This window comes from Nicotiana tabacum, chromosome 2, assembly GCF_000715075.1.
Source record: "Nicotiana tabacum cultivar K326 chromosome 2, ASM71507v2, whole genome shotgun sequence".
Taxonomy (NCBI): domain Eukaryota; kingdom Viridiplantae; phylum Streptophyta; class Magnoliopsida; order Solanales; family Solanaceae; genus Nicotiana; species Nicotiana tabacum.
This window is the reverse complement of record NC_134081.1, coordinates 102637510-102709598: the sequence shown is the minus strand read 5'-3', so window position 1 is coordinate 102709598 and position 72089 is coordinate 102637510. Positions and strand designations below refer to the sequence as shown.

General features: G+C 37.4%; 3 protein-coding genes across 5 annotated transcripts; 2 read left to right on the top strand and 1 right to left on the bottom strand.

The window, feature by feature from the left end:
* Positions 1-14087: 14087 nt before the first annotated feature.
* Positions 14088-23781, top strand: LOC107820776 (26S proteasome non-ATPase regulatory subunit 2 homolog A). Of its 2 annotated transcripts, none has more exons than XM_016647122.2 (26): positions 14088-14202; positions 14314-14466; positions 14561-14661; positions 15444-15564; positions 15636-15695; positions 15817-15884; positions 16630-16672; positions 17094-17159; positions 17323-17361; positions 17447-17529; positions 18746-18860; positions 19056-19130; positions 19396-19554; positions 20035-20142; positions 20236-20340; positions 20426-20566; positions 20650-20754; positions 20902-21123; positions 21302-21415; positions 21488-21703; positions 21872-21931; positions 22026-22139; positions 22230-22315; positions 22676-22784; positions 22883-23061; positions 23207-23781. In XM_016647122.2, exons 2-26 carry the CDS (start codon positions 14329-14331, stop codon positions 23280-23282), a joined length of 2703 nt encoding a protein of 900 aa, XP_016502608.2. In that variant the 5' UTR covers positions 14088-14202; positions 14314-14328; the 3' UTR covers positions 23283-23781. The 2 variants fall into 2 exon arrangements, with proteins under 2 accessions (XP_016502608.2, XP_016502607.2); XM_016647121.2 differs by having other exon boundaries at positions 14097-14223.
* A 15004-nt stretch (positions 23782-38785) lies between these two features.
* LOC107820777 (21 kDa protein-like) lies at positions 38786-39786 on the bottom strand. The gene has a single exon (XM_016647123.2). The coding sequence runs from the start codon at positions 39636-39638 to the stop codon at positions 38979-38981; it is 660 nt and encodes a 219-aa protein (XP_016502609.1). The 5' UTR covers positions 39639-39786; the 3' UTR covers positions 38786-38978.
* Positions 39787-61723: 21937 nt separating this feature from the next.
* LOC107820775 (uncharacterized) lies at positions 61724-70071 on the top strand. Of its 2 annotated transcripts, none has more exons than XM_016647119.2 (18): positions 61724-61863; positions 62212-62304; positions 62416-62505; positions 62578-62689; positions 62923-62950; positions 63682-63780; positions 63885-63954; positions 64041-64075; positions 64191-64265; positions 64346-64441; positions 65249-65312; positions 65583-65636; positions 67295-67380; positions 67465-67525; positions 67594-67658; positions 68046-68151; positions 69184-69272; positions 69621-70071. In XM_016647119.2, the coding sequence occupies exons 2-18, from the start codon at positions 62239-62241 to the stop codon at positions 69781-69783; spliced, it is 1359 nt and encodes a 452-aa protein (XP_016502605.1). In that variant the 5' UTR covers positions 61724-61863; positions 62212-62238; the 3' UTR covers positions 69784-70071. The 2 variants fall into 2 exon arrangements, with proteins under 2 accessions (XP_016502605.1, XP_016502606.1); XM_016647120.2 differs by having other exon boundaries at positions 61745-61882.
* Positions 70072-72089: the final 2018 nt, after the last annotated feature.

Here is a 72089-nt window from a genome sequence, read left to right as displayed (position 1 = left end):
CTTAGGCGCCCTCTACCCGCCTGCCCTCCACCCCTAACTGGCTATGCACGTGGAGTATTAACTGGAAATAAAGCTTGTAGCCTGAGTGTTCTGATGAAATCTACCTCTCCCAAGTCTGGGACAATTTCTCTTGATGTGCCTAGTATCACCACACTCAAAACAACTCCTATGCGGGTTTGGCTGCTCACACTGAGTCTGTGCCGGATAACTGAAATAATCATTATAGGAACCCCATGCCGGTGGTGCATTAAAAGAACTTACTGGAATACCCCGAGTATTCTGAAATGTAGAATTATTAAGGACGCGGGAATACCGCAAGTCCCAGCATCATCCCATACAAATCTCAGCTCTTAATCATATACAAGTTTTGGAGAACCTTTCAATACCACATAAATACATCTCAGGCCAAAACTCATATAACACATGACCCCGCAATCTGATCGTTGATAGTGGACTCCCTCACTTGGCGTGAAGCCATAGGACACATTCTGATGATCCACAATACTAACCTTCATCGCTCGTAGGACACCAGTCATAAGACACCTCAGGCCATTTATTTGGCGCATGTCATCCTCGTGACAGTTAAACTCGCTTCCTCCAGTGCCTTGGCTGCGTATGTACCCTTCGCTAAATAGAAATCCCATACGAACTACATAGTCTCTAATACCACCAACTATTTCAGATCTACATCCACCTCGTGACCCTACCATAATTGTGATGATTAGGCAATTAATTAAACCTTCTTAAGATCATACTTATTAACCGGATGTCAGAACCTGCTGCACCCTCATGTGCACAACTGAATGATCTCTAAATACTTTCACATCCTCGATCTAGATGATACGTTGTAACAATGGTTGAACAACCCTGGCACCCTTATAACTCCTCTATAGTATCATAAACCGTTGGCGCATAGTTGATACCGAGTGCGCAATTTCATACACGAGTGGATGTAAAAGAACATAAGATATATGCTTCAAGCTGAATAAATGTCGCACGATAAGGAATGAAAGAAGTAAATTCTTCCTACTAGCTTTGTAGTCTCTCGAAGATAAGTACAGACGTCTCCGTACCGATCCGCAAGACTCTAACAAACTCGTTCGTGACTCGTAGAACCTATGAACCTAGAGCTCTGATACCAACTTGTCACGACCCAAAATCCCACCACAGGCGTCGTGATGGCACCTAGTCTCTAAGACTAGGTAAGCCGATTTATATCACATTTTGAAGCCTTTTTTTAATTAAATAAGTAACCAAAACTAATAGCGGAATAAATATGAATATACAACCTCCCAAGACTGGTAGTACTGAGTCACAAACTTTAACTGAATACATGGAATGATATACAATACTGTTTGATTACAAATTAATAGTACAATGAAATGAAAAGACTCTAAGGGACTGCGACGACCAAGCAGCTCTACCTTGAATCCTTACGATCCCGCTTTAACTCTGCTCAAGTCTGATATCTCCAATACCTAGTTCTGCACAAAAATGTGCAGAGAGTGTAGTATGAGTACACCACGATCGGTACCCAGTAAGTATCAAGACTAACCTCAATGGAGTAGAGACGAGGTACAGTCAAGACACTCACTAGTCTAATAACTTGTGCAATATAATATGCAAAAATAATAGAAAACAAATAGCAGTAATAGCAACATCAATCAACTAGTGATTTAAATAGCAAGGTAACATGAACACCATAAATATTGCTCAAACGAGTAGTAAACACAGGTACATCCAATTAATCAGGTCCTTCAGAATATACATCTTTTATCTAAGCTATTCAATAAAAATCTCTCGAATATAATCCTTTTCAATAAATATATTTCCGAATATAATTATTTCAAGTAAATATCTATCGAATATAATTCTTTCAAGCAAATATCTTTCGAATATAATTCTTTCAAGTAAATATCTTTCAATTATACTTCTTTCAAATAAATATCTTTATAATATAATTATTTCAAATAAATATCTTTCTAATATAATTCTTTCGAATAAAGATCTTTCAAATATACTTCTCTCAAGTAAATATCTTTATAATATAATTATTTCAAATAAATATCTTTCTAATATAATTCTTTCGAATAAATATCTTTCAAATATACTTCTCTCAAGTAAATATCTTTATAATATAATTCTTTCAAATAAATATCTTTCTAATATAATTCTTTCGAATAAAAGTCACCATGTGACGCCTCATTTAACTTTCCTGGCATGAGGAATACATTCAACATATCACATCAAATGGCACGGCAATACCTTCGTGCACTTAGCTCATTCTCACCCAATATATATATTTGATTCAAATCAATTGGCACGGAAACACCCTTCGTGCATTTATATCTTCTTCACTGTGCATACATATAATAGTACCAACTAGGTGGGAGAAATGCTATCTTCCTCACTGTGCATACATATAATAGTACCAACTAGGTGGGAGAAATGCCAATAACAATAAAAGAAATAAAGTGGAGGCACACATGAAGCAACAACGACTACAAGTCACACAGAAAACATAGGTGCACAATAACATCTCAAGATAAAGGCATGAATGTATACACAACAAAACGATATCACAATATAATGTATGTCTCTCGTTCTCGCCTGCATGGAAACACCCTACGTGCCATGAATATATGATAACATAAAAATAATTGCGCGGCATCACCCTTCGTACCAGAACACAATACAATAATTCATAATATAAATGAAATAGCACGGCATCACCCTTCGTGCTTTACACTCTCAATGGCACGACATCACCCTTCGTGCTTTACACTCTCAAATGGCACGACATCACACTTCGTGCTTTACACTCTCAAATGGCACGACATCACCCTTCGTGCTTTACACTCTCAAATGGCACGACATCACCCTTCGTGCTTTACACTCTTCCTTACCAAGCACATGTATATAATTAACAAGCAAGGTAGGAAGCAGAAATAACATCAAGGAGAGTGTTTAAACCTCAACACAATACAACAATTCATATCGCAATTTCCACTAACCACAACCAAATTTCAAATATGTAGCAGAATCAATAAATTTGTCAACAAATAGTCCAAGGCTCCACACAACATATAATAAACCTCAAAACAATCAACAGGGGTAAAAAATACTCAGTATAGGGCAACACCTTCATTATTCCAAATTCTTGATAATTATATTAACTCCTCAATTTAAACTTATTAGTAAATATTTGCAGATAAGGGTTCCATCATGGATTTAATTCCAAGAAAATATCAAATCAATAAACACACGGAATTCACGTAAAATTCAAGTGACAATAACACTAAATTTATTATATAAAATACAAATTTGACAAATAAGGAACGAGGCGTGATAATTCAAGGATTTACTAATGCCAACAATTATCTAATTTAATACAGAAGAATGCCTAAAACTTTAAACCAAGAAAATTTGCACATATAAGCCCGAGAACGTACTCGTCACCTCGCGTACTCGGCTTCACATTTCACAAATAGCACATAAGACTTGATGCCTAAGGGGTAATTCCCCCACTCGAGGTTAAGCAAGACGCTTACCTTTTTGAAGTTATGCCGATATTCCAAAATAGCATCCTTTCTTGAATTGACATCCAAATCATCCAAATCTATCCAAATTAATTGTATAACTCTATTAAAATTCATCGAAAATAATTCTGGATAATAATACGGTGACTTAAAAATTTATTCCAAAAAGTCAACAAAAGTCAACGCGGGACTCGTCCCTCGGAACCCGATATAATTTTCATGAAATTCGAACACCCATTCCGATACGAGTTTAACCATACCAATTTTATCAAATTCCGATAACAACTCGACCTCCAAATTTCTTCCATTTAAATTCGAAATAAATGATGAATATAACCATATAATCATGAAGTATAATCACTTTAGGATATAAAATACTTACCCCAATTCATATGGTGAAAATCACCTCAAAAATCGCTTCAATGCGAGCTCCATAGCTCCAAATATGTTAAAAATGGCTGAAATCTCGAAATATAGCTACTGCCTAGGTATTTAATCTTCGCGATTGCGGAAAATGTTTCGCGATCGCGAAGCACAAAATATTTCAGCCCCAAAATTGCTCTTCGCGATCGCAGAAAACCAATCGCGATCGCGAAGAACAAACTCCCCAACTCTTCCAGACAGCCTCTAGTATAATGGTCATAACCTTTTGTATAAAACTCCAAATGATGAATGGTTTAACTTTCTGAAAACTAGATTCCAAGGACTATAACTTGTATTTGTTTCTTATCTCCCAATTCCTTATATATTTCGAGATATAAGCTTCCAAAGTCAACCCTATGCAACAACGATTTCCAAACTCTTCGCGGACAGCCTGTAGTATATCTACCATAACTTTATGTACACATTTCCAAATGACAAAAAGTTTACCTTTCTGAAAATTAGATACAAAGGGATATAACTTTTATTTTTGTATTATCTCCAAATTTCTTATAGATTGCGAGATATAAGCTTTCAAAGTCGGGTTAATGCAACAGAAAATTTTCTCTACGCGATCGCGATTCACTGGCCATTTTCCCCCATTTTGTGCTTCGTGATCGCAGCCAATTCCACGCGATCACATAGCACACTGCTGTAGCCAAAAACCAGTAGCTATAAATGGCCTAGAAATGGTCTGAAACCACCCCGAAACTCACCCGAGCCTCTCGGGACCCTGTCCAATCACACCATCCAGTCCCATAACATAACACGGACCTGCTCGAGGCCTCAAATCACATCGAACAACGTCAAAACGACAAATCACACCTCAAATCAAAATCTATGAACTTTGAACTTTCAAATTCTATATCTTGTGCCGAAACACATCAAATCAATTCAGAACGACTTCAAATTTTGCACACAAGTCATAATTGACATAACGAAGCTATTCAAATTTCCAGAATCGAATTCCGACCCCGATATCAAAAAGTTAACCCCCCCAGTCAAGCTTTTCAAAAATTTGACTTTCGCCATTTCAAGCTTAATTCCACTACGGACCTCCAAATAATTTTTCGGACACACTCCTAAGTCCAAAATCACCCAACGAAACTAACGGAACCAACGGAACTCCATTCCGGATTCATCTTCATACATTTCCGACTATGGTCAAAATCCTAAGATTTAAGCTTCCGTTTTAGGGACCAAGTGTCCCAAATCACCCCGAATCATTCGGTAACTGAATTCAACCGCGCACGCAAGTCAATACACATAATATGAAGTTGCTCAAGACCTTAAGTCGATGAAAATGGCGTTAATTCTTAAAACGACAAGTCGGGTCGTTACAGTATGCTATGACATGTGGCCGTCCAAAAGGGGACACGTGAAACCCAAGGCTGGGGGATGGACAAAGACCGAAGGCAACTGTTTCGTTTGTCACCAAAAAGAATAACGCTCATAAAGATGTAATAAATTCTCTTCGCTCGTTAGCATTTAATAGATAATATTCCATGTTATTAAGAGCAATTAGCCGTTACAGGGAATTTGACATTTATGTTCACCGTTACATCTTCATCAACGTCCCTAATAATTGACATTAAAGAATGGCACGATCCTAGGACTTCTTTCATAGCTATAAATAGTGAGCTCAATTGTCATTGTAAAGGACACGATTTTTCTGGCAAACTTATGCTACATTCTATACAAAACTCAATACAATCTTATCTTCTTACCTTTTGATTTCATTGTTATTGTGCTTGGAAACCCTATTCCCGGAACTGTTGCTTCTGCTGTTTCGTTTATATCCTAAGGCTAAGTATTGCATAATTCTTCGATTATTTTATTATTTCAGGATCAAATTAATTTATTTGTCTAGAAATCACGTATAAATTCAATTGTACCGTTTTACAGGTAAACATACGATATTAAATGTTTAGATAAAATATACGAGTAAAATATATTATCTATAGAAGATTCATAGCCTGGAGATAACAAATGTAATTATTGTATACTTAAAGTAAACATGGGTGTGGTTTACTCAAGTAACTTGGCTTGAAAGTTTTACTTGGGTTGCCCAGTAATACTGATTTAACTGCACTCAACAAGTAAGGGTGTGATTCAAACATATACTAAGGGGTCGTTTGGTAGAATGTATTAGATGAATTAATGCATGCATTAGCTTTGTGTATTAATAATATCTTGTTTGGTATATTTTTTGAATCTATGCATTAATTATGCAAGCATTAGTTATACACCCAATTTCGTATTATTGTATGCATAACTAATGCATATGAAATCATGGTATTAACAATGTAATGGATTTTAGTGCATGCATTGGCTTAGTTAAAGACAAAATTGGCCTTCAAAAATTTTGCTTGATTAAAATATGCTATTATATCAATGCAAATTTGATGTAAAGTTTGATACTTAAATTTCTCCCGCTATTTATATCTATGCTCTGCAAATTTCTTCATCATAAATTTATAAATTTGTACTCTACTACTACGTACTGGAATGCGCTCGTAATCAATTCATTTTTCTTTTAATTTATTTTTTTAATTCAAACTTTCTTTTCTTAATAATCCACGAAAGTGAAAAATAAAATTATATCCCTAATATATAAATAAATACTTAGAATATTTTATTTTTTATAAATAAATATTCATTTCTATATACTACAATATAGGTAGACAAATCAAATAATTTTTTAAGCTTTTTTCATATAAAATCATTCATCAACGTATGTTTCTTTTAAAAAGATAAAGTGATGGACTAGTTATGAGGGTATTTTTATAAACAAATAATTCTTTTAAAAATTGTGCAATGCTTTAATACATCAAATCAAATAATGGATAAAAAAATATGTCACCATAACTAATACCAGCATTACTAATATACCCTATTCAACATTATTCTTATGCACCCTACCAAACGACCCCTAAGAGTAAGATTTAGCCCACAAGCAAGTAACTCACTAATTCAAAGTTGGTGTGCCACCTAAATTGTTAATTAATGAACAAATTAATATACTCCAAGTAATATGAGATATATAGTACTATCCTCGTTTGATCTATATGTTCACGGATTTCATGTATGCTTATACATGTTAACCTTTATGGACAAAAAGAAGTTACTTGTGATTATTGATCCTGCAATAAATATTTAACTGCAACTCAATTTTACTATAATCAGTTTGTCGTTCGTTTTGGAGAGTCAGATAGCATACCCACTACTAGAAAATCGTAAATTTTCGATAGAAAACAATTATCAAAAATTTCCGACGGAATCGGTTAGAATTTGAAAAAAAAATCAATTATATTTTTTTAAAAAAAATTTGACCATATTTCTGACCAAATCGGTCGTAATTTTTGGCGCAAAAGCCCGAGAAGTTATTTCTGACCGAATCATTGGTATTTAATTTTTAAAATTTGAATGTTTGACTCGTTTGACTTTAATAGCGACCAAATCGGTAAGTATTTTTTTTTTTAAGAAATATTTAATTATATTACCGACCGAATCGGTCGGATTTTTTTTTTAAACCCTACCCAACCCTCGTTCCCCAAAAACAGAATACAATTTTTCTTTCTTCCTCCTTCTCTCATCCCCCTCCTCTCTCCCTCTCGTCCTTCTTCACCATCATTCTCCTTCTAGGTAATGTATTTTCGCTCTCTCTCTCTCTCTCTCTCTCTCTCTCTCTCTCTCTCTCTCTCTCTCTCTCTCCCTCCCTCCCTCTCTCTCTCGTTTCCTCCTCCCTTCTCCCTCTCCCTCCTTCTGCCTTTTCCCCATAATTTTTTAACTTTTTTTTCGTTTTTCAACAGTGGTTCCGCGGCAGCAGCTGAGGCATCTTTCTTCTCCAATATTTTTTCCAGTGAGGTAAGTACTTCGTTGACATATATCTTATTTTTCTTGTTAAATTTATAGTAATTTTAGTTGTTGTGGGCTTATTGAATTTTCTATATATGAACATCCTAGCTAGTTGAATTAGGTATGGTTGAAATTTTAGGGATTTTAATTTTTGTAGGTTTATTTGATTTAGGTATGATTGATATGTAAAATTTAATTGTATAATTCTCTTTGTATGCTATAAGTTTTTAGGGTTCCCTATAAGAAAAATATAATACCATTGCCTTGAATTTATCTATGGAATGATATATTAAGTTTATAGTTTATTGATTTTAATTGTATTAACTCGTTATAGTTTAAAACTTTGGTGCCAAGCTTGTTGTACTAGGTTTATTATTGCTTGTTAGTTTTACTATTAGAATGATATTAAATTTAATTTTTTTAATTTCAACATTAAGATTAATTTATAAATTTGAGAAATCATTAGTTTGGATTATATATTTAAGAAGCTATTCAAATTTAATTATTGTAGTTAAAGACTTATATAATTTAGAATAGGGATTAATGTGAGATTTCGAGTGATTTTGAGTGTTAAAAAGATAATTTAAAAAATAAAATATATCAATTAAAGTGCTTTGACACAATGATACACACACATACATATATATATATATATATATATATATATATATATATATATATATATATATAGAACCTTTGAAAGAGTATAACTTTGTAATCAGTTTAAATAAATCAAATTATTTTAAATATATCATTTCTAGATTTCTATTTGTATAGATGGTACTTGTGCATCGTAGATGGATGTATAATAGGAATCATCCTAATCGTGCGGGGTTGAGGGATGAATTTATTAAAGGGGTTGCTGAATTTATTGTTAAGGCTCAAACACTTGATGGTTTTCTTATTGGAGGAAGGATTAAGTGCCTTTGTGTGAAATCTAAGTGTGTTAAGTTATTGAAAACAGACGAAGTTAAAATTCATCTCTACAAGAAAAGGTTTGTAGAAAATTATTATATATAGATTGTTCACGGGGAGAATCATGCTAGTTTAGATGATATTAACTTTCATAATTCTTTTGGTGGCGAGGGTAGCCCCATAGCGGAGTATAATGTTAAAAATTCTCGATACAATGAAATGATGAGGGATGCTTTTGGGATGTTTCCTAGGGTTCAATCCAAACCAAATGATGAGGTTAAGTGTTTCTATGAATAATTAGAGGAAACTAGTCATCCATTGTATGAAGGATCGGTGCATTCCAAGTTGCCTGTTGCGGTTAGATTGCTAAGTATTAAATCAGGCAGTTCTATTTCCCAAGCGGGCATGGATTCTATTATTGAGCTTATGAATGAACTTAATCCGAGTAACATTGATTTACCAAAATATTTCTACACTGCTAAGAAATTGGTTTCTAAGTTGGGCCTTTCATCAGAGAGAATTGATTGTTGTGAGAACGGTTGCATGTTATTCTATAAGGATGACGCATCTCTACAGAACTGTAAATTTTGTAATCAGCTTCGTTTTAAGGAAGTCACAAATGCCAATACAAAAAATAATGTTCCAGTTAAAGCGATGCATTATTTACCTCTTGTACCTAGGTTAAAGAGGTTGTATGCATCAATGAACTCTGCTCCTCATATGAGATGGCACTATGAACATAGAAGGCCACCCGATATTCTATGCCATCCGTCAAATGGAGAAGCGTGGAAGTATTTTGATAGGGTGTTCCCCGAGTTTGCTAGTGAACCAAAAAATATTAGGTTGGGATTATGTGCAGATGGATTCACTCCATATGTTGTCTCTGTTGCATCATATTCATGTTGGCCAGTGTTTATTACCTCGTATAATCTTCCGTCCGAGTTGTGTATGACAAGTCCATATCTGTTCCTAACTTGTATTGTTCCAGGTCTACGCAATCCGAAAAGTTTGATTGATGTATACTTGCAGCCTTTGATTGATGTGTTACAATTATTGTGGCATCAAGGTGTGAAAACACATGATATATTAACCAAACAAAACTTCAAATTGCATGTTGCTTTGATGTGGACTATAAATGATTTTCATGCTTATGAAATATTGTCCGGGTGGTCGATTGCTGGAAAGTTAGCTTGCGCTTGTTGTATGGAAGACACAAAAGCATTTACTTTGAAACATGGAGGTAAAAATACATGGTTCGACTGCCAACATAGATTATTGCCAATGAATCATGGATTTAGGTGAAATACAAGTGCATTTATGAATAACCGAACTGATCTTGAGGAGCTACTGACCTGCTTGTGTTCAGAAGAAATTTGGAACAGATTTTGAGGAGCCATGGTAGTCAGCATGGTGGCTCACTAGTTGTTGCATCCCCAAGCTTATATGGTAGTCAGCATGATGGTTCGTCTTTTGTTGCTCCATCATCTTCCACTCAATCATCATCATCCACTCCTGTCATATCTAGGTTGGATATTGGAGGCTCTAGCCTAGTTACATCTAGTGGTACTTGTACACCTTCTAGTAGACGCATGTAGAATCTTGGAGGGGATGTACAATATGATAGTTATAAAGGGTTGATAATCGTCCCTACGAGGATGGGTAAGTAATTCTTATTTATTAAAGTTTTAAACGTACTTTTAGATATGTTAAAATTAAGGAATATTTATTTATAATTAAAAAATTTAAAACTTTAAGATGTTTATTAATTATATATGTTAACTTTAATGCAGGTTTTTGCCATTCTTTCAGTCTACATATTTGGTTGTGGATTTTATGAAGCCATTTTATCATGAGCCGTGAAATTCTTGGAGACAGATACTATGCATCATCAGAGAGTAAATGTGGAATCAATTTAGGGTAAAAATTGATTACATTTATTTAATAACTATCGTCTTCATCTAATGTTACTTTTTTATATTGCAGATAAAGTGTACATGGCATCCTTAGCATCAAAATGAAATAAATGCTATTTTCGAGAAGAAGGATGCTAAGCGGATTAAAGATACTCTGTTCGCTACTCGGAATACTAGTAAAATGTAGGAGTGGTTAAGAGAAGATGTTTGGAAGAAACTTCTTGCGAAATGGAATACCGATGAATAGAAGAAGAAGAAGAAGAAGAAGAAGAAGAAGAAGAAGAAGAAGAAGAAGAAGAAGAAGAAGAAGAAGAAGAAGAAGAAGAGTGAACAAACAAAGGCAAATCGTGCCTCCAGTAAAGGTGGCTCGTTGCACAGAGGAGGTTCGATTAGTTTTGCGACCCATAAACTAAGATTGGTAATTACTTATAAAAAATTTCTTAGTTTTACATATAGAATATTACGATTGTAATGTCTAACTCATACTTTTTGTTATGAAGGAAAAGGAAAGAGGGCGAGATATGAGTCATGCTTAAGTTTTCGAGGAGGCGCATAAGAAAAAGAAGAAAGACTGTACAAGAGAACACTGGGTGGAGGCGCGTGCGTCGGACACATATGTAAAATACGAACTTCATAATTATTTACAATTTATTAATATTAGTTTTTTCACATAATAGTTATATTTTCATTTCAGGAAGATTATCATAAAAGGGTGGAAGAATGGCAACAAACTGAGCCTCCTTCAACTCAACCAACACGTGATGATATGGCTTCATTGTGGATAGAGACAACAAGTGGAGTAAACAAAGGCAGAGTCTACGGACTTGGAGTACGCCGACCTACAGGTCATCCTAACCCACTCTTAGCCGATTCTTATTCTTCGCAAAATAAAGAACAGATGGAAGATACGAGAAAAACAAATTCGTGATTTGAAGCAACAATTGGACTCACAATTCAGAACATTTGTTAAGATGTAGAAATTCATGAGAAAACATGGGCATGATCTATCTGATGATGAGGATGAGCAAACGCAATCTGATTTGTAGTAGTTTAGGTGTATGGTATTGGTTGATTGGTAAACTTGATTGTGAGAGACAAGTTTATGTTTTGTTTTTAAACTTGAATGTGGGCTACTATTTGGATGTTTTTATGCCCAAAGTTGTTAGGTATGATGGATTTGTTGGTTTAGATTGTGTTAATGGTTGGATTTGTTGGTTTATAGGTTATATTTGTTGATTGGTTGTTGGCGTTAATGTATTGTAACTGTTTGACAGGTGGTGTAGCTCAAAATTGAGTAGAATTCTGTTCAGATTTACAGAAAATTTCGACTGATTTTCGACTGAAACAGTCGGACAATTGCCCAATTATTTTCAAAAAACACCGAGATTTCCGACGGGTTCGGTCGGAAATGATAAAAAAGTTAATTATTTTTAACAATTTTCGACGGATTCCGTCGAAAATTAAAGAAATATTATTTTTTTAATTATTAATTTCCGACTGAAATGGTCGATAAATATTTTTTTTTATTATTTAATTTTAAATACATATTTAATTTTATTTAAATTATTACGACTGATTCGGTTGGTAAAATTCCGACCACTTTAGTCGGAAATTTGAAAATAATTTGGTCGTCCGACCTTTTAAACGCTTCGACTACTTTGGTCGGTAATCACTGACGGATTTGGTCGGAAATTATTTTCCGACCGACCAATATTTGTCGAAAAGTAGTCGGAAATTCGAGTTTTCCGATCGATTTCCGACCGTTTTGGCAGTCGGAATTCAGCCATTTTCTAGTAGTGAATTTTTTTCGAAGTTGAACTTAAAATTTTGAGTAACGATTTCACCTTTGTATTAACGGAAAAAAGTATATAAATAGGACATGAACATCTTTCATCACTTTGTTTTCCTTCCCTTATCCTTTCCTCCCACTACCTTGCCAAGAAAAATAACAACTTTGCATAGGCATTATTCAGTCTCTAAGCAGCAGGACTAATCCAACAGATTACATCATCTATCCAAATCATGAAAAATTAATCCAAATAGTCGCCTCCTAATCTCTTAAACTAAGAATAGTCGATAAATGTATAATATATGTATAATATTATACAGGGGCGGCTCAAGCATATTCGGGGCGGGGCCTAAAGCCAAAATTTAATATGAGGCCTAATTTTTTTTAAAAAAACTTATAAGATATGTTTTTATTTGAAGTCTATTCTTCTAGCTTTTTAAGATATAAAATTGTTAATAATCTTTTTTATAATCGATTTTCTCTAATTATTTCTATTCAATTGATAATATAGCCAACTCATTTAATCTTTCTTGAGATATTGTTGATCTTAGATAAGATTTTATAGAGCAATAGAAGTATATAACTATTGAAAGCTTAAAAGTATTGTTGAATACTTGAACTAATGAATAGTCTGTTTGGCCAAGCTTCTCCATGCCAAAAGCATTTTTTTCAAAAAAGATTTTTTTTTCCAAAGTTGACGTGTTTGGCCTAACTTTTAGAAGGAAAAAAAATACTTTTGAGTAGAAGAAGCAGTTTTGGAGAAACAGAAAAAAATAGTTTCTCTCCAAAAATATTTTTTAAAAAGCACTTTTGAAAAAAATACACTTAGAAGCAGTTTTTTAAAAGTTTGGCCAAACACTAATTGCTGCTCAGAAGTATTTTTCAAATAAATTAGCCAAACACAAACTGCTTCTCACCAAATGTACTTTTGAAAAAAATACTTTTGAGAAAAACATTTCTCAAAATAAGCTGATTTTTGCAGCTTGGCCAAACAGGCTAGAAATCTTGGAGAAAGAATGTGAGTTATTAAATCTTGGAGAAAGACGGTGAGTAGGAATATTAAAGAGAAAGACAAAAAATATGTAGGAATTTATGAAATATGAAGAGATTGGGGAAAAGAAAGATTGACTTAGACATATCAAGAAAGTGAGATTAAAATTTTTATACGTTATCTAATGAAAGAGTAAAACTGAAATGTTGAGAAAACTATTCATCTACCCATTTTTAAGTATATCAAATTATTACTTTATTTATATATCTAAAGAGCTCTTTTTCCTTTTATATAAAATCTCAACTTTTTTTTATAATTTAAAGTACTAAATATTATTTTTTATTATAAACCTATTATTTTTTAAAAAGTGGGAGCCCCAAATTTGGGGGCCTAAGGCATAAGGCTTACCACTCTTCATGTTAGAGCCGGCCCTGGTTATATATATATATATATATATATATAAAATCTATGTATACCGGCTAGAAAAAATAAACATGGAATCTGGTCGGCTATTTGTGTAACAATCCCTCAGCCCAATGTTGAAGTTTACAAGATTATGGCTAATTTATGCAGCTCTTCAAACGGACCAAACTATACCATTTTGGGCTTAAAAGAGACCGTCATACTCCAAGATGGGCTGTTAAAGTGGGAGTCCCACAAATCCGACCGGTATCCGGTTCACTTCTTCCCTGTTTTGTCTGCAGATATAAGAGTCTCCGAAGAAAACCAAAGTACAAACCTTTGCTTGCTGAAAACGAAAACCTTTGTTCTTCTATTGTCAGTGCTCGTTTTCTTCCCGTATGTTAACCTGTATTTGAATAAAAACTAAGCTATTTACACAATTCACTTCGATAATTTATATTTATATCTTTGCAATTTCTTTGCTAGGGTTTTAGCTAAAAAATGTCGAAGACTCCGGATCCAAACAGTACAGGTGCTAGCGGTAGCGCCGGCGGTGACAAGTCCGCCAGAGAAGAGGCCACCATTAAGGTTCCTTCTAAGGACCCAAAGAAGAAGGATGATAAGAAAGACGAAGATCTCGTAAGTATCAAAGCAACCACTGAACTCGAACAGAATTGCTCAGTTTATGTTTTAATTATATCTTTTATTTATTGATTGATTTTGGCGGGATTAGTCGGAGGAGGATTTGGCATTGAAGCAGCAATTGGAACTGTATGTGGAGAGAGTTCAAGACACTGATCCAGGGCTACAGAAGGTTGCCCTTGAGAGCATGAGGTATCTTCTTTTTCCCCTTTCTTTTGTAATACATGTGGAATTTGTATTTACCGGAAAGTGTATATTGAAGTCCGCCCAGTTTGGGATTGAGGGGTAGTTGTTGAGGTCAGCTGCTGAGTGCTGAATTCCCATTTAAGTTGGACAACATTTACAGCTATAAATAGTGTAAAAGATATTTGCTTTTGTGGAGCTTAACTTCCAACCTTAATAGTAAGTGTTTTGGGGCTTTGGTATTCTAGTTTATTCTGGATTCATTTTTTTTTTTGCATGCTTGTGTTTATTTGACGTATTGGGAGGCAGTAGAAGTTGCCCTTAGTGCTCTAAGGTGCCTTATTTCATTATTGGTAATAGCAGGTTGCAGATTGTCCAACATTCCCCCTTTTCTCTTTCTTTATTTCCCCTGACGAATTGGTTTATATGCTTACAGTTATTAGCAGAGTGATCTTGAATATCAAATGTAATAGGTGCAAGTTTATCGTAGCTGGCATTTTCTTTTGGAACTTTTTCAGAAAGAGCTGCGGCCTCCTCTGGAAGTCCCTACACATCCATCCATTAGACATTAAAGCCGATGGCAAATAAATGTATGGATGTGTAAAAGATAGCTCTATGTTGAATTAGCATGCGCTACATGCATTATGAAGCATGCATATTTCTCAGTTTGAATGAGAAATCAGATCCCAGTTTAAATCTTCAATCCTTGAACTTTTTAGGGTCTTTCCTTTACATAAGCAAGGACATCTCTTTTTTGTCTCTTTTGCTTATTCATCTTTCCTATGTTATAGACAGGAAATTCGTACATCAACAAGCTCGATGACATCAGTTCCAAAACCATTAAAGTTCTTGCGTCCCCACTATGGAACACTAAAGGGATATTATGAGAAAATGCCAGACTTGGATTTGAAGGTATGGAGCTGGCATTGCACTTAATCGTTGTAAAAGTTGAATAAATTTCACTCACGCAACTTCAACTGCAGAAACTTCTGGCAGATATACTTTCTGTTTTGGCATTGACAATGTCTGCTGAAGGAGAAAGGGTATGTTCTATTTTTGGAGTACTAATAGTTATGCGTGTGTGATATACTATTACTCGTGTTGGCGACTTTAACAACTTTTTCATCTATTTTATGACTATTACTAATTTATTGGTTCTTACAGGAGAGCTTGAAGTATAGACTGTTGGGTTCTCAAGGCGATATTGGTTCCTGGGGACATGAATACGTTAGGTATGCTTGACATCTAGTAACATTGTCTTTTTAAACTCCTATTCAAGTATCCTTATCCTCTTTGTTTTTTCCCATGTTTATATTATTTATGATTATCTTAGAACTTACTTTGTAATAGCAAACCAGTATCTGACTTTAGAAAATCTGCATCCTCTCTGTGCTGTACGGCTCTTAAACAGACTCATTTATATTAATTCCTAGTCTTGGCAGACATCAATGATGACCTAGTGCAGTTGCATGTTAAGTCGATGTAGGATCAGGAAATAAACACTTGTAGATTTTTATGAGTTTTGGTCCATTTTAAGTGGTAAGGAACGCTTAGCAGTAGTAAAGTGTATCTATGCCCTTGTCCGCAAGGGGTGGGGGGTTGAGCTGTAGGAGTAATAATATGGAGATTCCTAATCCGAACCCCATCTACAACATTCAGTGTGGGCCCATCTACTCCAGCCTTAGTTGCAGGAATAACTTGCACCTGTGCTTATCGGATTTAGTATGCTGTCCGATTGGGGGTTGGGCGCAAATTGACCCGGACATCACCGTCACTGTCACCCTCATCCGAAGAAGTGTGTCTATACTGTTGTGTGATGTTAATGCTAGTTATCCATTGCAATTCATGAGATGGGTATCTAATTGAGATGCTAGCTCTAGGCAGGTTACTCTGTGTGTGAATTAATGTGTTTCATTTCCCAATTCTTGCCTAATCCAATTTTCCACTCAAGTACTGGGTAACTGACTGTTTCTACAGGAACTTGGCTGGAGAAATTTCACAAGAGTATGCAAAACGGCAGGTTTGTTTTCCTTCATTTCTTTAGTTGTGTAAGGTATTAGAAAAATATTTTAATGTGTTTTTCTACAGCTTGTGTTGTTCATGCTTTATTTAGAGTTTGGTTACTTTATGCATATGCAATTCAGGCTAACTTTCCTGCTACTGTACATATGTACCTATTATCATCTTTTTACAAGTCATTGTTTCTTTACCTGGACAATAAGTTATGTGTACAAATCTTTTGCTTGAAGATTGTGAAATTAATCTAAATTTTATTGTTAATTTATTTAAATAAAAAGTAGCAACAACTTCATGCCTTTTTCTACTGTTATTTTGTGAATGTTACAACATGCTTTTTTACATCTACATCATGCAATAACTTCTGAAATGAGGTGTTAATCAGCTTTTCTGTTTCTGTTCTTATGATGTGTAAACTATTTCAGGGTGAAGAAGGCCCAATTGATGATCTAATGGAGCTTGTGCAACAAATTGTTGCTTTTCACATGAAGGTATCATCTTGCATATTTAATTGTAGTTGAGTTGCAGGATAGATCTATAAAGTTTTCCTTCCTTTTATCCTGTTCTGATGTGGAAGCTTAGATTGCTTTTCATCTCTTTTCTTTTGTTTGAAAGGCTACCAATTTTTGACTGCTATCTTGTTCTGCAATGCAGCATAATGCTGAACCTGAGGCTGTCGATCTTTTAATGGAGGTATTTGTTTCTCTCCTGCCCTTACATAATTATATGTCGTTTCTATGCGAGTCACTCGTGAGATATCTTTTTTGAATAATTTCAGGTGGAAGATCTTGATCTTTTAGTCGAGCATGTTGATAGTACAAATTACAAAAGGACGTGCTCCTATCTCACCAGTTCGGCAAAGTGAGTTTGCTCAGGACACAATTTTGGAGTTTCTGTTAGCATATATGAATCCTCTGAATTTCTCTTGGCAAAATTAGATTTCCTGGAGTTACGTCAATGTATAGTGTTTGTGCTTTTAGTTATTCTCATCCTTCACACTTATCTGCAGTTTCCTACCAACCCATAAGTTTCGGTGTTGACTTGATAATGAAACTAACGTAAATAGTGGGGCTGGTCTATTGCCGCAGTAAGAAAGTCCGACCAAAGGAAAGCTGACCAGGAGTGCGGAACCACTCTAGCGCTATGAACATTTACATACATAGTGTTATTTGTGGCTACATCATGTTGGGTTGTAGATTCGGAGTTCTTAACTAAAATTGATGAATTGCTTAGAAAGAGACCTTTTTTGATAACCTGCAAATTCTTTGTATCAAGCTTCGGAACTCGGTGGATAATGCGCCTCTCTTCCCCTGGCCTTCTCTACCTAAATACTAGACCTAGTTCATTAGCCAGCATTCGGACTGATGATATGCGTTTATGTGACGTTCCTACTGCACTATACTGATTCATTGCCCTTGAGCATTGCCTAGAAGTCTCTTTGATTATTTATGCTTACCTTTTAACCTTTTGGAGATGAGGGCCTACCACTTCCTAAGAAACTTCATTCTGTAAAAAATGTTGGTTCACATAATTACTCAAAAGAATTTATCAATGACGAATGAATTTTGTAATAGGAAAGGATATTAGGGAGAGTCTGATGCATGGTTATAGTCTGTTGGGTCTGTCTACCAGAATAAAGTGAAGGCATTTTCTCTATGGGTACTGATGAGATCCTTGCTCATTGCCCCCCTTGCAAGCCTATATTTGAGAGTGGATAACTTTGTGGAACTGAAGTCTGTTATTGCGTTGTGTTCTGATTAATTAGTAGTTTAATATATGCAAATTTTCGGTCTCTTGAGCAGCAAAGTGTCTTGGAAGGCCTTCTTTCCGATTCTCAGCTTGCTTTAGTTGTGTATTCCTTCCTCTCTGGTGGAAGCCAAGGAGTAAAATTCCGGTGCCTTCTTTTCCAGATATAAAGACAGATACTATGTACTTATCAAACCAAAAAAAATGTGATACGTCCTTTCTTTTGTGTGTTTTCTGCTGGCGATTTCCTGTGTTCTCAATATTGTCTAATGTCTACATTAGATTCTCCATGACCTCTGCGTTAGAATTCATGATTTTTTCTGTCTAACAGATACCTTCCTGGACCTGATGACATGTTGGTTCTTGATATTGCATACACTATCTATATGAAATTTGAGGAGTATCCAAGTGCGCTAGTGACTGCACTATACCTGGATAACATGCAGGTATGCACTTTTTAATTCTATTCTCATTCTCCTCCCGTTCTTTAAAAGAAACATCGCTTGTTAGAGTGTAGGGATGTTTGCTAAAGTCTAATGGATCTGTTTTCTTGTAAGTTAGAGTCTAGTGGATCTATAGATTCTAAAATTGAAAGTTGGGTATAAGTTGATTATTTTTTCTTGGTTTGCATCTGTTTGCAGTATGTAAAGCAAGTTTTTACATCGTGTGATGATCTTTTGCGGAAGAAGCAGTTCTGTTACATTCTTGCTCGCCATGTAAGTTCTCCATTATTCTATTCTGTTTGTCATTTTCCGGCTCACAATGTTGCTGTGTGAATTTTCCTCGGTGGCCATCCTAAATTTCATGGGATTCTCTTTCTTCTCCACGTCCTCTCTTCCCTTTATTTCCGAATAATTTCTCTCCTGACCCCGCATCCCCTGCCCTAAGAGTTATTTGTGCAGGATTTATGGCTTGTGACATAAATCTGTTTTGTCTTTGACGGTTCATCTCAGATTGCTGATTTAATGTTTGGAAATGCAGGGTCAGACATTTGAGCTTGATGAAGAGATGTGTGCAGAAGATGAAGAAAGAGAAGGATTACAGGAGATTATTAACAATGCTAAATTAAGTGAAGGCTATCTTACACTTGCTCGTGATATTGAGGTCATGGAACCAAAAACCCCTGATGACATATACAAGGTTTGCACTTGTTAATATATCCTTTCCTCCTGTTTATGTTTGTTTTGCATCTACTGTTGCATATCTTCTCTATTCCTTAATTGAAATATATGAACTGACATTGCCTGGGAGGTGTGTGCTGTTGACCTTTTGTCGATCTTCTTTTGGTGGGCGAAGTATTCACCTAGCAATGTTTTGCCAACATTTGGTCGGCCCAAAAAAAAAAGAACACCATAATTTCATACTTTTCCCGCTCATCCCGTCGCTACCGCTATCAAATAGGCAATTTCAATACTCCTTTTATCTCCTTGAATTACCCACTAGAAGAAAGAAAAGAAAAATAATGAGTGGAACAAAATATCTTGTTTGTTATTTCCTGGTATCCTTTGGTAAAGAAAAGCTTGTCTGGAAAATTATGTTTATTATCTATCACCACTCCCCGCAAACAGAAGACATTGATAACCAAATTTTGTGCTGATTCCCTTTGTTTTAATTTATCAGCCACATTTGCTCGATGGCCGTGCTAGTGCGGGGGCAAGTGTAGATTCAGCAAGACAAAATTTGGCCTCTACATTTGTCAATGCCTTTGTGAATGCTGGCTTTGGTCAGGTATATAATGGGTTCTGCTATATATATATATATATATATATATATATAAATCCAGAAATTACATACTCTATTCACTTTATATTTCTGTTCCAGGATAAGTTGATGACTGTACCATCAGAGGCGTCAAGTGGTGGTGCCTCGACAAGCTGGCTTTTCAAAAATAAAGAACATGGAAAAGCTAGTGCTGCAGCAAGTCTGGTGCGTAGTTTTACTGGTCAGGTGTCACTATTCTTTTTTCATCATCTATCATGAGTTAATTGATTGTTCCTGCCTAAACATTTAGGGTATGATCCTGCTTTGGGATGTTGATTCTGGTCTTGCACAAATTGACAAGTATTTCCATAGTACTGATACCCATGTCATCGCCGGTGCACTATTAGGAGTTGGGATTGTAAACTGTGGTATCAAGAACGAATGTGATCCTGTGAGCTCCTTGATGTTGTGTTTCACTATGTTTCTTCTGCAAAACACGCTAGCCCTGGATTTTAATTTAATTCTTTTGAGCAGGCATTGGCACTTCTAGCTGAGTACATAGACAAAGAGGACCCTTCAATTAGAATTGGTGCTATAATGGGCCTTGGTCTTGCTTATGCTGGTTCTCAGAATGAGCAGGTAGCATTCCTAGTTATCTTTTGGCTTGTATGGACATGAAACTCTTTTGTAGTTTAGCAATAGGTCTACTGTGTAAAAACTTTATATTTGATACAGCGGAAGGTTCTAGAGATATATGGCTATTTAATTGACTTCACTGATTTTCAGATCCGTAGTAAATTGACTCCAATACTTGGAGATAGTAAGGCTTCCCTTGATGTGCTTGCCTTTACTGCTATATCATTGGGATTGGTATATGTGGGTTCGTGCAATGAAGAGATTGCTCAGGCAGTCATATTTGCATTGATGGAAAGAAGCGAGTCAGAATTAGGCGAGCCCTTTGCCCGCCTGTTGCCTCTTGGTCTTGGTCTCCTGTATCTTGGAAAACAGGTAACAATATTTTGCGTGCTATACAGAATTAACCTTGAAACGAAAAATATTTGTTCTTAATGTTAGTATCCCAATAGCCTGGATATTGTTGATCAATGTTCTTGCAGTGAACTGTTAGATCTTGCGGAACTTTTTTTCTTGCCATGATGATTTTGGATCCATCTGCCATTTTTTATAGGAAAGTGTCGAGGCTACAGCTGAGGTCTCAAAGACTTTCAATGAAAAGATTAGAAAACATTGCGATATGACCCTGCTTTCTTGTGCCTATGCTGGGACAGGCAATGTGCTCAAGGTAGTACAAGACTTGTGCTTTTAAGTGGTTTCATGAGAGTAACAGTAATAGCTGAAAGTTTCAATGTCTCAGGTCCAACATTTTCTTGGTCAATGTGCCCAACATTTTGAGAAGGGTGAAACCTTCCAGGGACCTGCCGTCCTTGGTATTGCAATGGTGGCAATGGCTGAAGAACTGGGGCTCGAGATGGCCATACGCTCGCTAGAACACCTTTTACAGTATGGAGAGCCAAATATCAGAAGAGCAGTTCCTTTGGCTCTTGCCCTCCTCTGCATTTCAAATCCAAAGGTATATTGGAAAATATGTGTCGTTGACCTTTGTTTTGTCCTTTTTCTGTTGCTTCTTTAGAGTTGAGTTACTGGAAGTATTATCATAAGCAGTCGATGCCCAGGCTTTTTCTTCTCCTCTCGTTTCTCACGTACCAGCATACCTTTTGCTCCTTGGTGGCTTGGACAGGTCAATGTGATGGACACTCTGAGCAGGCTTAGTCATGATTCAGACTCCGAAGTAGCTATGGTATGTTTGAGGAACAGCAGAAAGTAGATATTTGTGTTACTATAGATTTTTTCCCTTCTCAAATCTCAACTGCTTATCTAAATACTGTGTGTAGGCTGCTATCATTTCCTTAGGATTGATAGGTGCAGGAACAAACAATGCCAGAATAGCTGGCATGCTGCGCAATCTCTCCAGTTACTATTACAAAGAAGCCAACCTTCTCTTCTGTGTAAGAACTAATTTTCTTAGTTCTCTTTTGGCTCCTGTGATATTCAATTACGATCCCTTGCTCTGATCATTGGCATCATTGCTACTGCAGGTGCGGATTGCCCAAGGTCTTGTTCATTTAGGAAAGGGATTGTTAACTCTCTCACCATATCATTCTGAACACTTTCTGTTATCTCCGTAAGCCCTCTCCTCTACAACTTGCATGTGTAGACAAAGTGTTTAAAAGCATATTTGCAACATGTGCTGAAAATGATTTTTCTTATTCAATGAAGAGGAGTTCTCATCTTAATGTGTAACAGTGAACGCTGGTGCATTAAACTGCAAACTTTAGCACTGATCTGTTAAATGCTCTGATTCTTTTGCAGTCTGTGCTGTATATTTGTTCTTCAACTGATTAAAAAAATAAAATACGACTAATCAGTATTCAGAGGATTGAGCTAGTTGGCTGGTCGATAGAAATACAGCTCAAGCTTAATATGCTATTTCTCTTTGATCCTATGTAAAGCTGCACAGCTGACCAGCTTTGAACCTTTTCAGGACTGCATTGGCTGGACTGGTAACTATGCTGCATGCATGTCTTGATATGAAGGCCATTATCTTGGGGAAATATCACTATGTGCTTTATTTCCTCACTTTAGCTATGCAGGTTTGCTGTCTGTTGAACAAGCCTATTCCTTTTTTATCCTATTCTGGCTTCCCCACTATCAGCTCCTAATTTTATTTCCTTTTACTCTGGCTTCACAGCCAAGGATGCTACTGACTGTGGATGAAAATTTGAAACCCTTGTCGGTTCCTGTCCGTGTTGGCCAAGCTGTTGATGTTGTAGGCCAGGCAGGTCGACCCAAGACCATTACTGGTTTCCAGACCCACTCAACCCCGGTTCTCCTTGCTGCCGGAGATCGAGCTGAGCTTGCAACCGAGAAGTATAATTCTTCTTATGCTTTGGAATTTTATTTGTATTTTGCACTTCTTTAAAAAGAAAGCTTTTCAGATTATTCGTGTCATAGTATATTAACAGTGTCATTCCTGTAGCTTCTTGTCTTACTCGTATTTGTTGTCAATGCTCAGATACATTCCGCTCTCGCCCATTCTTGAAGGCTTTGTCATCTTGAAGGAGAATCGCGACTATAGAGATGATCAATAGTAACCTCAGTGAGGTATATGAATGAAACGAGTGTAGAAGTTTTAGATGGCCTACGATATCTATCAAGGGAGAATGGCAGGAGACAGTTGATGACACCGTCTAATTTGCTCAAGTTGCTTTTCTATGAGATCCATTTGGTGGCGCAACTGAGGCAATCGGGTCCGTCTTTGCTTTGAAGTGTTTGAAAGTTTCCAAGTTTGTTTTCCAGTGGCACGTCTTTACCTGATGTGTTCTTTCCTTTTGTCCCATTGAAGTGTTCTGTGTAAAGTTGCAGATAGTTATTTATTGCTGAAGCTGAAATGGAAATCGTTGTCTGTTTAGAGCGTATCTGATGCAGAGATTTGAACGGCTTTGGCATCAGACCTTGTGTTTCCGGCATAGTTTCATGATGTTGCTCTATGGGTTGGGGCGGGGCTCGGGAGAGCTGAATTATGTAAAATCGAAAATGACTATTTTTCATCATGATATTATTTCTGCATAAAGTTGAGGAGAACTAGAATTTAAAAGGATCTAAGCAAATCAGACAAAGTGTCGAGATTAAACAAGTTCGAACGAATTTTATTTTCGTACATGATTTTTTTTGCTCTTTCATGTGACTTTACGAGCCATCAGATATGTGAAGGATATCAATGAGAAGTCGACCTTTTAATCTTTATTTATGCTCTTGCCATATCGCTAATTAGAGGCTTCATTGTCCCTGTATTGTCAACGTATAATTTCAGGAACGCATAACACAATGAGAAATGACGGTTCGAATTTAAATCTAATTTATATTTAAGAAGAATTAACCCAAATAGCTGTTCATCCAATTGTTTAAACTAAAAATAGCTGGTGGATGTATAATATATGCATAATTTATGTATTATATGTGTATAATTATGTATATTTAATGTATAATTTATGTATATGGCTAGAAAAAAGTAAACAATAAATATAACCGGCTATTTGTATAAATATCCCTTTATTTAAACTTCAGCCCATAAGTAAATTATTGAATGTAAGAGTAGATTAACAATATTGGATTAAATACTAAGAAGATCTTAAATTTGATAGAATAACTTCTAATACAATTACAAACTACATATGTACATGACCAAATCTATTTATACTATATTAAAAACACGAAGGTCCTTAACAAAATATCGTTTGCATTTTTTACCCTTTAAAAATAGCTTTTACAATAGACAAAATTATAATTTAAGTTACTTTTCTAATATTTAGGACTTTCAAATCAATAAAAAATTATATATTAAATATAAGAAGTCCTAATATTTAGAAATTTAAAATCAATGAGTATTACCTTATATATCGTACTATTTGAAAATAAATCCTTTGTGCAGTACGTAGAACCAATATAAAAATGAACTTATATGGTGAATTCAATTGATTTCTAATTACAAAATTGAAATATGGAGGCATAATGTCACATATTCCATTAAAATTATAGTACAATAACGTTTAAATTAAAATTATTTCAACGCAAACTAAATGAATATATATTTAAAAATTCTTATTTTAATCATACAAAATAATTAATCCATGTTCAAATAAGTACCCAAAATAATTATTTGATACCATATTCAATCATATCAAACCGTACAAGCCTAAATTTATATTATAAAGTACGAAACCTCTACACGAAATGTTAATTGACCTTTTATCCGTTAAAAATAAATTTTATACTGAATAAAATTTTAATAAAAATATTTTACTAATATTTAATATCTTAATATCAATTAGAATTTTACTTATTGAATCTTTTCTTATTTGAACTATGTAGGAAGTTCAAATATTTAGGAATTAAAAATAAATTATATATAAGAAAATATACATACATGACACACACGCACTTAGTGAATTCAATAACTTGTTATAGTAATTTATTCTTTCTATAAAATTTTTATATTTTAACAATACTTACTTTGCCCACACATGTTTAGACAAAGTTAGGTACTCCTATTATATATATTTTTTTGTTTCAACAACTAAAACTTCACTAGACGGGTAACATTGAAACATTTGAAGGGAGATAAATTGAGAAGACGTATGATTTAATTTTTTTAATATATGTTATTTGACAAATTTTTAAAGAATCGTAATAAAAGTCTATACCATGTTTGTGTCTTCTCGAATGAACTTGAGAATAGCTTTTGAAAAAAAAAAATCAGAATTATTTTTTAAATCTTCAAGAGCTATGTGTTTTTACCGAAACTAAAAAAAAGTATGATAACTTGTGAAATTAAACATAAAATGATTGAGGACTTTCATGAACAAATTTTTTCTTTTTATTGTGTTAGCTATATAGGATCAATATTCAACAATTTCATAAGCTTACACTTTATTTTATTACTCAAACTCACATTTTTTTTTAAATATGTAAGTTTTTTACAAAAATTTTACTCATTGAGATAAAAAAATACGTGCAACGCGCGTACACTAAGACTAGTCTAATTAAAAGTGCACTACACCAATTACTGGATGACTGCGACACCTTAATTGTGTAACTCCAGCAAAGTTTCATTAGCACGTTTTTTCGTTTTTAATTTTATTTATTCAATTGGTAGATGGTAACCAATTTCATGCACCATAATCCTCATTTCATTATTACATTATTGAAGATATTTATAAAAATAGATGCGAAACAGATGCCCCTCTGATCAGATTCATATTCACATAAAGCTACTCATAAACTAGTGCTGCAAATACATATCAAGTAACGTGGACTACAAAAGAATTTAGGTCTTTGCCATCATCCAAGCCAACTTCACTTTCACACTAACTACCCATTTTTTCCGTTTCAGTTTACATAGTATTATTTCTTATTAATTCGTTCCAAACATAATTATACGGTATTTTTATATTTAAAAATAATTAAATTTACGCTTTCTATTTTACCTGTAATGAAAAGATTTTATAGCAACACAAATATTATAGCATGTTTAAGGTCACAAGTTTAAAAGTTCTATAAGCCACACAATAATGTTATAGCATATTTAAAATTATAAGTTTTAAAATTCTAATTTTTTTCTTAAACTTTGTATTGTGAGCACCTAATTTTTGATTATATTTGAATTTTTATCACCTTCTACTATGTAAATATTTTCAAAATTTAATATATATTTGTTTTTAGCTTTGTTACACTTATACATATATATATATAAAAGATAAATTATTACTATTAGAATTATTTTTATTATTATTTTTATCTCTATTTTTAAATAAAATGAATTAAAAACCGAAAATAAATATAAAAAAAAATTAAAACAAATTTCGGATGGGAATTAAAAATAGGAAAAATAGAAATATAAAATTAAAAAGTAAAAGTAAAAGTAGGTCAAAATTGTTTAATAAAAAAAGTAAAAGAAAGTGAAAAATTAAAAAAATAAAAGTAAAAGAATGTGGAAATTTAAAAAATAAAAAGTAAAATAAAGTTGGAATTAAAAAATAAAAGTAAGAGTATCTGATTTTAAAAAAAAAGAAGGTAAAAGTAAGTGGAAAATAAAAAAAAAAAAAGTAAAAAAGTGGGATTTTAAATATATTAAAAATAAAAAAAGTGAGAAATTAAAAAATAAAAGTAAAGGAAAGTGGAAAATTATTTTTTTTTAAAAATAAGAAAAATAGGAAGTGAAAATTCTTTTTAATTAAAAATAAAATAAAAAATAAAAAATAAAAAATAAAAATCTGAAAATTTCGAAATTTTTTTTTATAAATAGAAGAGAAATGTGATGAAAAAAAAGAAAGGGAGAAAGGAAAAAATAGGGAGGAAGGAATTGAGAAAAAAAAAATTCTTCTTCTAGGATAAGGAAATTTCTACTCGTGTCATTCTTTCTTCGGCTTTCTTTCAAAAAATCCAGCAATTCATCACCTAAACTCCAGCCCCGAACCAACTGAAAACCAAGCTAAAAAGCACCACAAAAACGAGCCGAAAACCCAGCAAAACAGTCCCTTTTTGTATAGAAAACAACAACTCCAAAGTTGAGTCGTCGAGTTCGAGCTCCATTTGTCGATTTTGGTCGAGGCTCCATTTACATCCTTGTCCATTGTCCGAGCTTCAAAACAGTCTTGTAAAGGTCCATTTATCTCATCATTGTTTTATTAAGATATTATGCTTGAATATATAATTTGATCTTATTTAGATTCATGAAGGTTGAAATATTATTTTTTGTATTAATTGTTAGGTCTCATTAGCTTTGTTAAATTTTGCTACTTTCTTGATGATTAACATAAAAATTTATAATAAATAATTTTTGGGCACGTAGTGAATGTTTGAACTTTGGGGATAAAATTTATGTCTACTAGTTGAAATTGAAAAATGAGGTTTGGACTTAAAAAAAATAATTGGGCCCGGTGGTTGGGCTATGCTTAATGAAACATGTACTACTGCAATTGACTAATTGATAAGGGAGTAGCTTGATGAACTAGTATCTGGGCATACTCATTAATTGGCTTTAAAGGGCAAATTGTACAACGATCCAATTTAATTTATCTAGTCCAAAATAGTTTCTGTCAGGCTCAATTTAGTAAGAGTAAAAGGTGACCCATTTTCCACAATTGATTTCCATAGCTCTTGACCTTACACAGATCTCAAACCTGTAAAGAAAAATAAATTATGAACACGTGTTAGTTGCTTTAGGCGCGATTAATAAATCATCGTGACTATGGGTATGGTTCTTGTGGCATGGTCACGATACGTAAACCCCAACTCAAGTGCGCGTTTCACGCGACTTGACTTCAACTTCGAATAATAATAAAAATAAACATGGTGTAAATCGCGGGTGCGTTTCACGTGACGCGATTTATAATATATACAAAAACAAATGAGTTTGGGACATCGCGACTTGTTCAAATAAGTTTCATAAATATTAAAAAGCGGTAAAAGACAAAAATGCACAATAGGTTTAAAATATGTAATAAATCAGATAATTACGCCAAGTATTAATTGTTAAGAGACCGTGCTAAAACCACAGAACTTGGGAGTGCCTCACACCTTTTTCCAGGTTAACAGAATTCCTTACCCGGTCTTCTGTGTTCGCGGACCAAAAATAAGAGTCAAATTTCCTCGATTTGGGATTCTAAAATAAACTGATGACTTGGGACACCATAAACTATTCCAAGTGGCGACTCTAAATTAAATAAATAATCCCATTTCGAATAATGTCACTTAAATTGGAAAAACTTCTTATCCCCTATCCCCTCGGGAAAAAGAAGGTATGACAGCTCTGGCGACTCTGCTGGGGAATAAGAACCCGGAATCTCTGGTTCAGGGTTCAGAATTCGAGCTTAGAATAGCTGTTATACTTGCCTTTTATTTATTATCTGATTTTTACGTGTTTGAGCCTAATGTGCTAAATGCCGCTTTTTACCGCTTTGATATTGCTTGAACTGTATATAAACTGTTACGAAACTCTCTTCTCTCTGAGTCTTCTAAATCTTTTGGGAAGCGTGCGCTTCGCGTGGCTTCTTTTCTGTTAGAGTCATACCCTAATTTTAGAACGATGTTCGCACAAGTTACAAAGCCGGTGAAGCTTCTGTATTCCCGGTACGCTGCCCCACTTCGGCTCGAGTTGTCCGCTCGGGTAAGCCAGGTCTAGAACAATACACCCAGGATTTAAACTTAGAATGACATAACCTCATGCTGGATCCCTAGTAGGTACGTTTGTTTGCATCACGTGCATTTGACTTTGGGGACTCAATACATGGGTTGTGTCCGTCTAGGATATGTGTATCCAATATAAAAGACCATCCTGATGCATTTTTACGTGCTACTTGTGCATATGTTTGTTTCGACTTGCATGTTGACCGGTTTCTAGAATATGGAAACAAAATCAAAAAAAAAAAAGAAGTGAAAGGTAGGTATTTAAAAAATTCCGAAACTCTGCCTAATTTTTTTTTTTAAAAAGAAAGAAAATGAACCAATGTTTACAAAAGTCATGTTTTCTTGTTGTGTCAAAATTGACCGAACTACGTGGGTCTGATTCTCTCCGGATGTGAGATACGTAGGCAAACCTCATCGGTTCCGTCCCCAATTTTTAAAAATCCAAAAAAATATTTTTATTTAATTTCTTCTTTAGAAGTCTTTCCTTAGAAAATGCAAAATAAAAAAAAAATTGAAAACAAAATAAAAATTCTTTCTTTATATAAGTCTTTCATTTGAAAAAAGAAACAAGTCAAATCAAAATACAAAAATATTTTTTACCATTTTTTTAGAAGTCTTTCTCCCAAAACATTCAATAAAAAAATCCAAAAAAATATTTTCTTTCTTTTCAAAAATTCTCAAAAACAAAAACATAGAAATCAAAATCAAAAAATATTTTCTTTCTTCTTTATTAGTCTTTCTTTCGGAAATTAAACAAAAAAGAAAAAGAAAAAGAAAATTCAAAATCCAAAAAAAAAAGAAAAGAGTTAGTTTATTTACTTTATTCCTAACCTTCCCGAACTACGCAAGATCTGATTCATGCGGCGTCATGATACGTAGGCAATCCCTATCGGATTCGATCATTGAAATCAAATAAACTGAGTGAAAAAAAGAGAAGAAAGAAAAAGAAAAAAAAAAGAGTGACAAAAATAACAAAAACAAAAAAAAAAGCGAAAAAAAAACTAAAAGAAAAAAAGAAAGAAAAAAAGCAAGAGTGAAAAATCCAAAAAGAGAACTTTATGTCCAGATTGACAAAGAAAAGCGCGGAATTTTTTTGTGAATATGCTGTCATATGGTGCGAGCAAGCCGCTAGGGGAAAGCCTCCAATGGACGAAACAGAAATGGTTACGGTCTTCCTAGAGACCCAAGAGGCGAACTACTTCCAGAACATGATGTCTGCTATGGGTAATCCGTTCGCCGAGGCTATCAAAATTGGGGAGATGGTTGAAAATGGTTTAAAAACGGGCCAAATCTTGAGTCATGCTGCCTTTAAGGCCACATCACAGGTCGTTCAGAGTGGTTCAGAGGGTTTGATGAACAGAAATTGGAGAGATGAGGAATTTGATACGGCACTGAAGGCCCTTACAGCCCTTGCCGAGACAGAGGAAAAGCCAAAAATGGTGGCCAAGCCTGAAAGTTTCCTATTAGACGGGAGTCTTAGTAGTCAGTCTTGCTATCCTTTTTGCGTCCGGATTATCTCAGGGTGTGATCCGGATGTTTTACTTTATTGTCTTACTTTCCGATGTAAACCCTTCTATCTTTAAAATTCAAAAAGAAAAATCAATCGAAATCAAAAAAAAAATAAAAAAATAAATGAAATTAATATTTCATTGTCTAGGAATGTCTTTTTTTTTTAAATCTTGTCACTTTTCTTATTCTCTTTTCAGTTTTGATTCATGCAGATTTTAATAACATGACATGCTTGCGGACTTTATGACTAGATCCTAAAACTCTGTCAGACTTCGAAATAATGAACTAAGAAGCAGAATGCAATGAAAATGAGGTTAAGGAAATAAAATAAAAAATCGGAACAGTATGAGAATAAGCCTATGCCAAGCCCGATTGAAACCTGCAGAAGTTGAAATTCCCTCTCTCCGGGTCATTGTCGAAGCCAAGATTGAGGATAAAGATTGGGTCACGAACCGATTGGAATAATTGATAAAAAATGATTGGCCACAATTTGCCACAGGCAGTTGTACCAACAAAGAATAGCCCGTGTCTATAACAAGAAAGTGCGGCCCATGAAATTTGAAATAGAACAACTCATTGTGAGACGTATCCTCCCACCTCATGAAGAAGCTAAAGGAAAATTGGCTCCAAATTGGAAAGGTCCATACATTATAACGAGAGTACTGCAAAAGAGAGTGTTGTACCTGGGATGCAACAAAGGAAATGTCCCCGAAACAATTGTCAGCGCGGATGTAGTCAAAAGGTACTATGTTTGACCCTTTATGTGACATTAATGTTCTTTGATTGGGATGAAGAAGGCTTTCATTATAGATATCCAAACATCATTAACCCTTTTGCTAACCATTTTGAGTCGGTTACCTTTCTTTGATTACCATATTTGGAACCTAAAAATGTTATTAAAAAACAAAAAAAAAAAGAAACAAGAAAGAAAAAAGAGAAGAAAAACAAAACAAAGATGAAAAAAAGAGAAAGAAGAAGAAAAAGAAAAGAAAACAAAAATCCAAATAAGTTCATGTTCCTTGAACTACGTTTGACTTGATTCCGAAAGGATACGTAGGCAGCCTCTCTCTGGGGTTCAGTCACACCAAAACAAAAATCCAAATTCCCTCAAAAGTGAAACCGGGGCAGATGTTATAATGGTTTGGCGATGGTTTTGTCTGAAAGGTTCCAAAGTTGTAATTCAATCCAAATCCTTTTTACCCAAATCCTTTTCAACTCCTTCTGATCAATCGGCAAAGAGATTCAAAATGGGAGGATACAGTTACTCGGATCTGATACAACAAAATAAGAGAAATAAAATGAGAGAGTCTTATTGGTGAAAACCTCACGGGCATCATAAGGCGATGGTAAGCATTGAAATTCGAAAATGAGAGAGTCTTGTTAGTGAAAACTCATAAAGAGCACTATAAGGCGATGGTGAGAAGAGAAATGAGAGAGGCCAGCTGGTGAAAACCCGCAAAGGGCACCACTGATCGAAAAGAGGATCCTCGTAGTCACTGGCATCGACATAGTCCTTGGCAAAGTTTCTCAGTCTCAAGGCAAGAGTTATGATGAATTTCTGAGAGTTGGACGGTTTACACAGATCAGGCATCTAGTCCAAGAGGCATGTCATGTTCATTGAAGTCTGTCTACACTCCAGATAAGTCCTTCTTTCTTTTCCCCGAAAGGGATACCTCTTGTCTAAATTCATTTGTCTATTCCATTGTTTGCTTTTCTTTGAATCCTTTTCGGTTTAACTCTGTTATGAAACTAAGATAAAGAAGGAAAGGCAGGACTGATTTATAGGTTTCTCACTTGATACAAGCCAATATGCAAAAGAAAAGGCACCCAATCTCGGCAAGGGCATCAAGTTGACTCCAACTGGCCATGTTGGCCGATGTTTCGAAATCAAAAACTGTTGAAAGAGGAAATTCAAAGACAAATGCCCACAAGGGCAAAATAAAAGTTAAAAAGGTTAAGTCCCACGTGACTAACCATCATGGCAAAATTCGGAAAAGCCAGAGGTTCTCCGAGGTTAGAAATGCAATCGATATTCAGGAAACAACCAGTTGCAACTGAAAGGACCGAGACCAAGTGACTGAAACAATCAAGGCCACAAAACCAACCACCGTTTCAAACTGACAAATTGTTCTTTGTTTAAAAAAAAAGGGAAACATGTGCAATCCAAAAGCAACCTTGCAAGAAGTAGGTGCAACCAAAACTAAATTACGCAAAGGCTAGAAACGGTTTTGCAGCAACTACTGCAAAAGGGAAGTCTTCTCCAAACTCTTTCCCGCATTTTACTCATTATCTTAAAAAATTATATGAAAATAAAAAAGAAAGAAAATAAATCATAGTAGTATAGGGTATCTAATCCCTAGCTGCGTTTTCCAACATAGGGTCTCCACTCCCTAGTTGATAATTTTTAGACATAGGGTCTCCACTCCCTAGTCTCTTTTCCAACATAGGGTCTCCACTCCCTAGTTGATATTTTTAGACATAGGGTCTCCATTCCCTAGTCTGCTTTTCCAACATAGGGTATCCACTCCCTAGTTGATATTTTTAGACATAGGGTCTCCACTCCCTAGTCGTTTTTCCAACATAGGGTCTCCACTCCCTAGTTGATAATTTTTAGACATAGGGTCTCCACTCCCTAGTCGCTTTTCCAACATAGGGTCTCCACTCCCTAGTCGCCTTTTCCAACATAGGGTGTCCACTCCCTAGTTGATTTTATTTTAGACATAGGGTCTCAGCTCCATAGTTATTTTTTCAACATAGGGTATCCACTCCCTAGTTGATTGATATTTTAGACATAGGGTCTCCACTCCCTAGTTGATGATTTTCCAACATAGGGTATCCACTCCCTAGTTGATGATATTTTATACATAGGGTCTCCACTCCCTATGATATTTTAGACATAGGGTCTCCACTCCCTAGTCTCTTTTCAAACATAGGGTCTCCACTCCCTAGTTGATGATTTTCCAACATAGGGTCCCCACTCCCTAGTTGATGATTTTTAGACATAGGGTCTCCACTCCCTAGTTTATTTTCCAATATAGGGGCTCCACTCCCTAGTTTATTTTCCAACATAGGGTCTCCACTCCCTAGTTTATGTTTTTAGACATAAGGTCTCCACTCCCTAGTCGCTTTTATAACATAGGGTCTCCACTCCCTAGTTGATTTTATTTTTAGACATAGGGTCTCCACTCCCTAGTCGCCTTTTCCAACATAGGGTCTCTACTCCCTAGTTGATTATATTTTAGACATAGGGTCTCCACTCCCTAGTCGCTTTTCCAACATAGGGTATCCACTCCCTAGTTGATTGATATTTTAGACATAATGTCTCCACTCCCTAGTCTCTTTTCCAACATAGGGTCTCCACTCCCTAGTTGATGATTTTCCAACATAAGGTATCCACTCCCTAGTTGATGATATTTTAGACATAGGGTCTCCACTCCCTAGTCGCCTTTTCCAACATAGGGTGTCCACTCCCTAGTTGATTTTATTTTAGACATAGGGTCTCCACTCCCTAGTCGTTTTTCCAACATAGGGTATCCACTCCCTAGTTGATTGATATTTTAGACATAGGGTCTCCACTCCCTAGTTGATGATTTTCCAACATAGGGTATCCACTCCCTAGTTGATGATATTTTATACATAGGGTCTCCACTCCCTAGTCTCTTTTCAAACATAGGGTCTCCACTCCCTAGTTGATGATTTTCCAACATAGGGTCCCCACTCCCTAGTTGATGATTTTTAGACATAGGGTCTCCACTCCCTAGTTTATTTTCCAACATAGGGGCTCCACTCCCTAGTTTATTTTCCAACATAGGGTCTCCACTCCCTAGTTTATGTTTTTAGACATAAGGTCTCCACTCCCTAGTCGCTTTTGCAACATAGGGTCTCCACTCCCTAGTTGATTTTATTTTTAGACATAGGGTCTCCACTCCCTAGTCGCCTTTTCCAACATAGGGTCTCCACTCCCTAGTTGATTTTATTTTAGACATAGGGTCTCCACTCCCTAGTCGCTTTTCCAACATAGGGTATCCACTCCCTAGTTGATTGATATTTTAGACATAGAGTCTCCACTCCCTAGTCTCTTTTCCAACATAGGGTCTCCACTCCCTAGTTGATGATTTTCCAACATAGGGTCTCCACTCCCTGGCATCATATTTTAGACATAGGGTCTCCACTCCCTAGTCTTTTTTCCAACATAGGGTCTCCACTCCCTAGTTGATGATTTTCCAACATAGGGTCTCCACTCCCTAGTTGATGATATTTTAGACATAGGGCCTCCACTCCCTAGTTGATGATTTTCCAACATAGGGTCCCCACTCCCTAGTTGATCATTTTTAGACATAGGGTCTCCACTCCCTAGTTTATTTTCCAACATAGGGTCTCCACTCCCTAATTGATGTTTTTAGACATAGGGTCTCCACTCCCTAGTCGCTTTTGCAGCATAGGGTCTCCACTCCCTAGTTGATGTTATTGTAGACATAGGGGCTCCACTCCCTAGTCGTCTTTTCCAACATAGGGTCTCCACTCCCTAGTTGATTTTATTTTTGACATAGGGTCTCCACTATCTAGTCGCTTTTTCCAACATAGGGTCTTCACTCCCTAGTTGATTTGATCTTAAATGCAGGATATACCATTCCCCGATATCTTTGCCAATATAGGGTATCCCATTCTCTGGCCACATTTTTCCAACATAAGGTACACCAATCCTTAGTTGAGACATCCTTTTGACAATAAAAGAACACAATCCAAAAAAAAAAACATGACATTTTCAGGGTACACCACTCCCTACCTTTTATTGCTTTCAATAAAGAAGTAGTTTAGAATTTTGTTACAATAACTCACGAATTTTTTCTAGTGCAAACTAGGGCAGAAAAATTTCGTTCGATTGTTCATTTTGGGGTCTGAGTAGGTTTTACCTCGAGGCACTGGGTTCGAGATGACCAAAAGAAGAAGTCTGAATTCAGAATAAAAGAAAAAAATAAATAAGTGAATCCAAAATGCAAAAGCAATTGAAAAGATGTGGAATGCTAAGACATGACTGAAGCCACGAGCATTGGAGTTCCGGTTTGATTAGAAGAAGCTATAGAACAATGAACTAGAACCTACAGCTAGTGAGCATCAAGGTTTAGATCAGAGTCTGCATGAAGAACCAGTCAAGACTCAAGATCAAGTTTCTGAAGACTCATAGATAGGAATCTTGTAACTCATAATTGATAGGCTTGTTTAGTTTCTTTTTTATTTTATTTTGATATAATAGCAGGACCGCAGACCGGAGCCTCGACGAAACCTCACTCGACTCCTCAACTCATCATTCCACCATTCTCCTTGAACTACACGCGACCTGATTCCCCTATAACCCGGGATATGTAGGCTGTCCAAAACCAGGACTCGGTTGCACCCTATCTTTTATTTCTTTTCCTTTTGAATAATGGTTTGGTCAAAAATTAGTCACGTGGCTCACTTAGTCTTTGCCTGAAAACTCTTCATGTTTTCAAGCAAAGAGGGGCAGCTGTGAGCACCTAATTTTTGACTATATTTGAATTTTTATCACCTTCTACTATGTAAATATTTTCAGAATTTAATATATATTTTTTTTAGCTTTGTTACACTTATACATAAAAGATAAATTATTACTATTAGTATTATTTTTATTATTATTTTTATCTTTATTTTTAAATAAAATGAATTAAAAACTGAAAATAAAAAAAATTAAAACAAATTTCGGATGGGAATTAAAAAATAGGAAAAGTAGAAATATAAAATTAAAAAGTAAAAGTAAAAGTAGGTAGAAATTGTTTAATAAAAAAAGTAAAAGAAAGTGGAAAATCAAAAAAATAAAAGTAAAAGAATGTGAAAATTTTTAAAATAAAAAGTAAAATAAAGGTGGAATTAAAAAATAAAAGTAAGGGTATCTGATTTTTTTTTTTAAAGTAAAAGTAAGTGGAAAATAAAAAAAAAGTAAAAAAGTGGGATTTTAAATATATTAAAAATAAAAAAAGTGAGAAATTAAAAAATAAAAGTAAAGGAAAGTGGGAAATTATTTTTTTTAAAAAAAATAAGAAAATTGGGAAGTGGAAATTCTTTTTAATTAAAAATAAAAAAATAAATAAAAAATAAAAAATAAAAATCTGAAAATTTCGAAATTTTTTTCTATAAATAGAAGAGAAATGTGATGAAAAAAAAGAGAGAGAAAGGAAAAAATAGGGAGGAAGGAATTGAGAAAAAAATATTTTCTTCTTCTAGGATAAGGAAATTTCTACTCGTGTCATTCTTTCTTCGGCTTTCTTTCAAAAAATCCAGCAATTCATCACCTAAACTCCAGCCCCGAACCAACTGAAAACCAAACTAAAAAGTACCACAAAAACGAGCCGAAAACTCAGCGAAACAGTCCTTATTTGTATAGAAAATAACAGCTCCAAAGTTGAGTCATCGAGTTCGAGCTCCATTTGTCGATTTTGGTCGAGGCTCCATTTACATCCTTGTCCATTGTCCGAGCTTCAAAACAGTCTTGTAAAGGTCCATTTATCTCATCATTATTTTATTAAGATATTATGCTTGAATATATAATTTGATCTTATTTAGATTCATGAAGGTTGAAATATTTTTTTTTGTATTAATTGTTAGGTCTCATTAGCTTTGTTAAATTTTGCTACTTTCTTGATGATTAACATAAAAATTTATAAAAAATAATTTTTGGGCACGTAGTGAATGTTTGAACTTTGGGGATAAAATCTATGTCTGCTAGTTGAAATTGAAAAATGAGGTTTAGACTTAAAAAAATATGATTGGGCCCGGTGGTTGGGCTATGCTTAATGAAACATGTACTACCGCAATTGACTAATTGATAAGGGAGTAGCTTGATGAACTAGTATCTGGGCATACTCATTAATTGGCTTTAAAGGGCAAATTATACAACGATGCAATTTAATTTATCTGGTCCAAAATAGTTTCTGTCAGGCCTAATTTAGTAAGAGCAAAAGGTGACCCATTTTTCACAATTGATTTCCATAGCTCTTGACCTTACACATATCTCAAACCCGTAAGGAAAAACAAATCATGAACACGTGCTAGTTGCTTTAGGCGCGATTAATAAATCATCGTGACTATGGGTATGGTTCCTGTGGCATGGTCACGATACGTAAACTCCAACTCAAGTGCGCGTTTCACGCGACTTGACTTCAACTTCGAATAATAATAAAAATAAACATGTTGTAAATCGCGGGTGCGTTTCACGTGACGCGATTCGCAATATGTATAAAAACAAATGAGTTTGGGACATCGCGACTTGTTCAAATAAGTTCCATAAATATTAAAAAGCGGTAAAAGACAAAAATGCACAATAAGTTTAAACACATGTAATAAATCAGATAATTACGCCAAGTATTAATTGTTAAGCGACCGTGCTAAAACCACGAAATTTGGGAGTGCCTCACACCTCTTTTCAGGTTAACAGAATTCCTTACCCGGTCTTCTGTGTTCGCGGACCAAAAATAAGAGTCAAATTTCCTCGATTTGGGATTCTAAAATAAACCGGTGACTTGGGACACCATAAACTATTCCAAGTGGCGACTCTGAATTAAATAAATAATCTCATTTCGAATAATGTCACTTAAATTGAAAAAACTCTCCATCCCCTATCCCCTCGGAAAAAAGGAGGTGTGATATGTATGAAATTAAATTATATCACATAAATTAAAATGGGGTACTACACATGAAGGAGAGAGCAATTTCGTCACTCCACTTATGTGCCACAGTAGCCCGTTTGGATGAGCTTATTTTAAGTGACTTTTAAGTCAAAATAGTTTTTAAGTCATAAGTTAGGAATTCTAGCTTTTTATCTTTTGGTATGTTTTTGTCATTTTAGCTTTAAAACACTTTTTGACTCTATCCAAATATCACAAAATGATTTAAAAGTTATTTTATTTAAAGACACTTAAAATAAGTCAATATAAACTGGCTCAAGGACATGAATTACCAAAATCAAAATTCCTAAAATGATTAGACCTAAGATCTCAGAATGATCTCGCCAATTTATGTAACCTCCACAACAGACATTATAAAGAACAACGGGAAAGGGAAAAAACAAAAAGGAAAAGGGGAAGAAAAGTTAGAACCATAAATAATTTTGTTTGATATTGGAGGCCCAGAAAACGAAACGAAACCACATAAAGTCGTTCCATCAATTTTTTTTCCATTAATTTGTTCTTTTTTAATTTTCTCCTAAAAGTACTATGAAAACAATTATTTTAATATTCTCTCCGATTTATTTTAATTAATTTTTTTTTTGTCACACATATTAAGGAATTCAGATCTTAACTCCATTAATTAATAATAAAATTAATCATATTATTCTTAATTTGTTTATAACAAATACTCTTAGACTCTTTAATCCAAGGACAAATTTGAAAAAAAGAAGTTAATTCTTTCTTGATATATAAAAAATTTAAATATTATAGACCACAAAAAAAAATAAAAAATAAAGTGGACCGGAGATAATAATTAAAAAAAAGGGAAAAAAAATCAAATATCTGGACCACTAAATAATAATCTAAAAGCTTGAACTAATTTTTTCTTCCTCTAATGCTCAGTGTCATCTATGACATTTTATTAGCATAACAATTTATCAAAGCCAAAGCATTGCTGGTCACCTCCTTCACCTTAGCAGCACGATCAGAGACGTCCATCTTCAAGGGTCCATCAGGTACATCCTCAAAGCCGTCCGTACACGTTTCTTCATTGGTTAAGGCGGCGCTCATCCATGTTTGAACGTTGCTAATCTGGAACCTCAACGACTCGCCCGATCCCCCGAGCGTCCTCATTTGATTCAGCGAGTCACGTATTTGGTCCACGGAATCTCTGAACACAGAGAAGCAGTCGTGTAGAGCAGCTCCGATTCGTGGCTGGGCACTGTAGTTCGCTTCACAGGAGAGGTTGGAGAAGTATGCGACGACATATTTGGCTTTGTCTAGACTAACTCCGATGGCTACAAGAGCCAGCCGAGCAGAGTCCTGTTGGACAATGCTGGCGTAGATACAGAGAGAGTTATAGCATGTGTCAGGATATTGTGTAGTTTGACAACTCGAACGGATAAAATCTAAGTTACTGGTGGTAGGGACGTCGGTGGACGGCGACGGTGAGGGAGCAGTGGCGGCAGTGTTAGAGGTAGCGGCGACTAAGGAAACGGTGGGGAGAAGGCGGAAAGCGACGAAGAAGAAGAAGAAGATGATGATGGAAAGGTAACGTGGAGTTCGCATAATTTAGCTTTTTGCTTTCCTTGCCTTCAGACTTGCTATGTTGTGGTTTTAAAAGCAGTATTTCCGCAGGCAAATTTGCCATGCTGTGAAATGACCTATATGCCCTTGTTGAACAAACTGGTCTTGTGGTCGTGAGAAATTTTGTTAGGATTTTGTCAACATGTAAAATCCAAAATGTGTTCCTAGTACTTTTTCAAATTATTATTAACCGTTCCAGAGGAAACGAAGTATGTGCAATTATATAATTTTGCGTATAAAATATTTCAAATCATGTACTTGTATCGGGTAAAATATGTTATGAAATGTGGTCGTTCGAGAAATGGACACGTGGAACCCAAGACAGGGGATGACTGAACAATTGTTTCGTTTGTCGCCGACAAGAATAATGCTCATAAAGATGTGATAAATGATCTTCTCCCGGTAGCATTCAATAGAGAATATTCATAACATTAAGAGCATTTACCCATTATAAGGAATTTGACATTTATGTTCACCGTTACATCTTTATCAATGCCCTCATAATTGACATTAAAGAAGGGCACGACAGTAGGACCTTCTTCATAGCTATAAAGAGTGAGCTCAGTTGTCATTGTAAAGGACATGAATTTTCTAGCAAACTTACACTATATTTTATACAAAGCTCAATCCAATCTTATCGTCTTAGTTCTCGATTTTATTGTTGTTGTTGTGCCCGAAAATCTTGTTCCCGAAATTATTGCTTATGTTATTTCGTTTATATCTTAAGGCTAAGTATTGTGTAATTCTTCAATTATTTATTTATTTCAGGATCAAATTAATTCACTTATCTAGAAATCACATATAAATTCAACTATACCGTTTTACGGGTAAACAGCTTGGTGCCCACCGTGGGGCCTAGATAGCCGTGTAATTAAATTGATCCTTACCTTTTTTACTAATGTGTTTTGATTGTTTTTGTCTTAGAAATCATAAGAAATGACAGATAACAGTGTTAACGACATGCACAACCTCGAGATTCGAGGGGATCAGCCTCATTCCGAGGACTCAATCAGCGATACCCATAACGAAAGGAGTGACGCTACACCAGTGCATGACAGTCAGTATCCTCGACATGTTCGGGGGACCACTCTCGATGACGCTGATGATGAGCATGTCGTCGACGCGGTAAGGGTCTTGCAAGAGCAACAAACGATCATTCTAGGCCACCTCACGCGACAGGATAAAGTTATGACAGAGTTGAAGCAAACGTTGTCGGGAGCTTCAAATAATGCAAATAGGCGAGATTCGATCCCTCCAAGGATACACACAAATCAAACAATGCGGGGGATCAATAACAACACTCCCAGGGGTAAAATTGGCTCTAATGGGACAGGGGGAACGGATCTGGTCTCAACAACTATAATTATTCTTTCAAGAATGAACTTTTACGGTTTATGAGGGAGTGAAATTGGCTCTGATGGGGCAGGGGGAACAGATCTGGTCTCAACAACGAGAATTATTCTTTCAAGAATGAACTTTTACGGTTTATGAGGGAAGTAAATGCTCGCATGGACCAGATCCCGGGCGCACCACTAGTGCTGAAAGGCCCGTACTCGAAGAAGTATACTCAATTGGCGTACAAGCCAAGTGCGGCACAAGAGTAAATCCCGAATCGGTTCAAAATGCCTGAAATGCCAAGGTATGACGGAACTTCAGACCCCCAGGAACATATTACCACCTACACAATAGCGATAAAGGGGAATGATTTAGCTCCTCACGAAATTGAATTTGTGTTGCTTAAGAAATTTGTAGAAACCCTCACGAGGGGGGCCTTGACGTTTATGAGGGAAGTAAATGCTCGCATGGACCAGATCTCGGGCGCGCCACTAGTGCTGAAAGGCCCGTACTCGAAGAAGTATACTCAATTGGCGTACAAGCCAAGTGCGGCACAAGAGTAAATCCCGAATCGGTTCAAAATGCCTGAAATGCCAAGGTATGACGGAACTTCAGACCCCCAGGAACATATTACCACCTACACAATAGCGATAAAGGGGAATGATTTAGCTCCTCACGAAATTAAATTTGTGTTGCTTAAGAAATTTGTAGAAGCCCTCACGAGGGGGGCCTTGACGTGGTATTCGCTGTTACCCGAGCATTCCATAGATTCCTTCAAAATGCTTGCGGATTCTTTCATCAAGGCTCATGCTGGTGCAAGAAAAGTACATGCCCGAAAAGCCGACATATTCAGGATAGCGTAAGGAGAGTCCGAGCTACTATAAGAGTTCGTTACCTGATTCCAGAAGGAGAGAATGTTGCCCCCGGCTATCCCGGATGAATGGGTGGCTGAGGCGTTCACCAAAGGATTGAATCCAAGGAGTTCAGACATTTCCCGTAAATTGAAAGAGAGCCTACTTGAATTTCAAGCAATGACATGTGCGGACTTCCACAACCGGTATGAATAAAAATTAAGGATCGAAGATGATCAGGTTGGTTTTCCATTGTCGACCAAAGGACGAGAAAAGAATAAGGAAAAATCAAAGGATGATTATGACGCGGACATGCGAACTTCGAGGGGCCAATTTTTGCCTTACGAATGAATTGAAGGCCGCAGCAGAGGTTTCCGGAGAACAGACAGGTTCACGATCGATAAGAGGATTGATCGCGGTCGGAATAATCGATCACTACATGATAAATAAGTGGCAGGATCATGGGATCTTTCCTACCCTAAATTAACAGAATACAACTTCAACGTTAGTATAGTGGAATTGGTATCGGCCATGAGAAATATCAAATAAGCATGTTTCCCAAGACCGATGAGATCTGATTCTAACTAGGGGGATCCTAACTTGTGGTGTGAATACCACAGGGCGAATGGCCACTGGACAGGTGACTGTCGACATCTCGGGGAAGAAGTGGCAACATTACTAAAGAATGGTCACCTCAGAGAATTCTTGAGTAACCGAACTAAGAACAATTATGGTCGTAACCGAGACAATACGGAACCCTTGAAAGCGGGAGAAGATCCCCCGCGTCAAATAATCAACATGATCTTCAGAGGGAACGAGATTAACGGGATCACCTTTTCAGCAGCAAAGAAGATGAAAGTATCAATAACGCATAGCAAAAGGCTTCGGGAAGACGATATCACTTTTATGGAGGAGGACGCAGACGGATTGCTACTACCACACAACGACGCATTGGTAGTTTCTTTAAATGTGTTAGATTTTAAGATTAAACATATTTTAGTGGATCCAGGGAGTTCAGCTAATATCATATAATGAAGAGTATTGGAGCAAGCTAAACTCACCAGAAGTATTATTCCGTCCACAAAGCTCCTTGCCGGATTCAACCTAACAAGTGTGACAACTCGGGGAGAAATTTTATTACACACAAACGCTAAAAGAAGTAATTAAAACAACTCTTTTCAAAGTGGTAGATGGTGATATGAGATACAACATAATTCTGGGAAGGCCATGGTTGCACAAGATGAAAGTTGTACCATCAATATACCATCAATTGCTGAAGTTTCCAACACTCGGGGGAATTAAATAGATAAGGGGTGACCAACTGATGCCAAAGGAGATGAATGCATTTTTGGTCTCCAATGGCAAAGGAAAGAAATACGTGGCATAGCAATTACAGGACCTGGCACCTACTCCTGAACTAGATGAAGTTAGCCAGGCGTCGGAAGATAATCAGGTGCCGAGATATTTCCAAGTTCCAGAAGAGACAGATGTGACCAAGTCCACAATGGAAGCGCTGGAGCAAGTGGCATTGTTCGAGGAATTCCTAGAAAGGAAATTCAACATGGGGACAGGATTGCATCCAGAACTCAGGTCCAACTTCATTAAATTCCTTAAATCTAACGCCAATTGTTTTGCATGGTCGCATGAGGTTATGACAGGTATTCCGACAGAGATAGCCGTACACAAGTTATGCTTGGATCTTAATATACCTCCGGTAAGACAAAAGAAGCGCCTGATCACCGAAGCCAGGAATAAATTCGTCAAAGAAGAGGTAACCCGCTTACTTAATATATGTTCGACCCGAGAGGTAAGATATCCAAATTGGCTAGCTATTATAGTAATATTTCCTAAAAAGAATAATAAATTTTGCATGTGTGTAGATTATAAAGATCTTAATACGGAGTGCCCGAAAGACTCGTTCCCACTGCCAAACATCGATCAAATGATTGATGCCACGATCGGACACGAGTTTATGAGTTTTCTCGATGCTTATTCCGGGTATAAGCAAATTAAGATGAACTCGGAAGATCGAGGAAAAACTTCGTTTATAACAAATTTCGGTATATATTATTACAATGTGATGCCCTTCGGATTGAAAAATCCTGGAGCCACTTATCAACTGCTCGTGAACAAGATGTTTGAAAATCAAATAGGAAAAACTATGGAAGTGTAACGACCCGACCGATCATTTTGAGAGTTATAGCCCTGATCCCCTATTAACTGCTTCTCTCACATCTATTTATGCTATTATGACTTGTCGGGAGGTTTCGTTTTGGTTTTTGGAGTGTTTTGGGATACTTAGTCCCTAAAACGGAGGTTTAAGCCTTAGGATATGGACTGTAGTCGGAACTGTGTGAAGACAACTTTGGAATAGATTTCCGTCAGATCCGTTAGCTACGTTGGGTGATTTTGGACTTAGGGGCGTGTCTAGATGGTGTTTTAGAGGTATGTAGCTGATTTAGGCTCGAAATGGCAAAAATTATTTTTTTGAAGATTTTGACCGGTGGTGGACTTTTTGATAGCGGAGTCGGATTCCAGTTCTGTGAAGTTGTAGGTCCGTAGGGTTGAATATGACCTGTGTGCAAAATTTGGGGTCAATCGGGCGTGGTTTGGTTTGTTTCGGCATCGGTTATCGGATTTGGAAGTTTTAAGTTCTTTAAGTTTGAATCGGAGGATGATTCATGTTTTTAGCATTATTTGATATGGTTTGAGGGCTCGACTATGTTCGTATGGTATTTTAGGATTGGTTTGTATGTTTGGTTGAGGTCCCGGGGGCCTCGGGTGAGTTTTGGGTGCTTAACGGATCAAAAGTTGGATTGGTGTTATTGCTGAAGTATTGAGGCATCTGGTGTTTTCGCACGTGCGTCGGGGAGACCGCAGGTGCGGGATCGCATGTGCGGTGTACAAAGCGCAGAAGCGGAGATTGGAGGCATGGACATGGATTGCATGTGCGAGGGAATTTCCGGATCTGCGATGCCCGCAAATGCATTATAGGGATCGCAAACGCGGTGAATAACCGCATAAACGGATAGTGCTCCGTAGGCGCGCACACGCAGATGTGCCCCCCTTACCGCAAATGCGGTCCCAACCCCCTTTAGTGATTTTCGCACTTGCGATAAATTTCCCGCAGGTGCGGTTGAAGGCTTGCAGAAGCAAGTTTACTGGGCAGAAAAGAGGAATTCGAGGGTTGATTACCCATTTCGATTTTGGGAGTTTGAGAGTTCGGTGTGAGGCGATTTTGGAGATTTCTTCAAGGAGATTGTTGGGGTAAGTGGTTTTAACTCGGATTGGACTATATTTCATGAATATATTGCTATTTTCATCATCTAATTAGGGATTTGAGTTGAAAATTTGGGGGGAAATGGTAGAAAGTTCATATACTAAAATTTCGAGTTTTGGAAGGTGATTTATGGTCAGATTCGAGTGATTCTTGTATGGTTAGAAGTCTCGTGAGTGAATGAGTGTTCATATTTTGTGACTTTTATCCGATTTCGAGACATGGACCCGGAGAGACTTTTTGGGACAATTTTCTAATTTCTTATTTTAGCTTTGATTTTATTGATTAGATTAATTTCTTATAGTTGTATTTATGGTATGAATTTGATTTTGGCTAGATTTGGGCCATTCGGAGTCGTATATTCGTGGAAAAGGCATTGTTACCGATTGATTAAGCCTGGTTCGAGGTAAGTGGCTTACATATCCTTGTGTGTGAGAGATCCCCTTAGGATTTGGTACTACTGTGATATTTGAGCGATATGTACGTGAGGTGACGAGTACGTACATGGGATATTTGTTGAAAAATCCGATTTATTTTACTGAGTAGCGATTTGTTTCCTTTAATTTGAGTTATATCGTTTAAATAAGTATTAGTCTTTTTTTCATTCTTAATTGAGTTGTCCCAATATGCGTAGTTATCCTGTTTAGTCTAATATCGCATGTTTACGTACTTTAACTGCTTATTTGAACTATGTGAAGCATGCCTAGTTGAATTCCTATTTCTCTTGTTCTTTATCAGCCTTAACTGTAAAATTCTTGCCGTTAACTATGGTATTTATCGATTGAGTTGTGTGTTTACTTTTGAGACTACGAGGCGGTTCCTCGGGAGTTCTCCCTGCACATTTACTTTTGAGACTACGAGGCGATTCCTCGGGAGTTCTTCCTGTATATTTACTTTTGAGATAACGAGGCGGTTCCTCGGGAGTTCTCCCTGCACATTTACTTTTGAGACTACGAGATGGTTCCTCGAAAGTTCTCCATGTATATTTATTTTGGAACTACGATACAGTATCTCGGGAGATCCCCTGTTGTTTATCCCTGTGTGTTCTGCGTTGCTATTTTGTTATGTTCTCTTTATTTAAATTCTAGTCTCTTATTATATTGTACATTCTCGTGCTTTATTTATTATATACCAGTGGGCCTTACCTGACCTCATCACTACTCGACCGAGGTTAGGCTTGGCACTTACTGGGTACCGTTGTGGTGTACTCATGCTACTCTTCTGCACATATTTTTGTGTGCAGATCCAGGTACTACTTATCATCCCTGCTATTAGTTGAGAGTGATTGCTGCTGTATGGAGTCTTCAAGGTACATCTGTCACGGCCGCAGACCTCAGAGTCCCCCTTTATTCTCTCCTATGACATTTACCTTCCTTACTTCTTTTGTTAGACCCTGGTGTATAGAGAAACTAGTTTCCTTCTGTAGCTTGTGACTTACGATGTTTCAGATTTTGGGAAGACTGTGTATTATAGAGTATTGGTTATTGTACATGCCGAGCGGTATTGTTACTAGTTATTTAGTTATCCACTGTTATTAGTTGCCAAGTTATACTTTCGTTTTTGTTATATTTTCGCAATTTGTTAGGGTTACCTAGTCGTAGAGACTAGGTGTCGTCACGATGTTATACGGAGGGAGTTTGGGTCGTGACAAGTTGGTATCAGAGCTCTAGGTTCATAGGTGTCGTGAGTCACAAGCCGGTTTATTAGAGTCTTGTGGATAGGTATGGAGACGTCTGTACTTATCTTCGGGAGGCTATAGAACTGTTAGGAAAAATTATACTTCTTTGATTCCTTGTCGTGCCAAATTCGTTGACATCAAAATTCTAAACTTCTGTATTCTATTCTCTCACAGATGGTGAGGACATGAACAGGCGAATCTGATGATAAGGCACCCGCTCCCCCTGCTAGAGCCGCGAGAGGCTGGGGTAGAGTCCGAGGACGTCTATGCGGTGCAGCCAGAGCACCCACACGAACTACTACAGAGGAGCCCCCAGTAGCTCCAGCTGGAGGGAAGACACCTGAGATACATATTGTTGCACCAGCCCTCCAGGAGACTCTAGCCCAGTTTCTGAGCATGCTCAGCACCTTAGCTCAGGTTGGATTGATTTCACTTGCTCCTGCCACATCTCAGGCCGGGGGAGTGGCACAGACTCCCGCATCCCGCACTCCTGAGCAGAGGGTCCAGGTTGACCAGGACCCAGAGTTCATCTCTATACTGTCGGTAGCTCCGGTTCAGCATGAGACTAGGACAGTTGCTTCTGAGGTGGAGTAGCTCAGACTTGAGAGATACAAGAAGTACCACCCATCTACCTTCAGCGGATTAGAGCAGCGGAGATGAGTGGGGTTTCTTTTACCACCTTCCAGCTTAGAGGAGCAGCCTATCAGTGGTGGCGTGCTTATGAGTTGAGTAGTACGGATGAGGAAGCTTCACTTACATGGACTCAGTTCTCGGTCATGTTTTTTAGAGAGCATGTCCCTCAGAGCCTCAGAGACTCATGGCGCGCGGAGTTTGAGCATCTATGCTAGGGTGTTATGACTGTGTCAGAGTATGCAGTCCGCTTCAGTGATTTGGCCCGACATGCACCGACCTTAGTTGCCACAGTTCGAGAGAGGGTTTGTCGCTTTATTGAGAGACTCCACCCAGTATCAGGATTGGTATGGTCAGGGAGTTGGAGATGGATATTTCTTACCAGCGAGTTGTGAGTATTGCTAGGATATTGGAGGGCATGCTCGCTCGGGATAGAGAGGAGAGAGAGGCCAAGAGGTCTCGAGAGACTGGTTCTTATTCTGGTATTCGTGCCCCAACAGCTCGCCATGGTAGGGGTTATGGGAGTCGCCTCATTCATTCAGTTCTTCCAGCCGCCAAGTGGTATTTCGGTCCCTTATAGGCCCTAGGAGCCTTATTATGCACCGCCAGTATCTAGTGTGCCTCATGTTCAGGGCGCTTTTAGCGGCCAGTCCATCAGACTTGGCCCGAGCCAGTCACAACAGTCACGCTCTTCGAGAGCTTGTTTTGAGTGTGGCGACACTTGCCATATGGTGAGGGATTGCCCAGATTTAGGAAGGATGCACCTCCATAGACTTCTCAACAACCACGTACTCTACCAGGTCCTCAGGTTATGATTCCAGCACCAACTACCACCCCACCTCCTCAACCAGCTCGAGGTAGAGGTCGGGGAGGTCGAGTTCGCCCTAAAGGGGGAGGCCAGGCCAGATATTATGCTCTTCCAGCTCGTACAGAGGTAGTTACTTCTAACTCTGTCATTTTAGGTATTGTTTCGGTCTGTCGTAGAGATATGGCAGTATTATTTGACCCAAGCTCTACATATTCCTATGGGTCCTCTTATTTTGCCCCGTATTTTGGCGTATCTCGGGATTCTTTGAGTTCCTCTATTTATGTGTCTACTCTTGTGGAAGATTCTCTTATTGTGGACCGCGTGTATCGGTCGTGTTTGATTGCTCTTAGTGGTTTTGAGACCTGGGCTGATTTATTATTACTCAGCATGGTAGACTTTGATGTTATCTTGGGCATGGACTGGTTGTTGCCTCATTATGTTATTCTTGATTGTCATGCTAAGACCGTGATGTTGGCTATGCCAGGTTTACCGCGATTTAAGTGGAGAGGTACCTTAAGGTATACTCCCATCAGAGTTATTTCATTCCTTAAAGCTCAACGAATGGTTGAGAAGGGGTATGATACGTATCTAGCTTATGTGAGAGATGTCAGTATTGATACCCCTACAGTTGCGTCAGTCCCAGTAGCGAGGGACTTTCCAGATGTATTTCCAGCCGATCTTCTGGGCATGTCGCCCGACAAATATATTGATTTGTTGTCAGGCACTCAGCCCATCTCTATTCCTCCGTATCGTATGGCTCCTCCTGAGTTGAAAGAGTTAAATGAACAGTTACAAGAATTTCTTGATAAGGGCTTCATTCGACCCAGTGTGTCACCTTGGGGTGCTCCTGTCTTATTTGTGAAGAAGAATGATGGTTCTATGCGGATGTGTATTGATTACCGCCAGTTGAACAAAGTTACAGTGAAGAACATGTATCCATTGCCTCGTATTTATGATTTATTTGATCAGCTACAGGGTGCCAAGGTATTTTCCAATATTGATTTACGTTCAGGCTATCATCAGCTGAAGATTCGGGAGCCAGATATCCCAAAGACTGCTTTCAGGACTCAGTATGGTCACTATGAGTTCCTTGTGATATCATTTGGGCTGACCAATGCCCCATCAACTTTTATGCACTTGATGCACAGTGTGTTCCGGCCCTATCTTGACTCATTCGTCATTGTGTTTATTGACGATATTCTGGTGTACACCCAGACTTGGGATGAGCAGCACCTGATGACTGTGCTTCAGACCCTGAGAGAAAAGAGGTTATATGCAAAATTTTCAAAGTATGAGTTCTGGCTAGACTCAGTGGCATTCTTGGGCCATGTAGTATCGAGTGATGGGATCCAAGTGGATCCGAAGAAGGTGGAAGCAGTGCAGAGTTGGCCTAGACCGTCATCAGCTATGGAGATCCGGAGTATTCTTGGTTTGGTAGGGTATTACCGTCGTTTTGTAGAGGGATTCTCATCTATTGCAGCACCTATGACCAGGCTGACCCAGAAGTGTGCTCTGTTCGGGTGGACAAAGGAGTGTGAGGAGAGCTTTCAGAAGCTCAAGACAGCTTTGACTACAGCCCCAGTATTGGTATTGCCTACAGGTTTGGGGTATTATACTGTATATTGTGATGCATCGCGGATTAGTCTCGGTGTGGTGTTGATGCATGGCGGTAGGGTGATTGCATACGCATCTAGACAACTGAAGGTACATGAGAAGAACTATCTTGTCCACGACCTTGAGTTAGCAGCTATTATTCATGCCCTGAAGATTTGGCGGCACTATTTGTATGGTGTTCCTTGTGAGATTTACACCGATCATCGGAGTTTGCAGCATCTGTTCAAGCAAAAGGACCTTAACTTGCGTCAGCGAAGGTGGTTGGAGCTACTTAAGGATTATGATATCACCATTTTGTTCCACCTGGAAAAGGCCAATATGGTGGTCGATGCTTTGAGTCGTCGGGCGGAGAGTTTGGGGAGTTTAGCATATCTTAAAGCAGCAGAGAGACCCTTTGCATTGGATGTTCAGGCCTTAGCCAGCCAGTTTGTGAGATTGGATATTTCTACGCTGAGTTGAGTATTGGCTTGTGTGGTCTCTCGGTCTTCTCTTTATGATCGTATCAGGGAGCATCAGTATGATGACCCCCACCTGCTTGTCCTTAAGGACACGGTTCAGCACGGTGATGCTAAGGAGGTCACTATTGGTGATGATGGCGTATTGAGGATACAGGACATGCTATGTGTGCCTAATGTAGATGGTTTGCGTGAGTTGATTCTTCAGGAGGCTCATAGCTCGCGGTACTCTATTCATCCGGGTGCCACGAAGATGTATCAGGACTTGAGGCAACATTACTGGTAGAGGAGGATGAAGAAGGACATAGTGAAGTATGTGGCTCGGTGCCTAAATTGCCCACATGTGAAGTATGGGCATCAGTGACCCGGTGGGTTGCTTCAGAAGTTAGAGATTCCGGAGTGGAAATGGGTGCGGATCACTATGGATTTTGTTGTTGGACTCCCACGGACTCAGCGGAGGTTTGATGCGGTTTGGGTGATTGTGGATAGGCTGACCAAGTCAGCTCATTTCATTCCTGTGACGACTACATCTATGAGATCGTCACGCTTTATGGCGTACCGATATTTATTATCTCTGACCGGGTACGCATCTTATATCACGGTTCTGAAGAGCCGTACAATATGAGTTAGGTACTAGAGTGGAGCTGAGCACAACATTTCACCCTCAGACGGACGGACAGTCCGAGCGCATTATTCAGATATTAGAGGATATGCTCCGTGCGTGTGTGATGGAGTTTGAAGGGTCATGGGATCAGTTTTTACCACTTGCCGAATTTGCCTACAACAACAGTTATCGGTCGAGCATCCAGATGGGTGATTTTGGATTTAGGGGCGTGTCCGGATGGTATTTTGGAGGTATGTAGCTGATTTAGGCTTGAATTTTTAGAGATTTTGACCGGTAGTGAACTTTTTGATATCGGGGTTGAATTCCAATTCCGGAAGTTGGAGTAGGTCTGTATTGTTTAATATGACCTGTGTGCAAAATTTGGGGTCAATCGGACGTAGTTTGGTTGGTTGCAGCATTGGTTGTCGGATTTTGGAAGTTTCAAGTTCTTTAAGTTTGAATCGGACGATTATTCATGATTTTAGCATTGTTTGATGTGGTTTGAGGGCTCGACTATATTCGTACGGTATTTTAGGATTGGTTGAGGTCCCGGAGTGCTCGGGTAAGTTCCATGTGCTTAACGGATCAAAAGTTGGATTGGTGTTGTTGCTGAAGTCTTCAGGCATCTGGTGTTTTCGCACGTGCGGCGGGGAGACCGCAAGTGCAGGATCGCACGTGTGGCGCACAAAGCGCTTAAACGGAGATTGGAGGCGTGGCTAGGGATCGCAGGTGCGAGGGAATTTTCGCACCTGCGATGCCCGCAGATGCGTTATAGGAACCGCAAGCGCGGTGAATCACCGTAGAAGCGGACAGTGCTCTGTAGGCGCACACACGCAGGTGCAGACCCTTTGCTGCAGATGCGGTCCCAACCCCCTTTAGTGATTTCGCACATGCGATAGATTTTCCGTAGGTGCGGTACTGCAGGTGCGGTTGAAGGTTCGCAGAAGCGAGTTTACTGGGCAGAAAAGAGGAATTCGAGGGTTGATTGCCCATTTCGATTTTGGCAGTTTGAGAGCTCGGTGTGAGGCGATTGTTCGAGATTTCTTCAAGGAGAATGTTGGGATAAGTGGTTCTAACTCAGATTGGACTATATTTTATGAAACTATTGCTATTTTCATCATCTAATTAGGGATTTGAGTTGAAAATTGGGGGGGGGGAGGGGGGGATGGTAGAAACTTCATAGACTAGAATGTTTTGGAAGGTGATTTGAGGTCGGATTCGAGTAATTCTTATATGGTTAGACTTGTGAGTGAATGTGTGTTTGTATTTTGTGACTTTTACCTGATTCCAAGACGTGGGCTCGGGGAGACTTTTTGGGGCGATTTTCTAATTTCTTGCTTTAGCTTTAATTTCATTAATTAGATTAATTTCTTATAGTTGTATTTATGGTGTGAATTTGATTTTGGCTATATTTGGGTCATTCGAAGTCGGATATTCGTGGAAAAGGCATTGTTACCAATTGATTGAGCCTGGTTCGAGGTAAGTGGTTTGCCTAACCTTGTGTGGGGGAGATCCCCTTAGGATTTGGTACTGTTATGATATGTGAGCACCGTGTACGTGAGGTGACGAGTACGTACACAAGCTATTTGTTGAAAATCCGATTTGTTTTACTGAGTAGCGATTTGTTTCCTTTAATTTGAGTTTTACCATTTAAATAAGTATTAGTCTATTTTCCATTCTTAATTGAGTTATACCAATATGCTTAGTTATACTATTTAATCTAATATCGCATATCTACGTGCTTTAAGTGCTTATTTGAACTCTGTGAAGCATGCCTAGTTGATTTCCTATTTTCCCTTTTTCTTTATCAGCCTTAACTATAAAATTCTTGCTGTTAACTATGATATTTATCGGTTGAGCTGTGTGTTTACTTTTGAGACTATGAGGCGGTTTCTCGAGAGTTCTCCCTGCACATTTACTTTTGAGACTACGAGGCGGTTCATCGGGAGTTCTCCAGGTATATTTACTTTTGAGACTATGAGGTGGTTCCTCGGGAGTTCTCCCTGTACATTTACTTTTGAGACTATGAGGCGGTTCCTCGGGAGTTCTCCTTGCACATTTACTTTTGAGACTACGAGGCGGTTCCTCTGGAGATCCCCTGTTGTTTACCCATGTGTGTTATGCGCTGCTACTTTGCTATGTTCTCTTTGTTTAAATTCTAGTCTCTTATTATATTGTACATTCTCCTGCTTTATTTATTATATACCAGTGGGCCTGACCTGACCTCGTCACTACTCGATCGAGATTAGGCTTGGCACTTACTGGGTATCGTTATGGTGTACTCATGCTACTCTTCTGCACATGTTGTTGTGTGTAGATGCAGGTACTACTTATCAACCCCGCTATTAGCTGAGAGTGCTTGATGCTGTACGGAGACTTCAAGGTACATCTGTCGCGTCCGCAGACCTCGAAGTCTCCCTTTATTCCCTCCTATGACATTTACCTTCCATATTTCTTTTGTTAGACCCTGGTGTATAGAGATACTAGTTTTCTTTTGTAGCTTGTGACTTACGATGTTCCGGGTTTTGGGAAGACTGTGTATTATAGAGTATTGGTTATTGTACACACTGAACGACATTGTTACTAGTTATTCAGTTATCCACTATTGTTAGTTGCCATGTTTTACTTTCGTTTTTGTTATATTTCCGTAATTTGCTAGGTTTACTTAGTCGTAGAGACTAGGTGCCGTCACGATATTATACGGAGGGAGTTTGGGTCGTGATAGGAAGTTTATATAGACGATATGCTCGTTAAGTCTTCAAATGCAGGTGATCATCTTAAACATCTGCAAAAGACTTTCGACATCCTAAGGAAGCATAATATGAAGCTTAATCCCGAGAAATGAGCGTTCGGTGCCAGCTCTGGTAAGTGTTTGGGATTTTTGGTATCACAAAGGGGGATTGAAGTAAACCCCGATAAGATCAAGGCCATAGAGGATATCCCGGACCAACTGACAAGCGTGAAGGAATTCCAAAGGTTTACGAGGAGATTGGCGGCTTTGAGTAGATTCATTTCTCGATCGTCAAAAAAGTATCATTGTTTATTCGCACGTCTCAAAAAGAAAAATAATTTCGAATGGACACTGGAGTGCCAACAGGCTTTGAGGGATTTAAAGAAGTACTTGTTAAGCCCTCAATTGCTTTCAAAACCAAAAGAAAGGGAAACATTGTTGGTTTACCTCGCGGTCTCGGAAGTTGTGGTAAGTACGATTTTAGTCCGAGAAGATGAAGGTACGCAATCTCCCATTTATTATGTTAGTAAAATATTAACGGGAGCAGAAACTCGTTACCCACATTTGGAAAAATTGGCCTTAGCTCTCGTAGTCGTCGCTCGAAAGCTGAGGCCCTATTTTCAATGCCATCTGATAGTCGTGGTGTCTACTTTTCTTTTGCAGAACATCCTCCATACACCCGAACTCGCGGGTAAATTGTCCAAATGGTCCGTCGAAATAAGTGCGTTTGACATATAATATAAGTCGAGGACTGCAATTAAGTCGCACGTCTTGGCTGACTTCATGGCCGATTTCAGTTCGGGGTTATTGCCTTAGGCAACCAAGGAAGAAACGATGATGTCAAAATCGATATCAGGAGTTTGGACCTTATTTACGGATGGATTTTCCAACGTGAAAGGGTCTGGGTTCGGTATAGTCTTAATCACGCCTTCGGGAGAAACCTTGAGGCAAGCCATCAGGACAGTCCATTTAACTAACAATGAAGCAGAGTATGAAACTTTGATTGTAGGACTTGAGTTGTCCCGGGGACTTGACTCTGATGTCATGGAAATCAAATGCGACTCACAGTTAGTGGTAAATCAGGTGTACAGGATCTTCGAGACCAAAGAGGAGCGCATGCAACAATACGTGGTAGAGGTTCAAGCTCTGCTGGTGCCATTTCGAGAGTGGTCAATTACTCATATCCCAAGGGAAGAAAACACAGAAGCATACGCATTGGCAAACCTAGGATCATCAATAGAATCAAAAGGGATCAGAGTCCAGTTGGTAGTACAACTTATGAACTCAGTCCTGGATATAGATGGTTATTACGAAGTAAATTAAACTAGTATGGTCTGGGACTGAAGGAATGAAATTATCGATTATCTTGAACATGGGAAGCTACCTGAAGACCCCAAAATGTCCCGGGCGCTGCGCGCCAAAGCAGCGCGATATAGCTTCAAGGGAGGCTAATTGTATAGAAAATCTTTTCAAGGCCCGCTGGACCGATGCTTAGGAGTGTCTGAAGCTAACTATGTCATGAAAGAGGTTCACGAAGGGATATGGGGAAACCACTCGGTCGCAAATTCCTTGGTTGTTGAAGTTAGTAAGGGAAAGATATTACCGGACCCACATGGAACATGATGCCAAGGTCTTCGTGCGAAAATGTGATAAGTGTCAACGCTACACGCCACTAGTGTATCAACCGGTAGAACCCTTATATTCGGTCCTATCTCCGTGGACATTCATGAAATAGAGAACGCGAAGTGATGGATTTTCTGTGAAAAAATATAATTTGCAAGTTCGGAATATCAAAAGAGATAGCATGCGACAATGGACCACAATTTATCGGCGCAAAAGTTACAAAGTTCCTCCAAGATTTGAAAATAAAGAAGATCACATTTGCCCCTTATGATCTGAGTACAAATGATCAAGCGGAGTCGACGAACAAAGTAATTATTCAAAGCCTCAAGAAAAGGTTGGAAGCGACTAAAGGAAATTGGCCCGAGGAATTACCCGGAGTTCTATGGGCACTCATAACTATGGCCAAGTTGAGCATAATGGAACCTTTTTCCCTTGTGTACAGTGCAGAAGCTTTAATCCCGGTGGAAGTAGGCAAACCGACCTTGAGATACTTTCAGCCAGAAGAAGAATTGAATAACGAAGCAATGCTTGTCAACTAATGCGGGGAAGCTAGGTCCAACGTGGGAAGGCCCCTACCGAGTTTCAGCTTTCACCGGAAAAGGTTCATACGAGTTGGAAAACCAAAATGGAGAGAAGTTGCCCCTCAATTGGAATGTGGAACACCTTAAAAGATATTCTTGCTGATGAACATTATCCGATCAGAAAGTATGTGCTGCACTCTTTTTTCCTTCATTCAGTTTTTGTCCTAATTGGATTTTTTGGTAAGGTTTTTAATGAGGCAGCAACAGAAAGCATACTACGAAGACAATAACAATAAGACCTTTAATAACAAGGCACACAAGCAGAGATTCACTTGGGGATGGTTAGATAATCTTTTGCTCTATAGCAAATTCCCACCGGGAAGTTAAGTTTGCCATTGAGCAAATATTATCTGATTATACACGAGCACAAACCACTAGAGGGTTGTTAGATAGTCCTTCTCTCGATAGCATAAATTCCTAAGGTGAAGTAAATTCCGTTACCAAGTTAAGGATTATCTAGCAATGCATTAGTGGAATCTTTGAAGATACAAAACTTCGAGTGTTCCAATTCGCATTCTTCGCATTCGAACACTGAGGGGAGTGATATGAGGATACGGCAACAATGACTGCCACGTCGACCGGGAAAGAAAAACTAGAATATAATTATATCATCGGGACCGGGGACTGGGCGAACAACCCCGTAGAAATAAGTTGTACAAGTTAGCCACAAGTAATGGCAATTTCTTTTCAGCATAGCAAATGCTTATGTATTTTTTGAAAATAGAAGGAATAAAATGAAATCATTTTGTTTTTATCTTATTTCTTGTCTGAACGATGAATTAACTTTGTCATTTGAAAGTTAAGCAAATACTTTAAATGCTAATGCCGTAATGAATAGGAGACGTCCTCTTCAAGAGCACCATAAACATAAGAGGGCCCTCTTTTATAAAAACCCTCATGCTAAAGGATTGGTTCAGGAAGAATTTATGCCCGGAATAAAAAATGCCATCGGGGAAAAATACACCCGAAGTCGCATACGAAAAGAACGCAAAAAAGTAAACTTGCGCAAATACTTATCAAAGCCCTCACGGAAAAGGGCTGATGCCCGGAGTCAAAAATGCTTTCGGGGAGAATACACCCAAAAGTTTCACATAATAAGACGCAAAAAAGTCTGCATAAAATCCTTAAAGAAAATACAATATCAATATTCTAACGATGAGACGACTCAAACAATACTTGAGCAAAAGATATTTTTATTTACAAAAACATGAAAAAGGCATAGATACGAGAACTGGAAAAAGAAAAGAAAAGCTAAACTGCATTGTCTCTGGAACCAGGAGGAAGAGAAGTGTCCGCGCCCCCGAAAGAAGTAAACGGATCCACCGATGGCTCAACATTTTCACCAGTTTGACCTTAGGCATCATCATCCTCCAATTCTTCTCCAGTTTCCAAAAACTCAAAATCGGAACCATAAGGACCAGGTGCATCAGACCTCGATGGGAGTCCACTTTTAGCAGCTAACTCAAGCTCGCGGTCCTTAGCAATTTCGGCATCAAAATCAATGATACCAGCTTTGGCCTCTTCCAATGTTTTTCTTCTCATGTTGTACATGGCGTAAGTTTTTTCAACAACGAGGAAAGCCGTTCGACGCTTGAGTTCTTCTTTGAGTTGGGTTACCTCGACAGAAAGGTTTTCCCGGGGGGACCTAGCAGATTTGAGGCTGACACCAAGGTCGCGGATAGTTGAACTAAAGAGCCTATTATACTCGATAGTTTTCCGGTACTTCTCTTCAAGCTAGGCGTGTTTTGCTCCCACAACAGCAAGCTTTTCAATTTGGGAGTTCAAGGTTGCCTCTAAGTTAATCACTCTTTCAGCAGAGGCAACTTCACGCTCGGTTGCAACAAGAACGGCGTTATGGACTTCAACCCATTTGGCCTTGGCTTCGTCAAATCTAACCCTCAGAGGGCCAATTTCTTGGCTAAGGGTTACTACTTCTTGCTCACTATGCCGCAAATGAGCTTCCAATACAACAACTTCAGCTGTTTTGGCTTCCAGTTCTAAAAGGCGAGTGACATGCTGCTCTTGCTCTGTCAAAAGCTAATCTCGTGCGGAGATAATCTCCTATTTTTCACGAATCAACCTATGAAGGCCCTCATAAGCAAGAAAGTTAGCATGCAAAGTAATAAGGGTAAAATTCAGGAGATGTTCATACCCAAAAATAGAAGAAGTAATAAAGAAAGAAAGTAACGTACCGTTGCGACATTATGCATAGAATTGTTCAACAAACACTCTCACAAGAGTGCGTGAATCTTTTTCCAATATTTCTCTGAAGCCAAAGGCTTCAGATAATTAGCGAGCTCCATCGGCCGGGATAGCAAGTTGCATCCGATAGAGACCGAAAGAGTAACGTTCATCCTCCTTTGTGGATCTTCAGAAAGGGCAACATAATTTTTTCCTAAATTCCCATGAACTGGGGACTGTAGAAGAAGAACACTTTCTTCATAGTCAGACGCGTCCGACAGAGGTGGTGTAGCAATTGCTGGTAGACGAATAGATAAAGATGGAAGTGATGTAGCAGTTGCTGGTGTTGGTGAAGATGGAGATGAAGCTGATGGAGTTGAAAAGTGAGAAGCAACTGCATCAAATGCAGTGTTGGTTGTTGGATGCTCGCCAACTAAAGACGGCAAGGGTCCGGTACTCAGCTCCGTAGTACCGGACACCGCAATTGGGGCCCAAAAACAGGAGATGACATTATCTACTAAATCAAATTCTCCCCAAAGTACCGAGGCATCGTTCTCGGTTGGTGTAACTCTCTCAACAGGTTGAGCATTCTGTTGAGATTATGAGTATCGTCGTCTTCTATGTAGAGAAGCTCCCTCATCACTAGATTCTTCATCATCATCGATCAACACGGTTTCTATGACCGGCCCGGAAGGAGGGCTAGTCACCATCACTATCGGAGATGACTCGGGGGCATCGGTCCTCGCCCTTTTATTCTTTTCCCCAGCTGCAGAGGAGCGTTTTCTCTTTGGTTGTTTGTCTTCCAGCCGGGGACTCTGAAAAGAAGCATTTGCTCTCGAAGCATGCCCGGAGCCACCTGTTTGAGTAAGCGCCTCCTGAAGCAGCCTCGCTGCATCAACAGGATTAGCTAAGACATCCTCCTTGGGAACAAGGACAGATCCCACAAGTAGACCTAATTTCATAGATATGTTAGAAGAGATCAATCAAGTTCTTTACATGAAAAATTGAAACAAGATGAGTTTGAATTACCATGATTCTTGGCCTTCCACTCATATTTAGGGGTCAGTTCTTTCCACAAGCGAGTTTCGGGCGTCGTAACGTCCAAGATTTTTTGTACCTACCGGTCCAAACCTTCAATCACCGATGGGACCCATCGAGCTGCTGAAACAAATGAGGGATGGATGATCAATACGACTATTAAAAGTTTTTTAGTAAAAGGAAATACTAAACAACGAGCTTACGAGTGCAGTTCCAAGCGGCCGAAAAGGATGAAGCCGTTGCCGGAATGATATCGTCGATGGCAATTGCAATGTACCGTTCCATCTACCCACGGTCATTGTCATCATCCATGCTAGACAATAAAGCATGGTGGCCACGCTTGCAGAGGTTTATCATTCCCCCGCGAAAAGTTTTGGGAGAATAAAAATTCATCAAGTGAGCTAAGGTTAGCTCCTCTCCAGTTTCATGGCACAAACGCCAAAGTTAAGCAACCGTCCTCCACACATAAGGACTTACTTGTGCCAAACACACCTGGTAACAGAGGCAAAACTCTGCAATCATAGAGTCAAGCTTTCCGCTCAAAGAAAACACACCCAAAGTAAAAGGATACGTGTAAACATATGTAAAACCCTCATTAGGAAGGGTGACTCGCTCCGATAGATCAGGAGCGATAATTTCTAAGTCATGGCAGCAACAATCTTCCTTCACAACAGGAATACTCAAAGGACGTATGGAAGAAGGATACATGCTAACGGCCCATGTACGAGAATTAGCAGTGGAAAAATTCTCTTCGAAGTCTTTTGTGGTAATAAGACTTTAGGGATGATAGAGCCCACTGTTGGAGGAGCAAAGTCCTCAGCTTTGTTTTTGCTTTTTGAGGAACTGGTACGTTTCGAGGAAGAAGCCATTGTAGGAAATAAATGGTCTTTCGTTTGAAGAGAATTATAAAAAAGATGAAACAATATGCAAGTTAGATGAAGGAAGTTTGAAAAGTTATGAAGTATAAGGGTGGAAGTTGATACATGTAAGTAAAGGTTTTTGCGGCTAAATTCATGGCCAGGATTACCTCGATAATCGCTAAAAGATGTGATAAATTATGAGAAGACGCGTGTTCGGGGCATTAAATGCGGAGAGACATGCGTCTAATCAACCGTCAGAAGCTTTCAGAGGGAATTATAGTAATTCCCGCCAAAAGAGTGTTTCTACCAACTTTTCGGTAACACAAAATTATGTCACCGGAAAGCAGGGGGACTATCTGTATTGGGTAAAATATGTTATGACACGTGGCCATCCGAGAAAGGGACACGTGGAACCTAAGAGAGAGGGATGACTGAAGACTGAAGACAATTGTTTTGTTTGTCGCCGGGAAGAATAATGCTCATAAAGATGTGATAAATGCTTTTCTCCCGATAACATTCAATAGAGAATATTCATAGTATTAAGAGCAGTTACATGTTACAAAGAATTTGACATTTATGTTCACAGTTACATCTTCATCAATGCCCCTCATAATTGACATTAAAGAAGGGCACGATCCTGTGACCTTCTTCATATCTATAAAATAGTGAGCTCAGTTGTCATTGTAAATGACACGAATTTTCTAGCAAACTTATACTATCTTTTATACAAAGTTCAATCCAATCTTATCGTCTTATTTCTCGATTCTTTTGTTGTTGTGCCGGAAACCTTGTTCCCGGAATTGTTACTTCTGTTGTTTCGTCTATATCTTAAGGCCAAGTATTGTGTAATTCTTCAATTATTTATTTATTTCAGAATCAAATTAATTCACTTATCTAGAAACTACGTATAAATTCAATTGTACCGTTTTACGGGTAAACAATACTAATAGATGAAGATGGAAAAGTTATGGTTAGTGGACTAATTACACTATATTTAATTGGCACAGAGAGGAAAAACTTTAAAAGATGCAATTTTTTTTTTCTAAAATCAACTGTAATACTAGCTAGTAAAAGTAAAAAAATTAAAGTGCCAAAACAAATAACGTTTAGAAAAGCACGAGGCGTACAATGGCTTAGAAGTAATAAAATAATATAGTATGATCAACACAATCTCCAAAATAAAAATAAGGTATAGATATTAAAGGACCGTTTGGCCATAAAAAAGATTCCTGTTTATTGATTTTTATTTTTTTTCGAAATCAGCGTTTGGCCATGAAATTTTCGATGCTCATTTGAAGATAAATTTTGGAATTTTTCGAAAATTTGAAAACTCCAAAAAGTTATTTTTCAAATTTTTCGCTTCAGATCACTCACAAATATTCAAAAACATCCCAAAATTATATTTATATCCAAACAACTCTAATTTTCAAATACCATTTTCAATTGAAAATTTTCAATTTTTCCCAAATTTTTACAATTCTTATGTCAAAACCCAGCTTAAGAGATGTTCATTTTTCTAAAACCAAAAAAGGAGAAAACGCCAAAAAATCATCTTCAAAAGAATTTAATTTTTTGTTAATATAGCAAACATAAAGTCACTAGTTTGAATTGTGAACCAATAAAATTAGATGAAAAAAGGTAGAAGAACAAGTTAATTATCCACAAATTTATAAGGCGGAAAACAAAAATGTAATTTGGTTATATAATCAAATTTAACCAAAGTATAGCATGTGACAATTTAGTATCTCTTAAAAAATAATCTAAACCAAATACTGAATAGTGAGTGTCTCTGACTAATTTTAAGAGTATTTTTTTTAAAAAAATACTAAGCCAACAGAACCCTAAAAACCCTGAGAGCTTCGTAAACTTCCCCCACAGTTCTTCTTCGGCTGACAAACCAACCACTTCTCCGCGCCATCGCCATCGCCATCGCCATCACTGGTAAACTCCGCACTATCCGGTAAATTGATTTTTTCTCCGTTAACCTGAATACTTGTTTCCAATGTAATAAAGTATGTACATTAATTTGGTTTTAATTGTTCACATAGCCGCCACCAATTAGTTTGAGATTGAAGTCTAGTTTATTATTCATTGTGCTTGTCTAAACAAACAATTTTCACTTTTTAATTATATTATTCCAAGTATTAGAAATCAATTAATGTGAGTCATCAGTTTATTTAAATGGTCCTTAATTTGTCAGAGAGTGAACTGACCTCAATATATTTTTTGGATTTGAATGTTAATAGTTTGTTAGAGAGTGAACTGACCTCAATTCTGCTTACTCTGAAGTTGAAAGCTGTAGGAGAAGAGATCAATATGCGGGTGAAAGTGATATCTCGGTCTACAGATGAATTTACTCGTGAACGCAGTCAGGACCTCCAGGTTTGGTCATTCTATCATTTTTTGCTTTGTGTGGTAGAATTTTGATTTCACGCCATACAGGTCCTTGATATCTTGTAAATGCTAACTTGCATATTGATCTATGCCGATCAGAGAGTTTTTCGTAACTTCGATCCCAACCTTCGACCTCAAGAGAAGGCAGTGGAATATGTTCGTGCCCTGAATGCAGCAAAACTAGAGAAGGTTTTTCCTGTTCCCTGATTTGATTTTTATTGTTTTCTTTTGTTTGAATGTGTCAATTTAAGTTTTTTAAAGATATTTGCGAGGCCATTTGTTGGAGCGATGGATGGGCACATTGATGCTGTCTCTTGCATGGCAAAGAATCCTAATCACTTGAAAGGAGTATTTTCTGGCTCTATGGATGGTGGTATGATCCTTTTTACGTCTTTTGTGTTTATAAGTTCTTGCATAGCCTCAAGTTTTCTCTTTTCAAAAACATTTATGCCAAATGACTAGAAAAATCTTGCAGCATTTTGATGATACTTTTAGGTTAAAAAAAAGGTTTAACCTTGACAAATAATGCATCGAGGTATTGCTGGCTGAAATATTAAAAATCTATTAATTACTTTGGGCTTCTGAACATTTTTTGTGTTCCTGCAGATGTTCGCCTATGGGATTTGGCTACCAGGTAGTTATGCATTGCAGTTGTTTTAGTTATTACTTAGTACAGAGTAGTATTTTATTGTAACAAGCATGATTTTATATAACCTTTGTGCACTTTTGTATGGTAAGAATCTTTTAGACCATACCAATGTTTTCAGTTTAAAAGCATTTGGAACTCAAAAGTACTTTTTGATTACATTGCCATGAAGTAAGGAATACGTGAAATTCTGATCAAGAGACCTGAGTGTAATTATTTTGGATAACTAAATGTTGATTCCAAATTCGTTAAGGTAATGTTTTCCCTTTACTTCTACCGATTCACAATTCCCTAGGGTATTTTTGCATTCCGTGTTACTGTTGGTAGTTGACTCAAGCTTTACGGGATATCGTTATCCCCAATTTTTGTCACGTTTTGCACTTCTTTTAAATGTTTCATCCGTGGAGTAAGGACTTGAAGTATGAACTTTTTTTTTGTTTTACATACAATTTGATGCTGGATTCTTCTTCTTTTGCATTTTTTTCTTTTTTTCTTTGAGGTACGTGATTGGCCTATGCAAATTCTTAAATTGAACTTATATGCAGTGTTTCATCTGTAACCAGCAATCAGAAGCATGTTGGTGGATTTTAAAAAGGCTCTGATATTCAGTTCCCATTACTTGATGAACAGCTCATGGGTGTTCTTTTGCAATTTATTTTTATCCCGTCATGATCCTTATAATAATTGTGTGCCCAAATGTTTTTTGCAAAACAAAATAGGCGGACAGTACGTCAGTTTCCTGGTCACCAAGGTGCAGTACGTGGTTTGACAGTGTCTACGGATGGCGGTATTCTTGTAACATGTGGAACTGATTGCACGTAAGGCTTCATGAGAAATATTGCACGTGAGGATTTAAACTTTATTAATGAATATAATCCTGTACTAAATTTAATCCACTGTGCTTTGCGCTACTTTACTGTAGTCTTAGGCTCTGGAAAGTTCCTGGTGATACTCTAATGGAGTCAGATGATGGGTCTGGTAACTCATCCCAGGTAAATGCATTTCTAGCTTTCTGTTGTTTCCATGCATGAACTTGTTGTGCCAGATTGTCTAACAAACAGAATTCTTTTATTCTCAGCCATTGGCTGTGTATGTTTGGAAGAATGCATTCTGGTATGTTATTTGGTACTGTTGCACTTGCAAGACGATTTGTTACTTAACTACAACAATAACTTTATTTGTTTTCTGTAGCTTCATGTCTTAAACTGCTGATGTTGTTGTTCCTTAGGGGTGTTGACCACCAATGGGATGGTGATCTTTTTGCTACTGCTGGTGCTCAAGTTGACATTTGGAACCATAACAGGTCTGCTTACCTATTTCTTGTATCTTTTCTGCTGCCAAATATGTGCAGTTCTTAACACATTTTACTCACCTGTGAACCAGGTCTCAGCCGGTTAATAGTTTTGAATGGGGGAATGACACAGTTACATCTGTTCGGTTTAATCCAGGAGAACCTAATCTTTTGGCAACATCAGCAAGGTTTTCATTCAATAAGACTCTAGAGCCTTCTTTTCTTCTTTTGCTTTCTTGTTTGTTGGGAAAGGATTGGAGGTCTTTATATAAGTTTCCTGCCCTGATCCATAACTGATATTTTGTTTTAACATAGTACAAATTATTTTTTATTCAAGGTAATCAATCTATTGGTGTCAGTTTCATATTTTCATATGTCTATATGTGATACTCCTTTTCTTTAAGGTGACTACAGCCTAGGTTATTTCCATGTCCTTTTCATACTTGCGTGCATCTATTTTACTGGGTTCCTGCACTGTCCGATCATGTAGTTTCCATTTTAAATAGAACCCTCTTTTTTGGACATAACCTTTCTCAAGTTAAATATCTCTTATCCTTTTGAAATTTCACTATAATGTACATCTATGTTTTCAATGTCTTGGACAATTATTTATGCAGTAGTTGCAGCTTCTCTGATCATTAACTCAAACTTCAAAAAAATAATTAGTGAAAGTAGATGAATCTTCCTAACATTTATGGCAAAATCAATGAAATATTGCTTCTGTAAGGTGTTGCTGAAAGAAAATCTTGTGTTAGATGGTTTTCCTTCGAGCAAATGAGTAGTTTGATTTCTGCTCTTTTTCTGGTACTCGTGAGGGTTCTTTTAGAATGGCAGATGCCAATGCCATGCTTGTTAATTCCAAGATGTTATTCAATGAATGTAATTTCTTTAGCTGCTCAGTGACTACACTAGAATTGATACTCGCAATATCTCCAAGCGTTATCCATTTTTTGGCCTGCAGCTACTTATTGTATAGTATTTGATCTTTCTTGCAGTGATCGTAGCATAAATATATATGATTTACGGATGTCTACACCAGCTAGAAAGGTTATTATGAGGGTAAGCAGCACCAGTTGTCTCTGTGAAAATTCTGCTACTATATAAGTGGTCTTGTTTTGGTAAAACGCTGGCCCATAAGCTACTTATTTTGATAATGTGTAAATTACTGAGGCGATCCATTTCTTTCTGGCTTTGAACATCTTTTGAGTGATTGGCGTGTCCGTAGGTTCAGTGGTCATGTTAAAAGAGCTGCCGGGATCTACTTAAGTAAAATATCTGCTTTGTATTATTTCAAAAGTCCATTTTCTGACTTTGTATCTCTTTTTTCAGACAAAAACTAATTCTATAGCTTGGAATCCCATGGAGCCAATGAATTTCACTGCCGTGAGTGCAACATGAAACCTTTGTTCTCCTTTTCATGTATCTTGTGTTGCTTTCTCGTGATTCAAGTCATGATGCTTTTTTGCTTTCAGTTCCTTCGTCATCCCTTCCTGATTCCTGTTCCCAGGAAATAGTTTCGTTATTATATTAAGTTGTTTTCATTGTTTGGGTGGGTTTTGTGTGTGTGGGGGGGGGGGAGCAAGTTTAGGTAACCTTATGAGGTGTTTTTATTTCTACTAAATATAGATTACGGATGGCAGGTCACTTAAATGTGACTTTGAAATTTGTCTTTTTTTTTGGGAAAAGGTACTATTAGATTTGATTAACTGGAACGAATGAAGAGGAACAACTTGTTAGTCGCTACAATAGTCAACTCCTAATTTTTTGTGTATTTCCCTTTAATTGAAGTTCGTGTTCGTATTAATTTTGAATTGACATGAATTCACGTTCATATTAGCACATCACGTTTTTAGATAAATATATTAAAATGTAACATATAACATCATCTGAACGTCATGCTAGAGGTTTGATAAGCTGTGAGTTTTCACTCCTAGAGATGGGCTATTCTGTTATAAAGCCGCTTAATATGGCTAACTTTCTAGGCCTGAAAGCAGGCTTTGACATTACTACAGCAACAGTTGGATCTTAAAAATCATAATGTTCTAAGTTTAAGTTGAACATTACATCTGCCTGCCTTAACCATTAAGATTATGAAAGCTGCTGGATCACTGGATTTCTTTTCCAATAAGCACATGATAACTGTTGGCTAATTTGTCCTGGTTAGAAACGAAGTTGGAACTTTGAGGAGAGTGTGAATAGAACTGATCCGTTATGAATCATAGCTAGGAAGCTTTAAGATTCTTCTAGTTAACGTCTTGGTTACACTAATATTTCCTTTGAGGAAGGAGTCTTCTTGGTGGGGGATTATGTTCCTTTTTGAGAAAGAACTTAAGGCCTGGTTTTTCTATATCTGAAATCTGTAACACATACCCTTATAATATTCAGAAATTTTTATTAAGGTAATTAAACGAAGCTAGAGATCCTATTTATAGTTTCTTGCAATAATTCCTTGACGCATAGACCTTAAATGGAAAAGTATATGCCCAAATTTTGATGAGTAAACCATGATTTGAAATAAGAGTAAGGTGGATAATAGTATCCTGCTTCCAACCTTTGTCAGATTGCTAAGACCACTTTGATTACATATGAATGTAGAATTTAATCATTTTAAATATGGATGGAAACTTGCTAAATTAGATAGGACAAAAAGGTGACTGGTTCTTCAGAAGGTCTTTTCTTAGTGAAAGTTGCCTAGTTTGCTTCTAACACCACCCTAACATTATTGCTCGAAGTCTCTGCAGCTTAAGTAGAGCATTGTACCTTTTTCATGAACTCACTACCTTTGTGTGAAATGTTGCTATAGCTGCATTTTACTTTGTTTTGCTTCAGTAGGCCCCATTTTACAATGACGTGATAATGAGGAGCTGCCTGAACACTTAGTAGTGAATGCAGTTTATGAGGTTGAGGGGTTGAGTGCATGCGTAATACAAGGGCATGGGTCTCACTTGGTGCTTATTTTTAATCTTTAGTGGCTGTCCTCAATATGAATTTCATATATTATTTGTTTTTTTGCAATGACTCTTCACATCTTATTGGGGTAGGCTAATGACGATGGCAAATGCTACAGTTATGATGTTAGAAAGTTAAATGAAGCCAAATGTGTGCATAAAGATCATGTCTCCTCAGTGTAAGGCATCATCTCTTCATTTACTGCAGTTTATGTGTTGGATTTCACAAGTTGTGTGCGCTAATAAGTATGGTATATTTGCAGGATGGATATAGACTATTCACCAACCGGTCGAGAATTTGTTACTGGATCTTATGATAGAACAGTAAGTTCCTATCAAGTTTATTTGTTCACCTATTGCCCTCAGAACTTTGACCGAATTACCATTTGTAGGTGAGAATTTTCCAATATAATGGTGGTCACAGCAGGGAAATCTATCACACTAAGAGGATGCAGAGGTTTCACTCTATATCTTGATTAAGAAGCATCTTTTCTGTTTTATTATTAGTTATCATGTAGACAAGAGTGGGTTGCTCTAGTGGTGAGCACCCTCCACCTCCAACCAAGAGGTTGTGAGTTCGAGTCACCCCAAGAGCAAGGTGGGGAGTTCTTGGAGGGAGGGAGCCGGGGGTCTATCGGAAACAGCCTCTCTATCCCAGGATAGGGGTAAGGTCTGCGTACCAACTACCCTCCCCAGACCCCACTAGTGGGATTATACTGGGTTGTTGTTGTTGTTTGTATTAGTTATCATGTAGGTATCCCCAAGTATAATGGACCGTCTTGGCTGCTTAATGTACTTGCACTTTCAAGTGAATGTGTTTTCCTGACATCTGTCATCAACTCAGGGTATTCTGTGTCAAGTTCAGTTGCGATGCAAGTTATATTATCTCAGGAAGTGATGATACCAACCTTCGTCTATGGAAAGCAAAAGCATCTGAGCAATTGGGAGTTGTATGTACCTACACTCTGCTTGATTCACTTGGTTTATGTACTGTGTTCCGGGAACGTGTGTACATGTTTCATTTCTGCTTTTAGATGCGTTATGGGTTTGAATCATTCTGAGATTTCTGTCTCTCTCTCTCTCTCCTGTTCCTCTTTAATGGTGGATTGGTTCCAACACAGTGGTTAAGATTGAAAAAATGAGATCAAGAGGTCGTAAGTTTTTATATGCATCCATTCTAGTTTCTTGGGCTGCTTAACATGGGGAGATTTGTGGTTTTAGTTTTTGAAAACAAAAGAAAACTTTTGCATTTCTTCAGTAGAAATCTTGGAGACGCTGAATTATGAGTAATTATGTCAATTAGAATGCTGCAGTACATGAAAAGGAGATCCGAAACTTGAACAAAGCTTGTCGTGCTTCATTAAAATTCTTGCACAAGCTAGAGTATGATGAGTAATAGAAAAAGGAATAAAGGGAAAGAAACATAGCTGTAAGTGCATAGATGAAAAGTAAATCCTTAGAACACCTTAACATGAAGATAAATAAATCCTTGTCAATAATCAAAATGTTTGGAAAGAAAAAGGGGAGAAAGATATAACCTGTGAAATGATTAACAAATGTTTGTACAGGAACTGTTGTGCAAAAAGAAAAAAAAATGACTGTCTTGGAACTTTTCTTGAAAGATTGACTTTTGATATGTTCTGTTCAGGTATTGCTTTCTGATTGTCCCAAAACTTTTTCCTGAAAAGTTTGGTTTGTAACCATATTTAGGACAATTCGAAATTGTCTCCGCACTATTCCCTTTGAAGCTTCTTTATGTGCATCATTTTACTTCACACAAAATGCTTTCAACTAATGAACAACATAATTTGCTCCTAACTATTTCTGGAGCGCGAATATCATACTATTGCTTTTAAAAGAAAATGGAAAAGAATGCTATGTGATGTAGCTTCCTTGATTGTTCTGTGATTCTGTTTCTGGGGGTTGTATTGTTTTTCTTCACATCAATCATGAAGTAAGAGCTAAATATTGTGTTCTTGCAGGTTTTGCCAAGAGAGCGGAAAAAACATGAATATTTGGAGGCCGTCAAGAATCGTTACAAGCATCTTGCTGAAGTCAAGCGCATTGTCAGGTAAACGTTCAACTTGACTAGGAATCGTGTCTTAGGGCCTTAGTCCATTGGTACCAAATTGTAGTTGATCATTTTCGTTAACTTGCATGTAACCTCTGTCCGCCCAGTGCGAAAACCTTGTTAGGCTGAGACCTATATTCTGCTAACTCATAAGCCTGAGCAAAAGCTGCATGTTTAAGCTAAAGTTAGAAGTTCAGAAGAAGATGATTACCATGGTCAAATTTTTCTGTGCACATATTTGTTACTTTTCTATTCCTGCTTCTTTGGAGGTTGAATATGTGATAAGATTCTGAGTGAGCCCAAAAGCTTTGAGGTTACCTTCATTCCCTTTTTATTATGATTTTGCAGACACAGGCACTTGCCAAAACCAATATACAAGGCAACAAAGCAAATACGGGAGATGACTGAATCTGAGAGGCGGAGAGCGGAGAGGAGGAAAGCTCACAGTGCCCCAGGAAGCATTCAGAACGAGCCATTGCGAACGAGTAGAATTATTAAAGAAATTGAGTGAAAAGTGTGGCTGTCTTGATCTGCTAATGCTGTAATGCATGCTACCCCGGCCAACCTGAACAGTGTAGAAGGCTATTACCATTTCACAGTGTGGACAGGGCCACTGGGATAGTAAATTTTATAACAAAGGGTAGAATCGAAGAGATCTTACGTCTCATGTAACGACTGAAATATAGTGGCTGTTTCTATCTGTTGAGCTTATGTTATTGCCATGGTTGTAATGGGAAATTTTGTGATGTAATCAGTATTCCCAAGTTTGAAAAAGGAAAAAGGAAACCTAATTGCTCCTCTTGATTGGTAACATCAATTTCTTGTTTGTCTAATTGCGTCGTATGACTATGATTAAGGTTACTTTGTAATATTTACTTCCGCTATGATCTGGGATATATTATAAGTATGCCCTTGTTTTGAGTAAGCTCTAACCAAATCTATCCAATTGTCTGTTTTGTAAAAGATGATATCTTCTTAAAATATACAGAATGAAGACAATCATAACACATAAATATTGACACTCAACGCTCAAAAGTACGCATAATGAAAAGAATTATCAAGAGAAGATTGTTTAACATAATTTGTTTTAAAGTGTCATTAATAGAATCTTTCCTTTTGTTCCCCTCTTTCATTTGAATAATTACTTTCAACTTAAATATACAATTTGTTATCCGTTTTTACTTATATGATACTCTTTTCATTTTGAGATGCTCCAAAATATTTAGCACCATTGTTACAACTTTTCGAATTCAAACTCTTTCAGATTTAAACATTTATATGATGTTTTCTATAAGAATAACTTTCAACTATTATTTTAGTATTTATTCAACTATCACTAATATATCACATAAGTTAAATTTAATATTTTGAACTCAACCAAACACAATCGTAAAATGAAACAGAGGGAATATAGAGTGTTAGCTTGATTAGGATTTATTTAAAAAAAGAAACAACTGAAATCTTTGGAGAAGCGTTTCACAATAATCAATATCTTTATCTATTGATGAGTTCAAAAAACATTATTAAGATTATTATCATGAAAAAATACAGGTGTTTATATTTTCTCCTTCTTGGTTGGCACGTATGCTACATATCTCTTTAATATTCTTATCTACCAAAATTTCATGTATCTATTGCCAGCAATTTGCAGGTATCTGTATGGGCTAAAAATTATCAGTCATATGCGAGCCTAATCGATATTAAGAAAGCCTTCGAAGGCCGCCATGTGTTATTAATTTGGTTTCACCGAAGGATGAAGGCGAGGTCGATGATTCAACGGAGGTCAAGGACGAGTACTTCTCTTAGCAGAGCACTAACGACTAGTTTTAGAGATAAAATTTGAAGTGACTGGGAGTAGATTTGAGCAGTAAAAATTGCACGGGGCGCCCTATTTGGTCGCCCCCATTTAACCTATACCCATATTTTTAAAATTATTTAACCTATACCCTAATTTTAACAACTTCAGACGCCTCATCTTCTTCCTCCTGACCTATGCGCTCCTTTCTTCCTCCTCTTCTTGTCTATCAAATTAACTTTTCAACCACTACTTTAATATATTCACTAATAAAATGTGAAGTCAAATTAACAACTTAACCTAAATTTGATCAAATACTGTCATAAAATAACAAAATAGATTATTGTTATTGTTCTCTATTTGAATTCAGAAACCCTGTCAACAGAAGGTAAAACGTGGGCTTCTGTAAATTTTACAATTCTTTATTTTGCAAGTTCGAGATACAAATCCAAATGCATCGAGAGCACAACAGATACTCTCTAGTTCATCTTGTTATGTGTTTATCTCATACTGAATATACAGAAGTTCCAAATCCAGTATGAAGAACATGAAGAATTCCCCATGAGGTAAAGCCCGATGTAATGCCAAACCAGCTCTTAGTTACACTGAAAAGTTAATTTGTCCTGAAGGTTGCACTACAAATTGAAGAACTTCAGACTAATTTGTCTGAAGTTTGCACTATGAAGTGAGGGGAAACTGAAGTTTGCCCTTGTCTGAAGTTCTTCAATTTGAAGTGAGGGAAAACTGAAGTTTACCCTTGCACTATGAACTGAAGTTCCTGAAGTTTACACTACAAATTGAAGAACTTCAGACTAATTTGTCTGAAATTTGCACTATGAAGTGAGGGAAAACTGAAGTTCCTGAAGTTTGCACTACAAATTAAAGAACTTCCGACTAATTTGTCTAAAGTTTGCACTATAAAGTGAGGGAAGTTTTCCCTTGCATTATGAACTGAAGTTTCTGAAGTTTGTACTACAAAATTGAAGAACTTCAGACTAATTTGTCTGAAGTTTGCACTATGA

What these genes read in the sequence shown, in the direction of transcription:
- LOC107820776 (XM_016647122.2), top strand. Translation starts at nt 14,329, where the DNA reads ATGTCGAAGACTCCGGATCCAAACAGTACAGGTGCTAGCGGTAGCGCC. An exon ending in GTTACATTCTTGCTCGCCAT is followed by an intron (nt 19,131 to 19,395) that starts GTAAGTTCTCCA and finishes TTGGAAATGCAG; the next exon opens with GGTCAGACATTTGAGCTTGA. An exon ending in CAGACTCCGAAGTAGCTATG is followed by an intron (nt 21,932 to 22,025) that starts GTATGTTTGAGG and finishes TACTGTGTGTAG; the next exon opens with GCTGCTATCATTTCCTTAGG.
- LOC107820777 (XM_016647123.2), bottom strand. Translation starts at nt 39,638, where the DNA reads ATGCGAACTCCACGTTACCTTTCCATCATCATCTTCTTCTTCTTCTTC.
- LOC107820775 (XM_016647119.2), top strand. Translation starts at nt 62,239, where the DNA reads ATGCGGGTGAAAGTGATATCTCGGTCTACAGATGAATTTACTCGTGAA. An exon ending in AGCCAATGAATTTCACTGCC is followed by an intron (nt 65,637 to 67,294) that starts GTGAGTGCAACA and finishes TTATTGGGGTAG; the next exon opens with GCTAATGACGATGGCAAATG. An exon ending in CATCTGAGCAATTGGGAGTT is followed by an intron (nt 68,152 to 69,183) that starts GTATGTACCTAC and finishes GTGTTCTTGCAG; the next exon opens with GTTTTGCCAAGAGAGCGGAA.